The 72,089-nt window shown below is 39.6% G+C and overlaps 2 protein-coding genes across 2 annotated transcripts; both read left to right on the forward strand.

The window, feature by feature from the left end:
• Positions 1-14,578: 14,578 nt before the first annotated feature.
• LOC130467435 (uncharacterized) lies at positions 14,579-17,830 on the forward strand. Its single transcript, XM_056835941.1, has one exon. It carries the CDS (start codon positions 14,579-14,581, stop codon positions 17,828-17,830), a length of 3,252 nt encoding a protein of 1,083 aa, XP_056691919.1.
• A 29,855-nt stretch (positions 17,831-47,685) lies between these two features.
• LOC110799704 (protein FAR-RED IMPAIRED RESPONSE 1-like) lies at positions 47,686-49,291 on the forward strand. The gene is made up of 3 exons (XM_022004979.2): positions 47,686-48,787; positions 48,933-48,958; positions 49,043-49,291. The coding sequence occupies exons 1-3, from the start codon at positions 47,686-47,688 to the stop codon at positions 49,289-49,291; spliced, it is 1,377 nt and encodes a 458-aa protein (XP_021860671.2).
• The last annotated feature ends 22,798 nt before the right edge of the window (positions 49,292-72,089 follow it).

A 72,089-nucleotide genomic window follows, 5' to 3' on the forward strand; every position in this document is an offset into this window, starting at 1 on the left:
AAAGGTAAAACAATATTGCCAGACTACGCTGTACGAAGTCCCGTGTCTGGACGTCTCAAAAGATAAAACCGGTTTAGGACCTCAAGACAAAGGTCGCCGTTGATACCTATACGTAGTCCCCTAATCAAGGACTCAGGTAATGGCAAGATTGAGCCGTAAAGACTAGCTCAAAACCATGAAAGATGATGACCACAAGACAATGGTCCGTCTAAGCACGTTGTCAACCCACATTCAGGTTACAACTAAATCCGAGCATCCCTCGAAAGAATTCGCTCTTACAAAATGAATAAAAGAAATTCTCAAAAGAAATCACGATAGGGACTTGCCCACCTCAATCGGGCAAGTTCGCGCCACGAACCACGCGAGTTCCAAATCAAGAAAAAACGAATTCAGGGACGTCCACCCTCAGCGGACAGGGCTCGCCCACCTTCAGCGGGCGGGGTCTGCGTCACTAGCCGCGCAGGTCCTCAGTTTTCGAAAAATAAAGTCTTCAAATTCAAAATAGGCTCGCCATCTTCAACCGGCCGGGTCTACGTCACAAACCGCGTAGGTCCTTATTTTCAAAATTCAAAAACAGATTCGTCCACTTCTATCGGACGGGGTGTCCACCCTTAGCGGACAGGCTCGCCATCTTTAGCCGGCGGGGTCTGCGCCACTAACCGCACAGGTCCTTAGTCGCTGCAGCGATAACTTTATTTGGTTTTTCGTTTTTCCAAAAAAGAACGATGTGAGTAGCTTTTGGTTTTCCGTTTTTTCCAAAAAGAACGATGTGAGTAGCTTTTGGTTTTCCGTTTTTTCAAAAAAGAACGATGTGAGTAGCTTTTGGTTTTCCGTTTTTCCAAAAAAAGAACGATGTGAGTAGCTTTTGGTTTTCCGTTTTTCCAAAAAAAAGCGATGTGAGTAGTTTCCCTTTTTCCAAAATTTAAAAGATTGGTTTTCCGTTTTTCCAAAAAAGAACGATGTGCTGGATTTTCCTTCGTTTTACGTCCCATAAAAACAAGGGGGTTTTCTCGTTTAGCTAACCCTGAAAATGAGAATCTTTAAAAACATTTTTACCTCGTGATTGGGCTTGGCCAGGCCCAATTACACTTTATAGCTTTGATTTCGAAAACATCTGTAGCTACTCCCAATGACAAAGTGAGGGAGTTCCTACGCCTCTTTAGATACTTCCAATGACAAAGTGAGGGAGTATTCTATACTATCCGTTGACAAATCCCAATGACACGTGAGGGATATGTCGACACTTCAAGTGATGACCCTTAAGTCAAATGTTATCACTCGGGGGCTCGTGAGACCCTCGCAAAAATAGGTCACCGTGGCTTGTGCGATGCACTCCGTCTAATACTTTGACCATCGTCTTACTCCAAGACTCAGTGAAAGTGGGGGCTAACTGTAGACACCTACTTTTGTCCCCATTCCCGAAAAGGAAGGTTCGATGATGAAAGCATAAATCTCCACTTGACAACGCATCTGCTATAAAATAACGAATCTCAATTCCCCTTTTCATTTCACCCGAAACCTACCATTTATAGAAACTTGCTATTTATGGAAACCTGCTAAAAATAGTAACTGCCGTAATGGGTAGTTGTTAAAAGTGGCAAGTCATAAAAGATAGAAACCTGTCAGAATTAGGTGTTGCACTCCAACATAAATCCTAAATGAGATAGAAATTGCGAGAGAATCCTATTCCTAATATGATTCGAAAGTAAGAGTTACGTATTAATTAAAATCCTAACGAGCCTAGAGTTCGTAACGGGCCCAGATGCATTCCATCATAAAATTAATACGCACTAAAAGACTCGATTAAGTCTCATACACTCCGGATTCTAAGAGTCCGAATCTGACAAGGAAACGGCCCAAACATCAATTTCAACGCCCAGCCCTGGGCGTTGAAATTGCCTGGATCCTATTTTCAACGCCCAGAGCTGGGCGCCGAAATCTTTGACGCCCAGCCCTAGGCGCTGAAAATACCTGGGTACGTGTTTTTTTTTCTAATTCTTTGTGGATTAGCGCTCTGCAATTCTATCTTTCCACAAACTCTTTTCTATAAATATAGCCCAAGTTCGACGTGGAACACATACAACACACAATTCATATTATGAGTATTGACTCCAACTCATAAGCCTAAGCCTCACGCTGCGAAATTGATCACGCGTTCTGTCGCAATCTATCCATAAATCGAACAGAACGTATCCTGTCCCATAATTTGAGATTCGTTAAATAAAAAGGAGAAATAACAAAGTCAAAGTGGTTAGTTTTCTGAGAACCGTGACGCACCTCTCAAGGGTGCGTCGTAATGTCTCCCTTTTCGATGATTTAATTGCTTTCCTCGCCCTTTTTATGAACGGTTAAACTAACTAAATCTGATTGTTCTACCACGCCTAACAAATATAATATTTTTGGGAAATTGGATTATCATGCTAGGTCCCTTAATGCTATTTAAATCAGATAATCGCGATCGATCTAGTATTATATGTTGCATATTGCTAAAATCAACTCAGATTAGTTTAATAGTTAACGCATGTCCCTTCAATTATTTATGCTGAGCTAGTAAGGATATCCTGCCTCTGGAGTTATCGACGAGCGAGTACTCCTCTCGGTAGTTACAGTCCCCCAACCCTCAATCTCTACCTTGCGGGTGTATGTTGAGAGATCCCCACACCAGGGATCACAAGGGAACCTACGGCCGTCGTGGTCAAACATAATTGCACTCTCTTTATGTCACGATAACCGGGTTTTGTCAGTTTTTCTCATTGTTGTTAAAAACTGAATGGAGAATCCTATATTACTAGTTAATTTGGTGTAAACTCACAAGAAATCCGATTACACTTGATTGAATAAAAAGAATCGTCACACCCACGAGGGACGAGGTCACGCATTAGCCTCGTGCTTTTTCGCGCTGAATCGTTCAGGTGCTCGAACAAGTGTAGCACCTTCTGCGTGGGCGTGCACGGCTTATTACTTCGTTCGATGGGAGGATTCATAGATGTTTCTTTCTTGTTTTTATATCAGGGCAAGATTTAGCAAGCAGAGATATTCAGCGCCCAGGCTGGGGCGTTAAAGATATTGGCGCCCAGCTCTGGGTGTTGAAAATTATCTCTGGGTATATTTTGACAGTTCTTATCCTTGATTTTTCTTTCGCTTTTGCTTTGGAACGACGTAGACTGTGTAACGGGCGCTTATAGGGCGAGCGTTAGGTGCAGTAGTTTGATCGGAGTTTTGGTGACTCGCGATTTTCAGTTACCCTTGTTAGTGGGGTGACTTTATATATTCTAAGTAGTGCTTAGAATTTGGGAGGGGTCGTAGCCATTCTAAGGTTTGTTTTACATGATTAAAGCTTAGGATTGTGCCCCTATGATGTATGTATAGCATTAGCGTCGAGAATTTGCGATAAAATCGTCATTTCGAGCATTTTTAGAGTGTTTTTCTCAAGCCCCCAATTGTAGCTACGGGATTGGCTTGGTGCTATAATGCTTTGCATACGTCTTTATGCATTCATGGTGACATGGATCATGAATAGTTTGAACCAGACTCGTTTAGTGCGAGGTACGTTCGAGTAGTGATTTTGCTGCTTCTCTTGTAAAAGTCGTATTTGTGCGACATTGCCATGGTCAAGGTAGTCACATGTTGAAGTGTGCCTTGACCAAAAGCTAGGTGCCTTTATTTACCCATAATCATATTTAGAAATTTTTTGACTCACTTGCAACATCGAGATAAATGCATACTTAGCTTAAACCAACGACACTTTATTATGTTAGAAGAAGTCTTTGAAAATCATTTGAAAATTATTTAAAATCCGAGTCCTACTGTGTACAATCCGAGGTGTCCTAAGTAGGTTGACTTATAGAAGGGTTCGTACAAGATTACATGAGTGAATCAAAATACTGTTACGATTTTGGAATGCTGTCTAAGGATTTGCTGGAAGCCAGGGTGCAGGTGTCAATATATTACTTGTGCCCGTTTGGCATATGCTTTAGGCCTTTTAGGGCCATCTTTTCCAGAATTGCGGGAATATAAACCGTTTTCAAATTGACTTAGATTTACTTGGTATGTCTGCACAAAAGGTCAAGGTATACTTGGTTCTTTCCCTAGCTCTTTCATTTCAATTTTTTAGCCCCCAGTTGCTATTATGTCTTCCCATTAATGATGCTTTTAGATTTCGATTTTAGATGCCCGTGTCATATGTCTGAGTAGGGTGAGCCTTGGTTAAGCGCCAAGTCCTATTGACAATGTCTGTTTTTTTTCAAAGGGGATTCGCAAATATTTGAATTACCATGAACGGGCGCCCTGAGTTCGAATGAACGATGGGGCGATGCCGTAAAACAATCCTCTTTATTGCAAGCTTACTGCCTTTATTACTTGTTGGCGATTATGACTGTGTCTAGTGGTGAAAGAAGGTCTTTAAGCGGACGACTATGTCTAGTTGTGAAAGAAAGTCTTTAAGTGAGTTAGTTCGCTTTAGGGAGGGTCAAGTCGAGTACTTTAGAGGTCATGGACACTTGCGCTAGCCCCCATTCAATTGAGACAAAGCGATCTTTTGAGTCTTGGCTAAGTGCCTAGGAGTGTGAGTGCTCCTTCTGGCAAGGGTACGTGCCCTTATTATTTTCAATGTGTGCTCATTTTGGCATCTTGATGACTTGGATTCTTCCTTTGACTTAAATTTTTCTTTCAACTTGGGTTGCAAGTAATTAAATTTCAATAAGGGACTCTTTTTCTTATTCTTGTTATTCTATAGGCTTTAACATTTTTGCAAATTGGTTGGACCGAATAATAGATTGCCTACGTATCCGCCTTAAATAAATTTAATTTGGAATCAGGTCTTACGTAGTTCTTAGCCAGAAAATGGTTTCTTAGAATGCCGATATCGATAAGTATGTTCTGAGATGGAAACATATTATTTGAAACGGTAGAATAAGTGAAGTTTATTATTATTTTAATCTGCTGCCTTTCCGTAAGCCAAAATTTAGTTTTTTTTTAAGTACATGTATTTTCTTTTCATGTGTTTTTTGGTACGTATACCTGAATACGTGTTGTACCCCTCCAAGTGTTCGTTATTTTTCCGTGCATGTGCGGATAAAATGACGAGCACTTCTGGACAAAATTTGGCAAGCAGAGAGATTCAGCGCCCAGGCTGGGGCGCTAAAGATTTCGGCGCCCAGCTCTGGGCGCTGAAAATGATTTCTGGGCGGATCTTTTTTGGTGCGCTAAATGCTTTTTTTTTCTTTTTAGACGAACTTTTAAACGCGCTTTGCAAGGTTTGCTTTTTTTATTATTCATTATTGTTTCGTACTTTTCATTTGTCTTCTTTTTTACTTGTGACTCAAGACGGTTTGAAAGATGGGTTGAATGAGATAAGATAATTTGTATAGGTATTGGTCAAGCATGAGGATTATATCTGCTAGGACTCACAATTCGCGGCCTCAAGCTAGTGTCACGAGTTTACATCAATCAAGGCCAATGGGTAGCATAGGGACGGCTCAAGGGTATATCAACAGGATGTATCCACACAAGTTATATGGTCATTATGCTAATGGTGGTGTAAGAACAGGTTTTGGGCTTTGGAAATAATGGGTATAACGCACGTATCAATGGTCGTGCGTGGTTTGCGGTTGACAACGAGCTCAAGAACAAGAGTCGAGGTAATGGTTTCTTGGGTTATGGCAATGAGAACATGGATGGATTAAATGAGCTGAACAGGGACCCCAGAGCGAAGGCGTCTAAGAGCATAAGGATTGGAAAGGGTAGACATCGTAGAATCTTATGATTTGGACTGGTTGACTCAATTCTTTTCCTTCGTTCACTTGGGTAAATTTCGCACTTTGGGAGGTACGAGCTAAGTATTTCATGGCTTGCTCTTTTCGCTCTCCCTTTTCTCTTTCTCTTTTTTCTTTTTGCTTGGGATTTCTCCCCAACATGAATTTTTTATTTGGGCTAAAAAGGCAGATGGTTGTGGTCTTTGTGTCACGAGGCGAGACTGAGTGAGCCTCGTTTGGTAGGCCTATAGTGGACCTTTAATTTTAGTAGGCCTTGGGTGGACCTTTAATTTTAGTAGGCCTAGGGTGGACCTTTAAATTGTCTTACTTTGCAAGCGTATTTAGTCGTTTCTTAAAATGTGCAAATAGCGTAGATTCAAAATGTTGTTTTTACCTTATTTTATTTTAACGAAAGAATTACATCGACAATAATTTTTTGCTTCTTTTCAGATTCCAGTTTCTGGGATTTAATTGGAAGTTGTGATTTAGACTAAAACTTTCATTAATCTTTCTGATTATAACCCGTGTATGAATACAAGGAGGTGGCCTAGACTCAAAATAATGACATGGCGTAAGCCTATAATACTTGACCAAGTGACTCTCAGACTTAGGCTAATTGGACCATAACTTTCGTTGGTTGACACTTTAGATTTTAACCCTTGGGTGTTCATTTATCATGCGCCATCTTAATGTTGGCAAGGTAGTTAATTGGGGAGATCGAATTTTTATTTTTGCAAGGCTAGAATCATTAGTGCGACTTCTCTCTTAGTGTGTATTGCTTTACCCCAATGGCAGCCTTATGGCATGCCGATTTAGGTATTTTCATGGTTTGTCATGTTGCATTCATGGAAAATCTTTTAGTCCGTACTTGGGTGTATTTAAAGGAGCGAGTGGCTTGAGAGGACTATGATAGTCGTGACCCAATGTGATCATAAGCCTTGAGGCCATTAATTTTTTCTAATGGTATTGACACCTTAGGTTCACTTTGGGGGTTGTGCGACTATGGGGGAACGATGTTCAGAATGTGACTGTTTCCATTTTGCAAATACTATAATATTTTATTGGTGAGAGAGAGTATTGAGGCCGTGGATTCTTAGCAAGGGATGACAATTACATATGGGTGCTTAATGATTTAAATGTTAGGAAGGGAGACTCAATATGGTTTAACCTTTTAACTTGCAGAACGACACCAAGCATTAGGACCGATTCTATGGATAAGACAACTAAGACTTAGGATTTAGATTGTACTTTGGCATAGCCTAGTCTAGACTCGGATTTATTTTTTATTCGAACATTATTTTTCCTTGAAGACTCTATTTGAACATTATTTTTTGAATACTTTGCCCGTGTGACATTCATAATTATTAGCATGCTCGGTTTTGGCGTCGAACATTGTCGTCGTAGGAGGCCTAACAACGACACAAAGAGTTATTTATTTTTTCTTTTATAAGTCGCTTTTGGAATCGAGTGCTTTTTCATACGCCGTCGTAGCAATTTTTTTCCACGAAAAGTTTTTTTTGCTACGTATTTTCTTCATGCGTGGGCACCGAGGCTGTTGTGCCTGACCCAAAGGCCAGGCAGCAGTTTCAGCGCCCAGCGTCAGGCGTGAGAAATTCTGGCGCCCAGCCAGGGGCGTTGAAAATGAGTCCCTGGCTGGTTCTCGTTTTCTGTTTGCGTCTACTTTTTGTTTATGCGACTTCGATTTTGCGTGCTTGCCTAATAACGTCCTTTACGCGTTACATCGTTGTGGGATCCGTTATAGGCCATCCCGAGCGTCGCTTATTTTTGTGGCGATCGTTCGGGTTTGCGGAACACGTATTTCGGTATAACTCTTTGGCAAATTGGTTTATGAATGTTTGGGCAATTTTTAAGGTCGTTGGTTTTCTAGGATAGTTTTTCACACACAATCACATATTTCGCTACACATAACTACATTACAAACATGGATTTGAAAATTAAATATGTCACGTAGTTTATGATAGGCTTCTATGGGTAGTATTTGCGCCTGGCTTGGTACCGCTTCTATCGAAGATCCAACACATGCCCCGGTCGAGGTAGTGTCTTCAACAGATGAATTTCGCCCAAGAGGCCAACCCGCAAGTGCAAGCCAAGGGGGCATGCAGGCGAGAGGGACCTAATGAGCGAGCGATTGGGTTCGGGATAGGTGTACTACCTGCACAAGTACCGAGTGGGCAACATGCGCGGCGTATGCACCCCCCTTTTGGCGAAAAAAGGTATCCTTAGTCCCAACTTCCGAGGGAGCCGAGATTCGTTATGCTGTTCTGCCCGTTCACATTAATATGCTGATTTTCAGGTCGTCCCAACTTGATGGGGAAATAAACGCGGGGTAGGATCGTTTCACCCTTCGGCTATTTTGATTACCTACAAGCACGAGTATTTCCTTCACTATCCCCAGTGGAGTCGCCACTGTGAGGGGGTCGAAAAAGCACGAGGCTAATGCGTGACCTCGTCCCTCGTGGGTGTGACGATTCTTTTCATTCAATCAAGTGTAATTGGATTTCCTGTGAGTTTACACCCAATTGACTAGTAATATTGGAGTCGCCATTCAGTTTTTAACGACAATGAGAAAAACTGACAAAACCCAGTTATCGTGACATAAAGGGAGTGCAATTATGTTTGACCACGACGGCCGTAGGTTCCCTTGTGATCCCTGGTGTGGGGATCTCTCAACATACACCCGCAAGGTAGAGCTTGAGGGTTCGGGGGACTGTAACTACCGAGAGGAGTACTCGCTCGTCGATAACTCCAGAGGCAGGATATCCTTACTAGCTCAGCATAAATAATTGAAGGGACATGCGTTAACTATTAAACTAATCTGAGTTGATTTTAGCAATATGCTACATATAATACTAGATCGATCGCGATTATCTGATTTAAATAGCATTAAGGGACCTAGCATGATAATCCAATTTCCCAAAAATATTATATTTGTTAGGCGTGGTAGAACAATCAGATTTACTTAGTTTAACATTCATAAAAAGGGCGAGGAAAGCAATTAAATCATAGAAAAGGGACACATTACGACGCACCCTTGAGAGGTGCGTCACGGTTCTCAGAAAACTAACCACTTTGACTTTGCTATTTCTCCTTTTTATTTAACAAATCTCAAATTATGGGACAGGATACGTTCTGTTCGATTTATGGATCGATTGCGACAGAACGCGTGAACAATTTCGCAGCGTGAGGCTTAGGCTAGGGGTTGGAGTCAATACTCAGAATATGAATTGTGTGTTGTTGTCATTGTTGTTGTTTCACGTCGAACTTAAGGCCCTATTTATAGAAAAGAGTTCGTGGAAAGATAGATTTGTAGAACTCTAATCCACGAGGAATTAGGAAAAAACACGTCCCAGGTATTTTCAGCGCCCAGGGCTGGGCGTCAAAGATTTCGGTGCCTAGCTATGGGCGTTGAAAATATGATCCAGGCAATTTCAGCGCCCAGGGCTGGGCGTTGAAATTGATGTTTGGGCTATTTTCTTTGTCAAATTCGGACTCTTAGAATCCGGACCGCATGAGACTTAATCGAGTCTTTTAGTGCGTATTAATTTTATGACGGAATACGTCTGGGCCCGTTACGAACTCTAGGTTCGTTTAGGATTTCAATCAATACGTGACTCTTATTTTCAAATCGTATTAGGAATAGGATTCTCTCGCAATTTCTATCTCATTTAGGATTTATGTTGGAGTGCAACACCTAATTCTGACAGGTTTCTATCTTTTATGACTTGCCACTTTTAACAACTACCCATTACGGCAGTTACTTTTTTTAGCAGGTTTCCATAAATAGCAGGTTTCGGGTGAAATGAAAAGGGGAATTGAGATTCGTTATTTTATAGGAGATGCGTTGTCAAGTGGAGATTTATGTTTTCATCATCGAAACTTCCCTCTCGGGAATGGGGACAAACGTAGGTGTCTACAATACACCTCGCCCTTGTGATCCCTGGTGCTTTTTATTGGACCGAATCCTTGGTAAGGATTGCCTACGTATCTTGTCAGAATCAGGTCGCGCGTAGTTCTAGCTTTAGAATAAGTTCTCGTATGCCGGATTTCGGTAGATACGCCCTGAGGTGGAAGCATATTACTTAATCGTTCAAATGAGTGAAGTATTATCATTATTTTCATCTGCCGTTTTTTGCCATAAGTCGCGACAAAATGAAATTCGACTAATTTGTATGGCTATATTTTTGGTTTTTGGTAAGCCTATTTGGATACGTACTGTACCCCCCAAGTGTTCGTTATTTTTCCGTTGTTTGCGGATAAAATGACGAGCACTTCTGAAAAGAAAATTTTTGGCAGACAGAGAGTTTCAACGCCCAGGCTGGGGCGTCAAAGATTTCGGCGCCCAGCCCTGGGCGCTGAAAATGACTTGGGCGGTCAATTTTTGACGCTTTGCTTCACATGTTCTTGCATTTATTTCTTTTTTTTTTGTGCCTTGATTTTTTGCTCGTATTTAAAGTCAATTTTGAGGCTATTTTGGAGGCTTTTTTGGCTGTTAGCGTGAAATACATTTTTGTCCGGATTAATTTTTTCTATTCGTGACTCGAAACAGTTTTGTAAATGGAGTTAGGGTGCGGAAGTTATGAAGATCTTTATGTAGGCCTTTGAGGTGGGTTGAGGTGCGTGTCGTTTTTGAAGGATTGGTGGGGGTTATATTTTATTAATTCCCCTTTTAAGCAACATTTGCTTTCGTTTTGGATTTTGATTTCCTTTGACTTCTTTGGGTTGTATGGGTTGATTTTTATGGTTACACTGGTTGACTTTTATGTTTTGGGGATATGAATGGGATGGTGCGGTTTATATTGTGGGTTTCGGGAATTGGCTCCCATGGCACTATTTCAAAACCGAGTGGGCTTTGTTTGTTGGGCCTAGAGTGGGCCGCCTCTTTATTTTTGTATTTTGCAAGTACATTTGGTGCTTTATTTAGTGTTAGAATAAAAAAAAAATTTAGGAGAAATATTAAGCCTTTATTGATTCGGAAAGTAAGGAAAACACACTGAAATAAAACTGACCTATATTCTAAGGGGCCTTCGGACCATCTAAAGTCTCTATTATTTTTTCTACCAATCTAAAGAACTACTAGGCGCTTTTACTAATGTTGCTCTATGTGGCTCAAGCCTGGGGTTTAGTCTCATAAAACTTCGGTCCTTCACCGGTACTCATCTTGAATTCCATTCCTTTTGCATTGACCCACTGATATGTCTTCACCCATCCGTTCTCGACCTCTTCTAGTGTTGATGCAGGAGAGATTAACCGGGTTGGATCGAAACCTTCATCTTGTAAAGCTAGGGTAGTCATCACAGTCTCGTTCTCCATAGGCGTCGATTCGTTAAACAATGTCCATAGAGCCTGGTTGTCCAATATTTCAGCTGTTTTAGTCTTGGTGAGGTGGGGTGCCTCATCCAAGGTGTGGCAGTCATGGAAAATTTCAAATCCGGGTTTTAGCAAGCCATCCTGAACGAAGGGTTCAGGGAAATCACAGCATGGGTGTTATTCTCCTTCCCGAACGAACATCCCGTTAAGGGTTCTTTGATACGGGGGAAGGAGGGTGGTTTGCTTGGCTTTGTTAAGGCGTAGCCCAGACAGGCGGTCAGCAATATCTTCCTCCGTTGGTTCATAGCCTAAGCCAAAGGGAGTAGATTTGTTGGGTAAAGGATGGAATGTGCATTCCTTTTTCCTTATGCCCAATGGGGTTTCTGAGAAATAACCTTGAGCTAGCAGCATTCTAGGGATGACCCGGGATGCATGCGGGTCTAGGAATGTTGGATCATAGTCTTCAATGAACTGGATTGTTTCTTCCATTTGAAACCCATAAAGGTCGTCTACAGTTTCGGCCGTTCCAACCATAGTACAGCTGATGTCGAGAGGAGGGGCGCGGATTTCTAGTATTACCCCGTTATGGTTAAGTTTAACCATTTGGTGCAGGGCAGAAGCCACACCTCCTAAGTCATGGAGCCAAGGTCGCCCCAATAGGAGGTTGAAAGTGGGCTTGATGTCGATTATTTGAAACTCCGTGGTGCGTGCCACAGGCGCGGTTTGTATGGTAAGGTTGATTTTTCCCAACACAGGCCTTCGAGAGTTATCATAGGCTCGTACCCCTTGTGTGGAGGTTTGGAAGTCATCGCTTCCTAGTTCCAGGCAATGGGCGGTTCGCAACGGGCAAACGTTAACCGTCGAACCGTTATCTACGAGCGCTAGGGGGATGTTTTGCCCTTTGCATCCAACTACTAGATAGAGGGCTTTGTTATGGGCACCCCCCTCCCTGGGTAAATCTTTGTCAGTAAAAACTATGGCCTTTTCTCCAGCATCTCTCGTGACGTGGTTAACCAATGAGTCAGGTGTGATATCTGTAGGCACTGAGATGAGGTCAAGTGAGCGAATAAGCTTTTCGCGATGTTCTTTTGAGGTACACATGAGATCCCAGATGGTAATTTCAGCCTTGGTTCTTTTCAATTGTTTCAAAAGAGGATTTTCAATGACTTCTGCGACGGTGGTGTGCCGTCCATTCTCAAGAGCTTGTCTGACTGGGATATCGTCCATAGGAGGTGGGCGAATGTCAGGCTGGTATATTCTTCCTGATCTGGTGAGGTTATCGACTTTGGGTTCTTGAGTGGTGGTGTCAATGAGAGCATACCCGGGCCAAGTTTCAGTAAAGAGGTCCTGGCCCGACACTTGAGATAGGTAGATATCTTCAGCATCATCATCCTACACACCGCACACTTCTCTCTCGATTCGACCCATAGGGACCACAGCGAGTGGTACACCTTGAGGTGTAATGTACACCGTAGGGTCGAAGTTCTCATTTTCTGGTTGGTCGAGTGAGATGTCACAAGAGCCGAGTGGGCTCTTGTTGTTGTTGGGTTTGCCAATGTTAGGGAGAGGTATCACTTCATCCTCTATCATGTCCTGGATGGTATTCTTTAGGTTCCAGCAGTTTTCAGTGTCATGCCCATTTCCTTGATGGAATTTGCAGTAAGTACCTTCGACCCAATATTTACTTTTGACAGGAAGGTCACGGGTGGGGCCTATAGGTCTCAACTTTCCTTGATTGGTTAATCTTTCAAAGGCTTGTACCAAAGTCGACCCGAGTGGGGCAAACTTTCGGTCTCGGACCCATCTTCCAGGGCTTCTTCAGGCGGGAGTCTCTTCTACAGCATGGACTTCTTGGGCTTGGGATGTGTTACCCCGATTATACACTACTACAAAAATGGGCAAAGAGACCCCTTAGAAAAGACCTCATGTTCGACATAACGGGTCTCTTCAATATAAGAGATCCATTATTATAGATAACGGCTCTCTTATTGCGCCAAATAGCCCATTTAAAATGAGAGGGAAAAAATAAGAGACCCGTTATCTTATTTAACGGGTCTCTAGTGCATAAATAAAATTATTTAATTAATATAATAAAAGAAACAAGAGACCTAGTACAGTAGTTAACGGCTCTCTACATTTCAAAGACCCACCACTCCCGTAAAATAATGTTTAAAAAAAAATTTAAAATTGCAAAAGACCTGTCATTTAAAACAACAGGTCTCTACTTTCTTCATGGCGCCAAACTTTTCGCCAAACTTTCGCCAAACTTTCGCCCAACTTTCACCCTAGTTATTTGCCTCTTCTTCTTCCCTGGACATACGAACAAGTAGGGCAACGAAACACACAAACCGAAATCACCACCACCGGCGAATCTATATACAACCGGAGAAATACGTGACGGTTGGCGACTTCAACCACCACCGGCGACCTCAACACAATCTCTAGCAATCTACGAATTCAGGTTTTTGTTCTCATCTCTCTTTAATTTTTTTTTTCGAATTTCTGAATTACGTGTGTGAATTTTGAATTCAATTTATAATTTCTTCTACAAGTTAGGTTCTGTTTCCTGAAATTTTCAGTTTCAATTTCATCGTTCTGTTTTTGCCCTGAATTTCTGAAATTTTATTGGTTTTCTAGTTCATGTTGAAAGTGTTTCGCCATGGTTGGTTGAATATTGTTTTTGTAGAGTTTCTTGGCATGAGTGACACACTGAATTGATCTTTGGTATTCATGGTGTGCGCCCAGTACAGAGTCTACAGACTCAATTTTTATTTAGGTTTTCTTATTTTGTAGTTTAAGTGTCAAGGCACACCTTCTGACCTTCTATCTTTGGTGTTCATGTTTCTATTTAAGTGTCAAGTTTTCTTATTTCTGAGTATCAAGTATCGAACCAGGGAACACAGTCCAATAGTCTGAGACGAACGTCGAGTCCAATAATCTTGGAACGTAGAGCATGATATCTTTAGGTTTTGGTTGCTTTCTTCTATCTGGTTGGTTTAGAGTGCTGCTGTATCTTTTTCTACTAATGATGAAATAATTTAACCATCTTTGAGGAATTAAAGAAAATCACAGATTAAAACATTTTTGTATGGATAGGGATAGATGTGCAAGTAGGAGTACACATTACCCTATACACCTGGCAGAGTGTTGAATGGGGTAACATCTTTCTTTTTCTCCATTTTTGTCATTCGAAACTGTATGTGCTTGGAAATTCACTCTCATATTCCTTCTGTTGGCTTCCCTGGGTACCTTACTGTAAGTTGTCTAGTCTAGTCTGCTAAAAAAATTATATTCAAGTTTCTAGATTATTTTTTTAATAGCTAGTTTTACAGATTGTTTCTTATTAGTTGTTTGTGTTAATTTATGTGCCAAATTACTTTTAAAATTTATGTTGACCTAGTACGGTACAATAAGTGTATATTAGTGAAAGTCTAACATGCGTGACTATACTTTACAATATGTTTTCATTTCCAATGGTTGGTGTATAGAAAATAGAAATGGATCGAAGTTGGATTTCAACAAAAATTCCGAGTGACCCAGAATATCAAGCAGGTGTAAGGGAATTCATTAAGTTTGCTGTTAAGAATGGTGGAGGCCGCTCCAAGCTACGTTGTCCTTGTATCATGTGCTATAATTTCCTGCATAAGAGACCCGGAGAAATTCTTAATCATTTATCTAAATGGGCATTTGATAAAACATATACATGTTGGATTTGGCACGGCGAATGCAGGGACGAAACAACGGTCGGTAACTCTGAGGCTAATGTTTGTGAAGGTCATAATACGAATGAGGGAGATAGGTTAGAGGAAATGCTTCATCAAGTTGAGGAAGCTTTTGATGAAGACCCTTTCACATTTGAGAGCTTGCTAAATGACTCCGAAAAGCCTCTCTATGAAGGCTGCACTAAGTATACAAGGTTGTCTGCAATAATAAGGTTGTATAACGTGAAGGCGAGCCAGGGTTTGACTGATATAGACTTTAATTTGATACTGGATGTGTTCAAAGATATGCTTCCAGATGATAATGTCCTTCCAAGTCGTACATATGAGGCAAAAAAGACATTAAGCCTTATGGGTTTACCTTATGAGAAAATTCATGCTTGCCCTAACGATTGCATGTTGTATAGAAATCAAAATGAGTCATTAGAGAGTTGCTCAGTTTGTAATGCCTCGAGGTACAAGAAAGAGGAAGGACGAGTCCCTGCTAAGGTATTATGGTATTTTCCAATAATACCGAGGTTTAAAAGGCTATTTTCTAATGCGAGAGATGCCGAGAAGTTGACATGGCATTTTGATAGTCGAGAAGATGATGGATTTCTTAGGCACCCCGCTGACTCACCACAATGGAGGTTTATTGATGGGAAATTCCCCGAGTTTGCCAAAGAAAAGCGTAATCTACGCCTTGCTTTGTCTACTGATGGGTTCAATCCATTTGGCTCCTTGAGTAGCACTTATAGTACTTGGCCTGTTGTTTTGATTACCTACAACTTATCTCCCACACTTTGCATGAAAAGAAGGTATATGATGTTATCATTGCTAATTTCTGGTCCAAGACAGCCTGGTAATGACATCGACGTGTATTTGGCTCCTCTGATCGACGATTTGAAGATGCTTTGGGAAACAGGTGTAGAAGTGTTTGATGCATATCGAAATGAGAAATTTAATTTGAAAGCAATGTTGTTCTGCACTATTCAAGATTTTCCGGCATATGGTAATTTGTCTGGGTATACAGTGAAAGGGAAGGCAGCATGCCCCTTATGTATGGAGCAATTTCCGGGACATTGGTTGAACGGATCAGGGAAGCATGTGTTTGATAGTCATCGTGTATTTCTGCCATGTGATCATCACTATCGTTACATGAAAAAGGCCTTCAATGGGAAACAAGAATTTGGAGAGCGTCCAAAGATCATGTCTGGTGTAGAGGTGTTTGAGAAGATAAAAGATATCCAGATCACATTTGGGAAGAAACATCGAAATTTTCTTTCTAAGCAAGGGTTTAAGAAGTGTTCAAAATTGTGGAGCTTGCCATATTGGAGATTTCTTTTCGTGAGACATTCTCTTGATGTGATGCATATTGAGAAGAATGTGTGTGATAGTCTAATTGGTACATTATTGAATATCCCTGGGAAGACTAAAGATGGCCCGAAATCTAGAGCTGACTTAGAGACACTTGGGATCAGACAGGAACTCCATGTTGTTGAGAAGGAGAGTGGTCGAAAATACTTGCCTCCTGCTGCGTATACACTGTCTAGGAAAGAGAAAATCGAGTTATGTGAGAGCTTGGCAGGAGTTAAAGTGCCACAGGGGTATTCTTCTAACATTCGTAGCCTTGTAAACATGGATACCTTGAAGCTTGTGGGCCTTAAGTCTCATGATTGTCATGTCCTAATGCAACAATTATTACCCGTGGCTATTCGTTCAATTTTGCCTAAAAATGTTCGACATGCCATTATCAGACTTTGTTTGTTTTTTAATGCAATTTATAGTAAAGTCATTGATCCTAAAGATTTGAAAGCTTTGGAGGAAGATATTATTATAATTTTATGCCAATTAGAGATGTACTTTCCTCCATCGTTTTTCGATATCATGGTTCATTTGACGGTTCACCTAGTAAGAGAGATAAGATATTGTGGTCCTGTATATTTGAGAGTTCAATGGGCTTTTGAAAGGCAAATGAGAACGTACCAGGGATATGTTACAAATGCTTATCGGCCTGAGGGTTGTATTGCCGAAAAACTTTTCTACGAAGAAGTAGTCGCATATGTTAGTGAATTTATGGTAAATGCAATGAAGATAGGACTTCCTGTATCTCGGCATAGTGGAAGAATGGATGGTCATGGGACCCTAGGTCGTAAACAACTTGATATGTCTTATGAAAACTGGCACAAGGCACATTCATATATTCTGCAGAATGAGGATGAAGTTGCACCATATGTCGAAAGACACATGAGACACTTGAGGAAGTACAATCCAAGGGCGAATCCGAAATCCTTAGCTGAAAAACAAAGCAAGTCATTCATTGTTTGGTTCATAGATGAAGTAATCAGGGAACTTGAGGACCCTTCAGTAGTAGTTTCTGATCGAGTTAAGAGTTTAGCATTTGGACCCAACTTTAGTGCAACTTACTATTCTGGATATGTTATTAATGGCTGCACTTTTTACACCAGGTTTCAAGATGATATTAGTACTATGCAAAACAGTGGGGTTACTTTGGAATCTGAAGCTATTCATTTTGCTAGTGCGAAAGATAAGAATCCGGTTTGTGCTACAATGCGATACTATGGAGTCATTGAAGAGATTTGGGAGTTGCATTACTCTAAGTTTTCGATTCCTGTTTTCAAATGCCAATGGTTTGACAGTAACGGAGTTGTAGAAAGTAGCTTAGGGCAAATATTTGTCAATCTTAAAAAGACCGGTCACAAAGAGGATCCTTTTATATTAGCTAATCAAGCTAGGCAGATTTTTTATATGAATGACCCCTCTGATAAGAGAATGGCAGCAGTCATCACACCAAGGTCTCGAGTTGCCTTCTTTTCCATCGATGCCACTGGTGATTGTTTAGATGATACTATGTTGGAGGCTAGTTCTTTGGGAAGAAGAAATGTACAAGTTCGGGGTGATGATGATGATGATAATGCTGATGATTCCTCGATGTATGTGAGAGATGACCATAACGAGGGTACATGGGTTGAAGAACAAAAGAATAGCAAGGGAGTCAAGCTAAAGCGAAAGCGAAAGCGTTCTAATTAAAATGTAAATATCGTGTAGAATATGATTGTTTTTGCATAAAACTAACCAACTGATTAGAATCTGATTGTGGCATAAAAGGACCAATTGATTGTTTTTGCATAAAACTAACCAACGTATTAGAATCTGATTGTCGCATAAAAGGACCAATCGATTGTTTTTGCATAAAACTAACTGATTAGAACCTGTTTTCCTTCCTTTTTTAAAATCTGATTGTTTTTGCATAAAACTAACCAACTGACTTTGATTTTCTGTAAGTTGATGGCCAGAAAGAAAAAGCAAGTAGGTCATGATGATGCAAGATTGGATCCTGAAAATTCTGAGAAAACGAGACGTGAGGATGAAAGGGGTCGTACTGTACTCAATCTGGTGGGAAAAGCTATAAGTGCTGGCACCAAACTCCGTTTAGAATGGCATCCAGTTAAAAGAATTCCTATTGGACATCACCGGTCTCATTTTTCCACCTACATTGGTGTAGTTGTGCGTGAAAGAGTAAACATCACCTATAAGGAGTGGTCTCACCTTCCAAAAGGACTCCTAGATGAATTGTATGATTCTATCACGGTAAGCAAACATACTCATCTTTTATCTTTTAGGAAAAATAATGCATAGAGCTCATTTATCGCTGGTGTGCCTGTCTTCCTTCTTTTCTTTTCTCTTTTTATTTTTCATTTGTCTTCTTTAAGCTGCTGCGTAGTCTGATGTTGTGGCAGTGACTTCTGGTTAGTCTGATGTTGTGGCAGTGGCTTCTGGTGGTCAGTACTGATTGTTGTGCAGGGTGTTTTTGGCATTGTGATATATTTCTGTTGCTTTATTTTCTGTTGAAGTTTATGTGTTGTTTATGTGCTGCATGTTCATTTGTTTGCTGCTGCTGTATTGCTGCCCCAATTCAGATGTTAAACATATATAACTTATGATTTTGTGTCAATGTAGAGGGGTTTTTATGTCATTGAGAATCGCAAACGTTGGATTCTTTCAAAAGCTGCAAAGCAATGGAAAGCTTTCAAGACTAGATTAAGACTTCAATGGATGTATTTAGAAGATGGAACAATAAGACAACAACCACCATGGAAATATTCTTGGATAGTTAAAGCTGATTGGGATAAGTTCGTGGATTACTGCACTTCTGAGGAGTTCAAGGTAGTATTGTTGTAAATCTCTTAGAAGCGACATAATAAATGTTTAAATTATGTTGAAATTAATAGGCAGTTTACTTATGTTGCAATTTTTCATTTGTACTAACTTTATTGGTCAAAAAATTTGTAGTTATTGAGTGAAAAGAATCGTGAGAGGGCAAAGAAGAAGACCTCAAAATATAGAGGAGGTCGACTTGGGTATCAACATTTTGAAGAACAGATAGTAAGATTTACTTACATTGTATATATTATTAAGGAATATAGTGTGTGATGTTCAAATTTCTCACTAGATACTAACAACATAAATCTAAATTGATTTTCTGCAATATTAGGAACAAGATCTTGAAAAGCGGGGAGTCCATGTGTCACACGTGCCTCGACATTTGACTTGGATTAAAGCTCATTCTCGTCTCAAAAATGGAGCTGTAACTTTCGAAAATCCCACCGATCAAGAAATTTATGAATCAATAGTAAGATATTTACACAAGACTCTTCAAAAAACCTGCTTATTTTTCATTCAACTCCTGTGAATAAGTACCGCATCAATTCTCAAATTGCAGATGGCATTGGAGGCTCAAGTTCAAAGAGGTGAAATAGTTGCTAATGGTCGAGATGATATCTTAGCAAGAGCATTGAATAAGCGGGAACATGGTGGTTCAGTGAGGGCCGTTGGATCAGGCATCACAAACAAAGAGTACTTTGGGTTTAACAAACCAACTGCACCTAGTCAATTGCATACTGAAATGAACAAGATGAGGTCAGAGATGGGAGTTATGCAAAATAATCAAAATATGTTTATGTCTTTCATGATGTCATGCTTAACCCAGGAGCAATTGAGGTCGTTCGTGGCCACTTGTGGTCAATTTGGTAGTTTTGGTGGGCATAATGGTCAGTTTGGTGGTTTAGGTGGGCAGGCGGGTCAGCTTGGTGGTTTAGGTGGGCAGGCAGGTCAGTTTGGTGGTTTAGGTGGACAGGCAGGTCAGTTTGGTGGTTTTGTTGGACAGGCTGGTGGTGTAGGTGGGCAGGCGAGTCAGTTTGGTGGTTTTGTTGGACAGGCTGGTGGTTTTGGTGGGCAAGCTCAGGTTAGTACAGGTGGCAAAGGGTCTGGCCAGGCTGTTTCTGGTGGTGTTCGCAATGGGTCTGATGGTGTTTATGGCGATGGGTCTGGTGGTTTTGGTGTCAATGGGTCTGGTATTCGTGGTGGGAATATGATAACTACTACCCTGTTAAACAACTCAATTGATCATGGATTGCTCAATATTCCATTTACACAACTGCTAACCGAAGGTATTGGAGAACAAGGCAACGAAGGTCATCAGTATACCCATATTTCTTCAGAGGCTCGATCTCAGCATGATGCGTACATTTCATATGGTTCTGAAACAGAAGCTCAGAAAACGAGAAATCCTTCTGTGCATCAAGAGCATCAGGTTCAAACTGAGGTCGAGGTGTACCATGTTTCTTTGCCTCACGCAGACCCTACTAATCAACATGAGGGTGTAACAAGCCATGCACAGCAGAGTAATCATTTGGATATCACAAGTAAACATACTTTTCCTGAGGTATTTAGCATTTAATATTTTATTCCGTCAAAGTGATATCCTTCAATATGTATTTGTATAGTATACGCTCACGAAATTTGATTATGTTCCATAACTTGTATTCATAGGGCTGGAGTGATTGTTGTTTGGCTATTGAAGGCGGCGACGAAGGGCTTGTAATAGTTGCTAATGGACAGGTCTACGTACAAAAGACAACAGAAGTGATCAATAATCATGGACTATCAACGCCACCTGGTCACTATCGAGTCAGTATCACAGAAGATATTGTGCCTCATGCTAGCTTGCCATGTCCAAACGACGAATTACAGTATGTCTGTGAAGCTAAGAACAGTTATACATCTTGGCCAATTCACTTGATTCTTCCAAAAAAGGTATTATCATTAAAATTTGATTTTTAATAATGTGCTTATAATTGATTTGAACTGTTGGGAATTTTTTCGGAGAATTCGGATTAGATTATCTAGATATGCTACTGTTGGGATTAGATTATAATTGATATGAACTGTTGGGATTTTATGCTGTTCTGCCTTGTAAAATCTGTGTTCTTGTGAAATCAAGTCTGAGTTTCTGATGTGCTTTGTGGAATCAGACCATTGCTCATGGATTCAGTTTCAAGTTTCAACAGTGTCTGCTTTTTTAATTTTTTATTTATTCAGTTTTATTGCTCATATTCTTTCCTGCATTGAACAGTTCATAAAAATCCAGCTAAATCCAGCTACTGAATAAAAATCCTGCATTGCTCATAAAAATTCAAGAATACATTGAACAGTTCTAAATGAATGAGAAAGTAACAAGAATGAATGGCAGTTTTCGGTCATTTTTTATAACTAAATCCAGCTACTAATTAGTAATTATCTCAGTTTTGGAGTAAGTCTTCTAAGTTGGTCTGGAACTGACAAGGGAGGAGGGGAGGATACAACCCCAAAAAAGTTTTTTTAAAAAAAGTAAAGTGAACTCTGCCTCTCTTCCCTCGCCCTGATCTTAATTAGTCATCTAGGTTTTTTATTCAGAAGAGTTTTAATATTGCAGCCAACCTCTAATCCGATTCTCCATGGTATAAACTCATCTCAAAAACTTATCTTAGTTTGGAAAATGACTGAACTGCATATATAGCAGTACAGATTTGACAAAACCAGTACACAACACTGAAAAAATTGAACTCATTTTTACCAACAGTTACCTCTGATCTGTATTTTGTAAATTCTCGGATTATTTTGAAATTTTGTAAATTCTTGGATTATCATTTGATGTATGTTGTTCATATGAAAAAGGCCAACGCGCACCCGGAAAATGAGGTGACCACTCCGTCCCCACGATCGACATCATCCCAAGGATCAACTACTCACAAGTATGTTATCACTGCCGATGATCTTGAAAAGGTATCTACTAGATGGTTGCAAATTTTGAAAGATCAAGCTATGGGAATGAGAAAGAAAGGTGAAACCATCTCCTTCAGTATCCCAAAAGGTGTATTTTTTAATGAACAACCGTTAGATGTTTTGCTTGACTATGAGGACATGCTTGATTGGTGTTTCCAAAAATCGATTGGAGCAGCCCACTTGAATATTTTCATGAAGTAAGTACTTGTCCTTTTTTAATTCTCTAATTAACATTTAGAGTTTCTTTGTTCATTAACTTGTTTCATGTCCTACTTTTGATGGGATAAGGAACTTGAAAGAAAGATGTCAAGACGAAGGAATTTCGGGTATGTATGGATTTTGCGATAGTAATGTTCTATCTCCGTTGAATCCAACAGTGGAAGAGGCAGATCGGTGTGAATATTTAGTTCGTGCCTTTGGGTGCAACAAGGGAAAGAATCGTAATCAACTATTCTTTGCACCTTATAATGAGAAGTAGGTGCAATGCGTATTTTCTAATTTTATTTTCTTTTGATTCTGAAGATAGTTAAAGTTGTCTTTATTCTATTAATATGCTATTATTTTCTCTTATAATTTGTGTATATAGTCAGAACTGGATGTTAGCAGCCATTAGCCCTTGGAATGCTGTAGTGTATTGGTTGGATCCGGCTGGAGCAGGAAAGGAGATCCCTGAGTTCATTAAAAGAGACATCAATGAGTATGTGTTAACCATACTTGTCAATTTTCCTTGTCAATTTTCCTTAGCCTCCTGTTTCTTCATAATGGATATCCATTAATATCGAAAAAGAAGCTCATTGAGCTATCATTTTTTTTACGCAGGGGAATTAGAAGATTTAGCATTCTCTATCGAAAGGATATTAAGAAAGTAAAAAGGAATCCGAAAATTGGGTGGATGCAACCAGAGGTATTTCATCTGTGTTCTCTATAATACTATGATGTAGTACATTAATACAATAACTTAACTTACCTGATGTATTACTGTATTTCTTTTATTCCTTATATTGTAGTGTCCTCGTCAACCTCAAAACAGCAATGACTCCGGATACTATGTGTGCCGTTATATGATCGAGATTTTAGAAAAAAGAGTTCTATGGGTGCCTGACCAGGTATCATTTCCTATCATTGCTATTACCTGTGAGTTTGAAGTAAAAATGACTAACAGCTCTAAACTAGCTTTAGACTGCTATAGTAGCAAGCATACAAGATAGCATTATGGCGAAAACAACATCTAAAATCACCTGTCCTTAATTATTCGGATTCCCATACCTTGATTTGCTGCTAAGCCTGCTGTGTCCAGTCTGATTACCTGAAGGAACAATAATTAGATCATGCAGGTACAAAACAATGCAGAGTTCAGGAAATTTTAATGTATCCCAAACTCACCAACTTAGTATGCGTAAAAGGGAACTTCAGATTAGTAACCCTTCTTTTTTCCCCTTAATCTGTCATATTAGTAACCTGCTCTGTGCATTCTATATCAGCCCTAAGGAAAGACAGATGAAATACCTCTCAAATTCGGAAAATTTTTACACATTTATTCTCAGATGCCTAAATCTAAATCTATCCTTTATTTTATCTGGAAATTTACTTACTCCGTACTAGATGGCTATCCTTACAAAGTTACAAATAAATATAAAGGTAAAACCGTTCTCTGTTGCTTCAATTTCCAATCACAGTTAGCTTTTACAGAGCTGTAAATAATAGGATACCAGAGAAAAGAAGAGAACTAGAAATGTGCTGGGATCAATTAGGTTGAGAACTCTGATTACAGAGCGGACAAGCAAAAGAGATCAGACAAAACGCAGATTAACAGTTGATTAATAGTGTCAATGATTGAGGGTTTTGAAACTCAAGCGCGCATTGACTAATACTGTATAGAAGTGGTTTATTACAAAACAAACTTCTGAGATTAATATCAAACGCAAAATCATTATCCGATTGACATATACGTATCTAATCAAACCCAAAAAAGCGAAAGATGTATGATTAAGGACCTTAGATACTTTTTTCTTATATATAGTCAGGAGCAGTCCTGATAAACATTTCCTGATCTAAGCTCGAGCAAGAGCCTAGCATTCGAGCAAAAAAATTTGCTGTGAACATCTTGCAGTCTGCAAACTCTGTCCTAGCTGGTAAAGTCAGTTAGTTAGTTAGTTTCATAGATCATTTCAGTACAGCTGGTAAAGTTAGTTAGTTAGTTATTTCATAGATCATTTCAGTACATCTGGTGTTTTTGCTTTGAGGTAAGATGTTTTGTCTGTCCAGATTTGGGCAAGTCACTGTTTGTTGTCTTTCCATTTTTACTCTCTATTCTGGGAACATCACTAAAGTGTGTTGTGGGATGTCCCAGGTTAAAATTTTGGTAGGAGTTTAGAGACGAATTTAAATTATACTCTTTAATCGTATTTTCTGAAGGATCGTGTCACCTTGTTGGCATATTTGCTGATTATTCTGGCATGATTTTAGTTTTGCTTGTAAATCTGCATTTCTGCATCTGGTATTTGCCCGTGAGCCGAACTATTGGCAGATGGCCGGATTGGTTAAGCTTAGAACCTGGTATCTTTTGTTTAATCTTAAATTGGTATTAGTTAGTATTTGTAACTGGAAGACTATTTATTCTTTGACCTCTATACCATTTCCTGAACTGCACCATTTACCTTGTTTATGCCATTTATTTCCAATTTTAGATTTTCATTTAGCTTAACCTGCCTAATATAGTTACTTGTACCATTCCATTATCATTACCTAAGAAGCGTAGCTGGGCAGGTCTTAGCTAGTTAGATTGCCTTGATATAATACCTTCGTACTTACATTCATACACGATAAAGAATACTAGGCTTCTGTTATGAATTGTTGTAGCAGTTTCATTTTCTTTCCTATAATGAACTATGCATTTGCTACAACTATGCGTTTACTAAAATACTAATTATGTTACTTATTTACAGTTTTCTCACGAAACCTATTCATCGGAAAATGTTGATGAAGTTAGAGACATGTGGGTCGAGTATTTTCTCAAGCCAGAAGCAAATGAAGAAAACAAAGATGATGGTATAGAAATAACTCCGTGAGTTTTGATTGGCAAATCGGTGTAAATATATGATTAGATTTTAGAACGTACGTTTTGTTTTACGTTTTTAATTTGGAAATTACAAATTAATGTAAAGTTGCGTTTTGAGCATTACTTTTGGTAAATATTTTTTTTTGGTAATATGGACTATTAAGAAATGTTTATTGAATTATTATAAAATATTACAGCAGCAGGTGGTTTAATACAATCGGTGAATGAAAAATTACAGGTTATTAGCATGTAAAGATTACAGCAGGTTTACAAATTACAATTGTTGAATTATTAAAAAAATATTACAGCAGCAGGTACTGAATTAACATTTTTTTTTTAAAAAAAAAACATGAAAAGGAGACCCGTTATTCGTAAAAAGGGCTCTTTAGGTATAATACTAAAAAGTTCAAAGAGACCCCATATCTTACATATGGGGTCTGAGGTTATTAGAAAAGAAATTAATAAAAAAAATCAAAGAGACCCCATATCTTACATATGGGGTCTGAGGTTATTAAAAAATAAATTAATAAAAAAATCAAAGAGACCCCATATCTTACATATTGGGTCTGAATATTTTTAATAAACAGACCCCATATCTTACATATGGGGTCTCTTTCTCTTCTAAAATATTTTCCTAAAGGCCTACGTAAGAGACCCCTTTTCTTACATGAAGGGTCTCCAACTTTTAACAAACAGACCCCATTTCTAAGAGGGGGTCTCTTTTAAAAAGAGACCCCCCATCTAGAGACCCCCTTAGAGGAGGTATCTTATGCCGTTTTGGACGGGTCTCTTTGCCCATTTTTGTAGTAGTGATAGGTGTTGTTTTTATATGTGGGTTTGCTTTGTATGGTTTTGGCGAGGTCGTCCTCGATCTTTATTCCCACATCATAAACTCTTTTGAAAGTGTCAAGTCCCAGGTACCTAAGGTGTTGTCTGTAGGCCGGGTCCAGGTTGTCAATGAATTTTTGGACCAATTCTGTTTCGGGAGGCCTATTGATTAGCTGGGCCGCCTGGTCCCTCCATCTAGCAAAGTAGGTTGTGAAACCCTCATTTTTCTTTTGGAAGAGAACTTCCAGCTCGCGCATGGTGACTTGGAAATCCATGTTCGACGAGTATTGCTTGATGAAGACATTGACAAAGTCTTCCCAAGTGGGGAAGAGCTTAGGGTCCTGGTGATAGTACCATTTGAGCGGCACAGGTTCCAAGGACAAAGGAAAGGCAGGTAAATACATGGACTTGTCCACGCCTTTCAAGTTCATGGCATTCACAAAGCTCAGTAGATGATCACGGGGGTTGTCCGTGGCCTTGAACTTTGGTAAGTCAGATGAACTGAACTTTTCTGGTAGTTTGCCAGGAAAAGGTTCAGGATCGAGGGAGAAGTATTTGCTCCCCATGGTTTGCTGTAGGACCATTTTTTCAATCCTCTTCTCGTTATCGAGGTCATTTTTGGCTTGCGCAGCCGCTAAAGCTTCATTTTCCATTTTCAATTGGCCCATAAGTTGGGTCATTTGGACCATCTGGTCTCGCAAATCTTCGATGGACATGTTTGAAGGTGCGAATCGAGGTTGGGGAAGCGGAGATCCTTGAAATGAGGGACGACGGACGGAGCTTGGAGTCACTAAACCTGATGTTGGTGATGTATCTTCGAGACGCACTAACCGTTGATTCCCTGATCGACACCAAGTGGCAAGACCATAGGCATAAGATAAGCTAAAGTTTAGGTTCCCAAAGTTTCAAGCATTACTTAGTCTAGACTTCGACTCTCTCTATTGGTTTTTCACTCTTTCTTTTGTTGGTACACTTTTTAGTTTTTTTTTCTTTTGGTCATTCTTTGGATTTTCGAAACACTTGCCCGTGTGACATTCATAATTGTTAGCATGTTCGGTTTTTTAGTGCCGAGCATTGTCGTCGTAGGAGTCCTAACAACAACGCAAAGAGTTATTAATTTTTTATGAGTCGCTTTTGAAATCGAGTGCTTTTCTTACGCCCTCGTAGCAATTCTTTTTACGAACATTTCTTTGTGCTACGTATTTTCCTTTTGCGCGGGCACCGAGGCTGCTGCGCCTGACTATAAGGCCAAGCAGCAACTTCAGCGCCCAGCGTGGGCGTGAGAAATTCTGGCGCCCAGTCAGGGGCGTTGAAAATGCGTCCCTGGCTGGTTCTCGTTTTCTGTTTGCGTCTACTTCTGTTTATGCGACTTCGATTTGCGTGCTTGCCTAATAACGTCCTTTACGCGTTGCAGCGTTTGTGGGATTCGTTACAGGCCATCCCGAGCGTCGCTTATTTTTGTGGCGATCATTCGGGTTTGCGGAACACGTATTCCGGTATAACTCTTTGGCAAATTAGTCTATGAATGGTTTGGGCAATTTTTAAGGTCGTTGGTTTTCTAGGATAGTTTGTCACACACAATCACATATTTCGCTACACATAATTAATATCCATCATGAGGCGATAATAACATGTCATGTAGTTTATGATAGGCTTCTATGGGTAGTTATTTGCGTCTGGCTTGGTACCGCTTCTATCGTAGACCCAACACATGCCCCATTCGAGGTAGTGTCTTCAACAGACGAATTTCGCTAAAGAGGCCAACCCGCAAGTGCAAGCCAAGGGGGCATGCAGGCGAGAGGGACCTAATGAGCGAGCGATTGGGTTCGGGATAGGTGTACTACCTCCAAAAGTACCGAGTGGGCAACATGCGCGGCGTATGCACCCCCCTATTGGCGAAAAAAGGTATCCTTAGTCCCAACTCCCGAGGGAGCCGAGATTCGTTATGCGGTTCTGCCCGTTCACATTAATATGCTGATTTTCAGGTCGTCCCAACTTGATGGGGAAATAAACGCGGGGTAGGATCGTTTCACCCTTCGGCTATTTTGATTACCTACAAGCACGAGTATTTCCTTCACTATCCCCAGCAGAGTCGCCATTGTGAGGGGGTCGAAAAAGCACGAGGCTAATGCGTGACCTCGTCCCTCGTGGGTGTGACGATTGTTTTTATTCAATCAAGTGTAGTTGGATTTCCTATGAGTTTACACCCAATTGACTAGTAATATAGGAGTCCCCATTCAGTTTTTAACGACAATGAGAAAAACTGACAAAACCCGGTTATCGTGACATAAAGGGAGTGCAATTATGTTTGACCACGACGGCCGTAGGTTCCCTTGTGATCCCTGGTGTGGGGATCTCTCAACATACACCCGCAAGGTAGAGATTGAGGGTTCGGGGGACTGTAACTACCGAGAGGAGTACTCGCTCGTCGATAACTCCAGAGGCAGGATATCCTTACTAGCTCAGCATAAATAATTGAAGGGACATGAGTTAACTATTAAACTAATCTGAGTTGATTTTAGCAATATGCAACATATAATACTAGATCGATCGCGATTATCTGATTTAAATAGCATTAAGGGACCTAGCATGATAATCCAATTTCCCAAAAATATTATATTTGTTAGGCGTGGTAGAACAATCAGATTTAGTTAGTTTAACATTCATAAAAAGGGCGAGGAAAGCAATTAAATCGTAGAAAAGGGACACATTACGACGCACCCTTGAGAGGTGCGTCACGGTTCTCAGAAAACTAACCACTTTGACTTTGCTATTTCTCCTTTTTATTTAACGAATCTCAAATTATGGGACAGGATACGTTCTGTTCGATTTATGGATCGATTGCGACAGAACGCGTGAACAATTTCGCAGCGTGACGCTTAGGATAGGGGTTGGAGTCAATACTCAGAATATGAATTGTGTGTTGTTCTTTTCACGTCGAATTTGGGGCTGTATTTATAGGGAAGAGTTTGTGGAAAGATAGAATTGCAGAGTTTTGATCCACAAAGAATTAGGAAAAAACACGTAACCAGGTAATTCCAGCGCCCAGGCCTGGGCGCCGAAGATTTCGGCCCCCAGAGCCAGGCGTTGAAAATAGGGTCTGAGCTGTTTTCTTGGTCAGATTCGGATTCCTGAAATCCGTAGTGTTTGAGACTTAATCGAGTCTTTTAGTGCGTATCAATTTCATGACGGAATGCGTCTGGGCCCGTTACGAACTCTAGGCTCGTTAGGATTTTAATTAATACGTAACTCTTATTTCCGAATCATATTAGGAATAGGATTCTCGCAGTTTTCTATCTCATTTAGGATTTATGTTGGAGTGCAACACCTAATTCTTACAGGTTTCTATCTTTTATGACTTGCCACTTTTAACAGCTGCCCATTACGGCAGTTACTATTTTTAGCAGGTTTCCATAAATAGCAGGTTTCTATAAATAGCAGGTTTCGGGTGAAATGAAAAGGGGAATTGAGATTCGTTATTTTATAGGAGATGCGTTGTCAAGTGGAGATTTATGCTTTCATCATCGAACCTTTCCCTTCCGGGAATGGGGACAAAAGTAGGTGTCTACACACGGCCATGCATTTTACAGTATCTAACTCTCTGAGAGGCCTTGTTACACAACAATACCAAATCCTATCAAAGATAGGAGGACAATCCATTCTTGCAATCTATGAACACTCACTTTGATTCATAGTACGCCCAATAACTGCTTTTATAGCCTCCTTTTTGTTGTAATAATTGGTTTTCAAGGCAAAATACTAGAATAACAATAAGAACGCGTTTAGGAAATCGTTGCGCCGTGGTAACCAAACAACTGCCTTGAAAACGAGATTCGGTGCAACCGGGGTGCACAATTGTATTCACCGATTCGTTCCCTAAGGTTTACACAACCTTCAGCACACAAAGGCACTTTTGGGTGATGAGATGGAGCCACATAAACTTATGCCCAAAAGAAGGAAAGGAGAGGAGAGAAATAGATGACAAGTATGAACATTTCTTATATTGGTTTTCCAAGAATGAAAGAACATATATATATAATATTCCAATCAAGAAGAGAAGGAAGCTATAAGGGTTTGGGAAAACCAACCACCAAATGAATTCCAAAGATCTAAAGAGATCAATGACCATAAAGAATAATAAAATCACTCATAATCATGAGAGATTTAATTATCTCCATAAACATGGAGAATAACCACAAAGAATAATTCATCAAAATCAGAAAAGGGGAGGTTACATATGACTTAGTGGAGGAATCAAAACAACCCAAGGAAGCCAAAGGATTCAAAGGAATCCAATGACCATCATCATCGGGCGACAACCGGCCGGTCGGGTGAATTACTCACCCAATTTTTCTTTGTACGCGCGCCCGATTGGGCGCCCTCCGCCCGTTGACCATCGGGCGGACCACTTGTTCAAGCTTTAATTCCAACAATCCCCCACTAAAGATAGAAAAAGAAATGATGAAAAGAAGATGAATTTTTGGGCATAAGAGGAGCTTAATACATAACATTTGGTGTTACATAAAGTAAAATGAAACCAAATGATTAGTGAAGTGGAACTATGACTCACAAACCCAAGGGTGGATGAACCTTGAAACCCTCAAGTTCTTGATCAAAGAGTGTACTAACCTTGAAACTCTAAGATTTAAGCCACGCCCCCACAACACATACCTTACTCCAAAGATCATGTGGACTCCGCAAAGTGTACGCGTTTTAAGCCATGCGTTTACCTTAGTTCTCATGGAAGCTCTAGGAAACCGCCCAAGTTTCAATAGAAGATGGCGAGTCTTCACAACCATGTAGGTGAATCTTCAAGTGCTTCTCAAAATAGCACTTAGTCAAATAGGGTTATTATATGTCCACTTTTAGTGAACCATCAAGAGCTACCTCGTAGCTATATCAACCCCCACAAGACCATAAATTCATTAAGAACATAATATAATGTTCAACCTCTTAACTAATTTTAGTTGGTGAATTCACAAGTTGAATGCGTCCATTTCAATATGTTAGATTCATTAAGAGTTTATACAACTCAATCCTCATACAAACGGTGGTTCTCTTTAAAGTGCATCTCTACTAGCACCTTACCATTAAGAGTTCAAAGACTCAACCTCATTAAAGCATTACAACACATGTCATAGGGATAAACAAGTAATGCTTGTTAATTTACTCAAATGGGTATAAAGCTTATCCCCCTCGACATTTCTATCTTCAAGGATCATCATAAGTCCCAATTAAATTTTCTTACCATAGTGCGTACCTTGCATTTCAATTTCCGTTAGAAATATAACCACAAGCAAGGATAATATATGATTACTCAAAAGCACACATGGTTTAGAAATCATAAAACAATTTGTTCTTGGTTAAACAAATTAAATTTGATGGGACACTTTTGTATAACTCTCTTTTAAAAAAATTAAAGTATGATCCTCAAGACCAGCATAGCATCTCTTAGTGAAAGTACTTCATCAATATCAACCTCTATAATTCGCATCGAAAACTTCAAAGTAACATACCTTGAAAACATTGCAAATGAAGACCGCTATACCTTATCCATGGTACTTTGGGAAAAATGAAGTAAACACACGTTCACTATAAAAATTGTGAAAATAAAAAAAAGTCAATTATTTCACAGAAATTTCACAAATACTTGCTATGTCAAAATACCAACAATACATATCACCTAAATCACGTTTTAGGTCCTTTTAAAGGTTGGTGCTAAATAGTACATTCCATACACCCTCAAATGGTATGATTTTATATTTCACAAAACTTCTCAAAAATTTAAGAAAATGGCTTACTATGAAAACCAAACATTTGTTTTCATATATTACTCAAAACCATTTAATTAAATAACACCTTCAACTTTCAAGGGAGAAGACTTGGAATTCAATGAAGGCTTGAAACTCAATATTCAACATGTGATGTAAAACTAATTGGAGCACATCACCAAAATATAGAGTAAAACAACCAAATATATTATCACCTTGGAAAACTAAGAATTGAAATTCTCCACACAAGTCATTACTCAAAAAACTATGAGAAATAAAATTCTACACAATCAATATGCATCAAGATATTGATAAGGTACATGTATCATTACAAAGGTGATAACCTCAATACAAATAATGAATTCCATAAACACATAATTCTTATCCTCAAACATGGGAACTTACAACACATGGTTTTACCACTTAGAAAAATCACTTTACATACCTTTGGGAAAAAGAGCATGCAATATAGAAATGAAAGCCAAATCGCCAAAAATCTAAGTGACATAAAACTTGTTACCAAAATAATAAGAATCACAAAACCTTAATCCCTTAATTTGATAAGGTTCTCCCAAAAACCAAGTATGGCCTTGAAACTCCTAATAACCATCCGGTGAATAGTCAACAAAACCTTTCAAGAAAACATCTAGATATCCACATTCCTTAGGTAGGTTGCGAAACTCTTAAGTAAGCTTAACTTATTCCTAATAGTTCCCTCTCAAAGGTTAACGACAAAAAGTCTCCATTGACGAATTAAGGTCTTACTCATAGGAATCGAAAACACAACACAAATTCAAGGCATACATAAAAACGTCTTTTAGCATAACGGGCTCGTGTTTTGAAAACTCTAACTTCAAGTCTCTTCTAAATTCAACTTGTTCACTACTAGCAAAAGAATTAGAAGAAAATAGAACAATCAAGCAAGAGACACTTTAATCCCAATGTGCATAGCAAAACAATTAAATTCATCATGCACAAACATGCTAAAAGAAAATTACCATTAAAATGAGACTACTCAAATAAAATACATACCAAGACTCATCAATAAGAGGACACCCAAAAAGTCATGGATTTAAACGCAAAATAAAATGAGTACCCTAAAAAAACACAAGGACCGAAAAACTAGTCCAACATTGAAAATTAGGCACTTCCCACATAGAGGACTTAAAGTCTCAATTGCATGACGCCTAAATTTTAAAACTTCGGAAACGAGGACTTAGACTTACAATCACTTTCCAAAAAAGACCGGGGTCTAAAGGTTCCCCAAGAGAAACTCTCAAGATACACGAGCATACAAGATACAACCCCCACATGGAAATAATAAGCCAAAAAGTAAAGATCATAAAATGATCAATCAACAAGGTTAAACTATTGAGAAATACCATAATAAAGTTATGTACTCAACAATTCCCATAAAACCATTTAAAGATCAATCAACCCTTAAAACTCAAGTCTCAAAACTTTTGGCCAACTTTAAAGAAATTCCAACACCAACACAAAGTGAGAATAAAAAGTCTATTTAGTCTCAACCATAGAAAATTCATTAAACAACACCATACCAATCATGACAAGATTAATGGTCCAATTTCCAAAAGTGTAGTGACTCGAATAATCGGGTATACATCCAAGGAAAATATTACACGTAAAACCTCACTCAACATATTCCAAGGAAAAGGGTTCAACACAGTTTGCTTCCACAAACTCAAACACTTATGTTCTAGGGGGTAATCACAAGCTTATGATAACTTGCTCCAATGAGTACACAAAAAACTCCAAGGAATTAAATATGCATATTTCCAACAATGCATAAGAAATCATTAACTATGAAGTTACATACCCAATATTAATGGTAATAAACAATAACTTGGAATCATACATATTCACCAATATTACTATGACAAGTTAGCGCTTGAAATGACAACGTACAAGGCTAATAATCTAATCACCATTAGAATAAAACTACTTACTAAATACCCTTAGTAAAGCTAGTACACAAAGTCACAAGCCCAAAATTCTTCTACCAAGGAAAATATGACAATGCACAAATAATTCACATTAGTCTTTAAAGACTAAAAACATAACTCTAATAAAACTAAGGTCTCCTCATGAAATTAAACATGCATGAAACCAAAGTAACCTATAGAGTGCAATAACATGTTCATACATCATAAATAATACAAATACTCTACTTTCTAGTAATCATTCCAACAAACATCATTTGACAATATAAAAATCAATTTTAATATTGTCATCTTCACAAAATATAATTTGTTGAAATGACTATTAGAAATGAACATGTTAGAATAATATCTTATTAAAAGAAGTAGTTTAGAATAAACCTCCCTTGATAATAAATCAAGTATGTGTATTGTAAGATATTCCAAAATCTTCAATCAATCCTCCACCACGATATCATGACCACCATTCATCAATCATCTTCTCCAAGACATTACTTTTGACGTTTCTTATCCAGAAAAATCAGGTTCGTTGTGGTAGTTGTAACTGGATATCAAGATCATCAATTGACAATCCGACCGTTGAAAATCAAGCCCAAGATGTCCCGGATACTGTGTAAATATTTCAGGACAATCGGACCACGCATGACCCTCGATCGGGGTGAATCTTTGAGACTGCTCCCATAAAAACGTGAATGAAAAATATCTTTGGAAACCTTCTAAATTCCCTTTATCTTTCACTCAAAATCACTAATATAAATTTCCTCACAAATCATAAGAATATTTAGCCATTGAAAAATATCTCATTTTCAAATTGTTGTAATAATTGGATTTTCAAGGCAAAATACTAGAATAAGAATAAGAACGCGTTTAGGAAATCGTTGCGCCGTGGTAACCAAACCACTGCCTTGAAAACGAGATTCGGTGCAACCGGGGTGCATAATTGTATTCACCGATTAGTTCCCTAAGGTTTACACAACCCTCATCACACAAAGGCACTTTTGGGTGATGAGATGGAGCCACATAAACTTATGCCCAAAAGAAGGAAAGGAGATGAGAGAAATAGATGACAAGTCTGAACATTTCTTATATTGGTTTTCCAAGAATGAAAGAACATATATATATATATATATAATATTCCAATCAAGAAGAGAAGGAAGCTATAAGGTTTTGGGAAAACCAACCACCAAATGAAGTCCAAAGATCTAAAGATATTAATGACCATAAAGAATAATAAAATCACTTATAATCATGAGAGATTTAATTATCTCCATAAACATGGAGAATAACCAGAAAGAATAATTCATCAAAATCAGAAAAGGGGAGATTACATATGACTTAGTGGAGGAATCAAAACAACCCAAGGAAGCCAAAGGATTCAAAGGAATCCAATGACCATCATCAATGGACTTAAGAATGATTATGAAGAGTTTAAATAACCTATTTAATCAAGGGGATAATCAAACAACTTAACTCAACATAATTGGAACAATTAAGTCACTCAAAATATCAACAAAAAGGTTGTTTACAAAAGGAATCACGAGGAACCAAATCCAACGTCCAAAAGACGTATTTTTGCATCCGCCCGATCCACCGCCCGATCGGGCGCCCACCGCCCAATAGGGCGAAAACTGCCCGGTCGGGTGAATTACTCACCCAATTTTTCTTTGTACGCGCGCCCGATCGGGCGCCCTTCATTCGATGACCATCGGGTGGACCACTTTTTCAAGCTTTAATTCCAACACTTTTACGGTGCGACGTTTAGCTAGCATCAAAGCGAACTAATTCTCAAACGAGCAGACATAATCGCTCATGTTCTGAGGAACGGTTTCTAATCACCATTAATGAGAACTACCTATGACATGACTTTAATCTCTTAAAGTGTTCTCATGGTCAATCCAATACAAGATCCAATAAGTATTTATGCAAAAGATTCTGACTTCCAGTCACTCTAGTTCAAGAAACATAACTAAAAAAATCTACTTGCAATCTAATCTTCATTAGTCATTGGTCGTCCACCTTTCAATGACCTGGATTAGGGATCCTTTGTGACTTCAATATTCAAGTTCACTTATGGGTGTTTCTTTGTCGAAGAATCCATCTTGACATCCCATTTGAATGATTTGAATCACATGGACTTATCATTTAATTATAAACCAAAATTAAATGAATATGAAATAATAAATTTCATAAATATGAAATGGTTAAACCAATTGTTTTAAACACAGATCTAACCGTGTTCTAAAACAATACGTAGAAAATCAAAGTCAATCTCCAACATGCTTAATTCCCATGGTTGCTACATGTGCGTTGTGTTTCACTTGTGGCAATGGTTTAGTCAATGGATCCGCGACATTGTCGTCAGTTCCAACCTTGAAAATCTCGATTTCTTTTCTTTCAACGATCTCTCGAAGTATATGAAATCGCCGTAGTACGTGCTTGGACTTCTGGTGGCTCCTAGGCTCCTTTGCCTGGGCAATGGCTCCGCTTTTGTCACAATATAAAGCCACTGGTCGTTTAATGGAGGGGACAACCCCAAGTTCTCCGATGAACTTCCGAATCCAAACAGCTTCCTTTGCTGCTTCTGAGGCAGCAATGTACTCGGCTTCAGTTGTAGAATCCGCAATAGTGCTTTGCTTAGCACTTTTCCAGCTTACTGCTCCGCCGTTGAGGCAGAACACAAACCCAGACTGTGATCTGAAATCATCTCCGTCGGTTTGAAAGCTTGCGTCCGTATAGCCCTTAACAATCAACTCATCTATACCACCATAAACCAGAAACTAATCCTTAGTCTTTTTCAGGTACTTTAGGATGTTCTTGGCAACAGTCTAATGTGCCTCACCTGGTTCTGACTGGTACCTGCTCGTTGCACTGAGTGCGAACGAAACATCCGGCCTTGTACAAATCATAGCATACATGATGGATCCAATAGCCGAAGCATAAGGAATTCCACTCATCTTTCTACGCTCATCAGATGTTCTAGGACACTGATTCTTGCTTAGATATGTGCCATGTGACATGGGTAGATGGCCTCTCTTGGCTTCCATCATATTGAACCTAGCTAGTACTTTGTCAATGTAAGTGCTCTGTCTTAGTCCAATCATCCTCTTAGATCTATCCCTATAGATCTTGATGCCCAATATGTACTGTGCCTCTCCTAAGTCCTTCATTTAGAAACACTTTCCAAGCCAAGTCTTTACAGACTCCAACATAGGAATATCTTTTCCAATAAGCAGTATGTCATCAACATACAAGACTAGGAATGTAATTTTGCTCCCACTGACCTTCTTGTATACACAAGATTCGTCCTGATTCTTGATGAAGCCAAACTTATTGACTGCTTCATCAAATCGTTTATTCCAACTCCTTGATGCCTGCTTTAGTCCGTAGATGGACTTCTTAAGCTTGTATACCCGTTCCTTGGTTCTTTTGATCGACAAAACCCTCCGACTGCATCATAAACACAGTCTCTTCAAGAACACCATTCAAGAAGGCAGTTTTGACATCCATTTGCCATATTTCATAGTCATGAAAAGCGGCAATCGCAAGGATTATCCAAATAGACTTAAGCATCGCGACTGGAGAAAAGGTTTCATCGTAGTCAACGCCGTGAACTTGCATGTAACCTTTTGCTACCAATCTAGCCTTGTATATGTATACAATTCCATCTTTGTCTTTCTTCAACTTGAAGACCCATTTGCATCCGATAGGTGTAAACCCATCCGGCAAATCAACCAAATCCCAGACTTGATTTTCAGACATGGAGCCTATCTCAGATTTCATGGCCTCTAACCATTTAGTGGAGCTTGGGCTCGTCATAGCTTGCTTGTAAGTCATAGGTTCATCACTATCCAATATGAGAACCTCTAAGTTTTCAGTCAAGAGGACGCCTGTCCATCTGTCCGGCTGAAATATACTTCTACTTGACTTACGAGGGGCAACAACGTTTTGAGGAACTACTCCCACTGGCTCTTCTAAAGACCTTGGAGGTTCATCAACCTGAACTGCTTCTAAGGAGTTCTTAGTTTGTTTTTCGTCTCGAATCTCTTCGAGGTCTATTATTCTCCCACTTGTCAATTTGGAAATATGATTTCTTTCCAAAAAGACACGGTCACGAGCAACGAAAACCTTGTTGTCTGACTTGTTGTAGAAATAATACCCCTTTGTTTCTTTCGGATACCCAACGAAGAAACATTTGTCAGATTTTGGTTCGAGCTTGTCCGAAATTAATCGCTTGACATATGCTTCGCAACCCCAAATCTTCAGAAAAGACAACTTTGGAAGTTTCCCAGTCCATAATTCGTATGGAGTCTTTTCAACAGCTTTTGACGGAGCACGATTCAGTGTGAGTGCTGCAGTTTGCAACGCATGTCCCCAAAATTGTAAAGGAAGTTCGTCTTGACCCATCATTGACCTAACCATATCGAGTAAGGTCCTGTTTCTCCGTTCCGACACTCCATTCCATTGAGGTGTCCCCGGAGCAGTCAAATCAGAAAGAATACCACATTCTTTTAGATGGTCATCAAACTCGTGGCTAAGATATTCACCTCCTCGATCCGATCTTAGAGCTTTGATTTTCTTGCCATGTTGATTCTCTACTTCATTTTGAAATTCTCGAAATTTCTCAAACGATTCAGAGTTGTGTTTCATTAAGTAAATATAGCCATATACGTTATGAAATAGCTGAACTCACCTCTAGCTTTCGTACTCATAGGCCCACATACGTCCGTATGTATTAGCCCTAGTAGTTCGCTTGCTCTTTCTCCCACCATTGAGAAAGGTTGCTTTGTCATTTTGCCAAGTAAACAAGATTCGCATTGATCAATCTTCTCTAAGTCGAATGATTCTAGAATTCCTTTTCGTTGAAGTAATTCCATGCGCTTTGTGTTTATATGGCCTAATCGACAATGCCACAGAAATGTGAGATCTAAATCACCAGTTTTAGCCTTTTTAGTATTTATGCTATAAATGTGTTTGCTCGTATTTAGCATATATAGACTATTTTCTTGTTGTGCTGAACCATAAAACATTCCATTCAAAGCAAAAGAACAACTATTGTCTTTAAATTGAAAACTAAAACCTTTAGAATCTAAACTTGAAACGGAAATAATGTTTCTGGTGATACTAGGAACATAGTAACAGTTTTCTAGTTCCAAAACAAAACCACTAGGCAAAGAAATAAAATAAGATCCTACGGCTAATGCAGCAATCCGTGCTCCATTTCCCACGCGTAGATCCATCTCGCCTTTATCAAGCTTTCTACTTTTCCTTAGTCCCTGCGAATTGGAACATAAGTGTGAGCCACAACCAGTATCTAATACCCAAGAAGTAGAATTAGCAAGATTACAATGTATAACATACATACCTGAAGGAGAAGCAACGTTTTCGTCCTTCTCTCTTCCTTGAGTTTGGGGAAATCTCGCTTGTAATGACCAATTTCATTACAATTGAAGCATTGCGATGTTGAAGGAGAAGCACTTTTCTTCATCTTGCTCTTGGAAGGCGCCAGTTGCCCTCCGGGAGTGGATGAAGTTCCAGCCTTGCTTTTCTTCCCCTTGCATACTTTCTTGAATATGGTGCACCTTACATTCAAAGGGTCTTGCGTGAACTTAAGGATTCTCTCGAATTTCTCGAGCAATTCCACAAGTTCACAGAATGTGCTCTCTTTCCGATTAAAGAGATAGTGCATCTTAAACCCCTCATAATTCCTATGAAGAGAATTCAGCACTAGTGCAATAGCTATCGACTCTTTGACGGAACCACCAAGTCTCTCGATTGTGAAAACAATCAAGACATCATATCCACATGAGACCGAATTGGTGTGTTTTTGTCCATCTTGATTGAGTAAATGCGCTTTTGTGCCTCTAGAAGCTCGTTCTTTAGGCACGACCTGTGTGGGGTAATGAGTTTGAGATCACTCATTGAATTAGCCAATTCATCAACCCTTTTGCCACCAGTTTGGCACATGGGTTGAAACCCCGCACTACATCTATCCCCAAGACAACTTATGGGAGAGCATGAGGCTCAAAAGTAAGGAACCTCCCTCTCCAACTTTCGGGAATAGACTTTAGGATAAACTCCGTGACAAGGTACTTGTGAAGTGCCCAACTTCTGTACCTTTCAGGAGTCATACCCTGCGCATCATAGCTAGGAAAAGGTTGTTCAATGACATAGAGCATGTCATTAATTTTCAAAACTTCAATAAGTTTCCTTTCCCATTCAAGAAAGTTAGTCAAGTCTAACTCGACATCCAGAATTTCAGATGATATGATTGTTGTTATTTTCGCGGCCATTTGATTACTACATCTGAAAAGAATTTGCAATAAATAACCATTCATAAACTTTAATAACTTTGAAATAAAAGCTAACATGCAATCATTAAAGCTATTAAACATTTCATTCATGCAAAAAGCAAAACATGGTCCAAAAAAGAATGAAACGATTCCAAGACCCTAAAAGTCCTAAATCCTTAAGCAGCTTTGGCATGTCTTAAGTAGTTTAAGATTCTAGGTAAGCAAAACCTATTGCTAGTAACCTCCAAATTACTCTTGGTTAATAAATTAATACCATAATTTATCCCATTGCCACAACATAATGCCATTGTTGTTTGAGTTGAAACCACAATCAACGTGCTCCTTTGGGACGCCTTACCACCTAAGTCAACTAAAATAGCACCTCGCTTTAGCGTAAACCTAATACCTTAGATCCTTAGATTTTTGTAAGTGCTTGATTTGGAAGGCAATTTTTAAACTCAATATTACTTTGGACCTAGTTGTTTCTATGTTGGTTCGATTATTTAGTGAACTTAATCTAATCGAGTCATACGAAACAACCTATTCATGCAAAGTATACATACATACATTCAAGCGTAATATATATCCAAATGCATAAATAAATGGTGAACTAGTATGGCCCAAAACACTTGTCTTGAAGCATCAAATCTTCATCACCATCTTGTTAGCTTGGCATCGTCTTGAATGTTCGTTCAATTGCTAACTTAAAGTTCTAAACTTTGAAATACTTGAAAATAATAAAAGTACATCAAAATTTCCATGGTACGCAGACCATATTTAAAACTTTACATTCAAAGATAGAACGGTTCGCAGACCGTATTTAACTATCCTAAAGTGGCCATACTAGTCACTTGGAGTACCTGCATTACATAAAATATACATTCTATGCATTCACCCATTCGTATGCTAAAACGAATGGCCCATATAATTATGCAAGTATTTACGTGAATTAATTAAAATTCACGTTCACATAAACGCGTCCTAAAAGATTAATCAATTTCCAAATTATTAATCCTTAGACTTTATTCTAATTAAAATTGAATTTAATTAAAATAATGCGACCGACGAAAATAATTAAAAATAATTATTTCATTTTAATTTCATTTAGTGGCTCCCACTCAAACCAATAATTATTTCGGATAATTAATTATAAAATATTAAATTAAAACTCGCGGCCGGCCCAAGTAAATAAAATATTAAATTAAATATCCCGTTAGCCCAAATTAAAGCAAACATGTCAAGCCCAAAGAATAAACAATTTTAAGAAAAAATGTCCAAGTGCATGTTTGGGCTAGGCTTGCGCCCAGCCCATCGCAGCATTGTGTGTGGCATACGAGGCACACGAGCAAGCTCGCAAACCTAGCAGCCTGGCGCGCGCGTCCCCACAGCTCGTCGCTGCCCTGCGCGCTTCGTCGTGCTCGTCCCTACGCTGCACGTCGCAGGCTTCGTGCCTTGGTTCGCTTGCAGCACTCGCAAGCCAAGGTGCTGCCTTGCTTGCCCTTTCCTCGACCAGCGCGCGCGCAGCACGCAGCTCGCCTGCTGCTGCCCACGTCGCTGCGGCTCGGCACTGGCATGGCAGCCCGCATGGCTCGTCGAGCCATACGTCAACGCTACCTTTGTGTTCGTGCCTTTGGTTCGTACTACGGACCAAATTAATAAAAAAAAAAATTAATTTCACGAACTTTGCATTAATGTTATTTGTGAGGGGGTCGAAAAAGCACGAGGCTAATGCGTGACCTCGTCCCTCGTGGGTGTAACGCTTCTTTTTGTCAAATCAAGTGTAATTGGATTTCCTGTGAGTTTACACCCAATTGACTAGTAATATAGGAGTCGCCATTCAGTTTTTAACGACAATGAGAAAACTGTCAAAACCCGGTTATCGTGACATAAAGGGAGTGCAATTATGTTTGACCACAACGGCCGTAGGTTCCCTTGTGATCCCTGGTGGTGGGGATCGCTCAACGTACACCCGCAGGGTAGAGATTGAGGGTTCGGGGGACTGTAACTACCGAGAGGAGTACTCGCTCTTCGATAACTCCAGAGGCAGGATATCCTTACTAGCTCAGCATAAATAATTGAAGGGACATGCGTTAACTATTAAACTAATCTGAGTCGATTTTAACAATATGCAACATATAGTACTAGATCGAACGCGATTATCTGATTTAGATTGTTTTAAGGGACCTAGCATGATAATCCAATTTCCAAAAACATCATATTTATTAGGCGTGATCGAACAATCAGATTTAGTTAGTTTAACAGTTCATGAAAGGGCGAGGAAAGCAATTAAATCATAGAAAAGGGACACATTACGACGCACCCTTGAGAGGTACGTCACGGTTCTCAGAAACTAACCACTTTGACTTTGCTATTTCTCCTTTTATTTAACGAATCTCAAGTTATGGGACAAGATACGTTCCGTTCGATTTATGGATCGATTGCGACAGAACGCGTGATCAATTTCGCAGCGTGAGGCTTAGGCTTAGGGGTTGGAGTCAATACTCAGAATAATCATTGTGTGTTGTGTCCTTTTCACGTCGAACTTAAAGCCCTATTTATAGAAAAGAGTTCGTGGAAAGATAGAATTGTAGAACTCTAATCCACAAGGAATTAGGAAAAAAACACGTACCAGGTATTTTCAGTGCCCAGGCCTGGGCGCCGAAGATTTCGGCGCCCAGAGCCAGGCGTTGAAAATAGGATCTGGGCTGTTTTTCTTAGTCAGATTCGGATTCCTAGAATCCGGAGTATTTGAGATTTAATTGAGTCTTTTAGTGCGTATTAACCTTGTGACGGGATGCGTTTGGGCCCGTTACGAACTCTAGGCTCGTTAGGATTTTAATTAATACGTGACTCTTATTTCCGAATCATATTAGGAATAGGATTCTCTCATAATCTCTATCTCATTTAGGATTTATATTGGAGTGCAACACCTAATTCTGACAGATTTCTATCTTTTATGACTTGCCACTTTTAACAACTACCCATTACGACAGTTACTATTTTTAGCAGGTTTCCATAAATAGTAGGTTTCGGGTGAAATGAAAAGGGGAATTGAGATTCGTTATTTAATAGGAGATGCGTTGTCAAGTTGAGATTTACGTTTTCATCATCGAACCTTCCCTTTCGGGAATGGGGACAAAAGTAGGTGTCTACATTATTTTTCATAAAAAAGTTACGATTTTTATTTTCGAAAAACAACGGTTTTTACGATTTAATAAACTTAAAGACAATCCAATTTCGTAAAATATTAAATCAAGGCTAACATTATTCAAATTTTAAGAACGAACGAATCAACTAAAGATTTGAACTTTTAAATAATAAAATTAAAAACTTTAAATCGTTATTTAACATTTAAATTTCAGATTTTAATAATTAGGTTTAAGTGCGATTAAAATTAACGAAACCATTCAAAACTTTAATCCAATAATTTTTAAAATTAGCCACTGACCCATGAAATTATATTCCCTTTCCCAATTAACCGAATTATTAGATCTAAATTATTTTAAAATCAATTAAGGATCTAAATTTTACGATTTTGGGGAAAGCGAAATTAGGGTTTATACTTATCGGAAAAATCTCACATTTTCACCATAGATCAATAATATACCCAGTGACATCGTGTCAAAATTTCAAGCAATTCCGAGTTGTTTAGGTCGACCTTTTAATTGAATTACTTTCCGACACTTTTAATTTTTATTAAAAAATTAACAAAAACGCCCAAAAAACGACACTTCGAGGCTTGTTTTTGCAATTCTGTTCTCATGACTTGATCTTAGAAAATCGTTTTCAATCAGATTAGGGTTTGAAAAGTCGAAAAATCGAATCTTTTTGAAATCAGACCTTATTACGCAATTCATCCAATAATCCATGATAAATCCGAAAATTCAACAAAAATTCCCCAAAAATTCGACAACAGCAAAAACAAATAAATCATGCTAAAACATGCTTTGAATACATAAGGCTCATGATACCACTGTAGCGGAATACAGTTAAACATAATAACATGTGCGGAAACAATCCCCAAAGCCAGGAAACATGTATAAAGCACAATTAATCATACTTACGTTTGAAGCGTGTTTTCCCTAGTAATCTGGTCAACGAACACGAACTTAGAACTCCACTTGTCGTTCCTCTACTTGGTTCACCGACACGATCAGATCCGTCTTGATAATCGTAGCTTAGACAATCGATCAAGAGTGTTTGCTTTTGGGAAGAACTCACTTTGGAGGCACAGAGAGAATTAGGGTTCTCCGAGTCTCTAGGGTTTGAGTGTGATTGAATTGTGTTAGGAAAACTGGGGTGTGTAGGTTATTAGAATAACCTTACTAACCGGCCAAGCCAATAAGGCCACGACCGGCCAGCAAGCCCACCACACACACACGCGAGCACGCAGCAAGCTGGGCCGTGGACCGCGCGCTGCTGCTGCTGCGTTGTGGTCTTGGCCCGCGCGCGCACACGCAGCCGCTTGGCTTTGGGCCAGCGCTGCTGTGCTCGTGTTGCTTGCGTACCAAGCGCCCATGGGCCTTGAATGCTTGGTGCATTCGGCTCGTGGGCCGCTCTTCGTATGCGCGAATTAATATCGTTCAGGATATTATTTATCGTTTCGTATACGACGAATCACCATCGTAGGATACGATTTATTCGTTTCGCCCAGCTTACGAATATTCGCGATACGATATACGATTCCGATGCAAGGTCGTATCGTATAATACGTTTTCCAAAATTAATTCCCGAAAAGCTATTAAATGAATTTCCAATTCATTTAATCCGGTGATCTGTTACGTGTCATTGGTGTGACCTTGTAGGTTCAGTCAAGAGTAAGTTGTGAGCTTAATATTCATTAGAATTCACTGATCGGAAGCATTGCTCCAGCTAGCTGTTCCGATCACTTGATCTCACTGAATTAATTGTTCGCAATTAATCTGAACCTTGGTATTAGACTTAATGCACCTTGGGTGAAGGACATATTTCCTTCATTTCAACCCATTGGAAGTATTTTGAATTTTGTATTTAGAAGCAATGGAAGACAAGGATCTTTTGTAGCTTGAAGATGAATTTGAAATTTGAATTTGATTCGGAGTTTGAACTTGGAAAAGGAAAAGAAGCATTTTTTGTATAGAGTATAAGGCTTTGAGTTTTGAAAATCCCGGCATTATGCTGCCATGGATTTGAGACATTGGATTTGGAATTTTGAAAGTCCGACATCATGCCGCCGTGGACTTGGAATTTTGAAATGTTAGGTCATGGAATTTTGAATTTGAAATTGAATGAGGAAAATCTGGCACTACGCCATCATGGATTTGGAATTGAAAAGTTTCGAATAGGGGACTTGAGATTTGGAAGATTGAACTTAGAACTTCGAACTTGAGGTTTGAAATATGGAATGGAAAAGTCGGCATTATGCCGGCATGGATTGGGAACTAGAAATTTTGAGTACGGGACTTGAAGTTTGAAAGATTGAACTTAGGAATTTGGTCTTGAAGCTTGAATTGAAAAGTTGGCATTACGCCGACATGAGTTTGGGTACTTGAATTTGAGGTTTGAGATTGGAATTGGCAACTTGAATTTCAAGTTCGAAAGACGGAATTTGAAGATTTGAATGCTTGAACTAGAAAATCCGGCATGACGCGGTTGGACTTGAATTTTGAATTTGGAATTTTGACTAGAAAATCCGGCATTATGACGCCGTTGGATTGAACTTTGAATTTGAAACTTGAAATTTGGACTAGAAAATCCGACATGACACCGTTGGACTTGAATTTTGAATTTGGAATTTTGACTAGAAAACCCGGCATTATGACGCCGTTGGATTTGAACTTTGAATTTGAAACTTGAAATATGGACTATCAAATCCGGCATTATGACGCCGTTGGATTGAATTTGAATTTGGCACTCGATGTTTGGACTAGAAAATCCGGCATTATAACGCCGTTGGATTTGAATTTTGAATTCGAAATTCGAAATTTGGACTAGAAAATCCGGCATTATGACGCCGTTGGATTTTAATTTGAATTTGGCATTTGTGCGTGAGGCGTGTTTGAGGGTTTTGAATCAAATGGACTTGCACTCCTAAAAGACCTTAAATCGGCGATTTTAGATGCACGAGGCTTGAATGATGCTCCTAGGGGGTTGGTTTCCTAGTTGGAGGCTAATGGGTTTTGGCAAAGCTAGAACTCGAGGTTAGCCTTTCACGCGTGCAAAGACGCCCACACAATGCACAAGTAGCACGTTGTCACACTAATAGGAATATGAATGCGACATGCAAAGTTCTCAACCTATGGTCGGTCTAAGTTTTGTATGATGCAAGTGGTCGGCTTTGGGTGTCAGAAGGTACTCGACTAAGAGGCGGATCCGGCGACAACTTGCACATCCACCTAAGGGACGTGTGTGTCGGCAGATGACCTCCATACTTGACATCGGGAATGTCAAGCAAATACCAAGTTAGAAAAGAAAAAGGAAATGGGGGTTAAATGTGAGCACCAAGATATTTAGGTGAAATTGTAGAGAGAGAGTGAAAATTTCACCAATTGCGCCAATGTCAGTGATGAAAATTTAGGCGGCAAAAATGGTGAAATAATTTGCATAATTATTTTTCGTAAAATTTATTTTCTATTTTGTTTAATTTCTTCCCCCAATTTCTTCCCCCAATTTCATAATTATCTTTCAGATCTGGGTTGTTTGATTAAAAATTTGAAATCCGTATGAACAATTCAGTCACGTATGAATGAAGCCATCGAATGTGGAAGCTAGGCTCACCTTGTGTATGGTGTTTGTCATGAAGTAGGCGTGGATAAGTAGGCGATTGGGCAAAAAATTGGTAGGCGGCGGTAATGAGAACTTCTAAGGAGGGTGAAGGAGTGGTTGGAAGAAAAAGGAGGTTGCAATTAAACCAGGTATGTTTCCAAGTTTCCGTAATTAGTTGTAATTAATAACCAATTATTTCATTAATTAATACAATAAATGCATTCAAGTATTCGTGGAAAAATAAATTTGAAATATTTATTTAAATTAGGTCATTCAATTCAGTGAGTAATCTCGAAATTATTTAGGGTTTGAATTTGTTTATTATCGATAATATAAATTTGAGTAATGTTGAAATTACGGTTTGAATTTGGTTACGAAATATGTGTAAAAAAATTAGGATAAAGATGATTGGAATAAAAATTAGGATTTCAACGATGATTGGAATAAAATTTAGGGTATTGTTTATTGTTAAATTGTGAAATTACGGAAAACATTTTGTTAAAAAAGGAAAAGGAAATGGGGAACACGAACTCATTGGTAAACATTTTTAAGGTTTGGTATCGGAAGCTTGTACCATACTCCAAATTAAACACAATAAATTTCATTATGTAGGTTCTTGAATTGGATGGGGAGGAAGAGTTGTTGGATGATGTAGGGGAATATTGTAGTGATGATGGGTTTGACGAAGATGATGGGGTAGGTGATGCTGTAGAGTCTGAAGATGGGGGAGTTGGGGACGTAAAAGTTGGTGAAGAACGTTGGGAAGATGACGAGTATGATGTTGTGGATGATTATGATGAAGCATTAGATGACGGAGATGAATTAGATGAAGAATTGTGTATTGAAAATGATGATGACCTGAATGAGGTTAATGATGATAATTATGATGAATCCGGAGAAATCGGAGTAGGGCGAAACACTACTTGTATGGAGGATGAAGACATTGGCGGCCTTGGTGATGGAGATTGGGTTTCAACCAATAACTCAGATATGTATACAACTCCTACGAAGCGGAACAAAGGTCCTGTTCTACCGACCCCTTCGATCTGTTGGAATGTCATTTGCTAATTGGGAAGCATTGAATAACTATTTTCGATCCTACGGGGAGCAACAAGGTTTTGGTGTAGTGTGTATGGGAGGGAATAAGAGCGGGGTGAAAGACAGTGAAACGGGCAAATTGAATTCCCTGAGGACCTATGTTTGGAGGTGTGAGTGTCATGGACGGCCAAAATACCGGCGGATGGTGAATGGAAGGGTAGTTACCTGCGTAGAGGAACCAATTCTTAAGAGGAAGACGAAGAAGTGTAGTTGCCCTGTTATGCTATATGGTGCTCGGACGAAAGAGAATTTATGGGTTGTGAAGAGTGTTGTTACTGAACATTTGAACCACATTCCCACTCCTACCAAGTCCAACCATATATCCATGTTCCGGGTCAGGAAAATAACTCAAACAATCCTGAAACAGATTGAAAATGATAACGATTCAGGTGCACATGTGGCTCAGATTTTCAATAACTTAGCGGGAAGAAGGAATGGTGTAGAGAATATTGGTTTTACGAAGAAAGACGTGCATAATATTTTGAATAGGAGGATGCGATTGAGGCTACGAGATGGGGATGCTGTTGCAATGATAAATTATTTAGATAAAATGACAAAGGATAATCAAAAATTTTTCCATCTCCACCGGCTTGATAAAATAGGGAAGTTGCAGGATGTAATGTGGGTTGATGCTCGTAGCAGAGCCGCGTATGAGTATTTTGGGGATGTCGTTTGTTTTAACTCCACGTACTTGACAAACAAGTATGAGTTGCCATTTTCGAACTTTGTTGGGGTGAATCACCATGGGCAAACAATTTTGCTTGGATGTGCATTAGTGTCTCATGAAACCGCGGAAAGGTTTGTTTGGCTATTTAGGGCATGGTTGTCTTGTATGGGGGGTAAAGCTCCCGCTGCTATTATGACCGACCAGGATGCGGCTATGAGGAAGGAAATTAGAATAGCAATGCCAATGCCTAAAACCAGACATCGTTGGTGTATGTGGCATATTATGCAGAAGTTCAGCCGAAAATTGGGTTCGATGACTGATTTTCCCCAAATAAAAGTTGCCCTACAGAATGTCATATACAACAGTTTGACCCCTGTTGAATTCGAAGAAGGTTGGGCTGAAGTGGTGGAAACTTTCAAGCTGAAGGAGGCTAAGGAATGCTACAAGTGGCTAGTAGGTATTGATCATGGTTTGGTACTACTTTTAATTCTAATCGTGATATGGTAAAGTATACATTATACGAAACCGCGATAACATTTTGGATTGGTACACGTTTTCATTTAATTATGTACCAAACTGCATTACATATTTGATTTACATGTGCAATGTGGTAGGTATTTCATATATGGCATTGTCTTTGGTGAGAATGTCTTTCATGTTCAATTCCTTTGTTGTTAATTTACCTAATGACCTTTTTTTAAATGTATAAGGGTTGTATAATCAGCGAGAAATGTGGATACCTGCATATGTGAAGCATATTTTTTGGGCGGGGATGCAGACGACTCAGAGGGTTGAGAGTATTAACAGTTTCTTCGACGGGTACTTGAAGAAGAATACGAGATTATATCAGTTTTCTCCTAGGTACTGCAAGGCCATGGAAAGTAGGGCCAATGATGAAAAATCTGCTGATGTGAACTGCTGTCGTTTTACTCGGTCTTTGGTTGGAGAGTTTGCTGTGGAGAGGAAGTTCTAGAAACTATATACGGATGCGAAGTTCGTTGAAGTCCAGATCCAATGTATGCGGGTATGTTACGTAACACCTATTACTTCGAAAGTAGTTTCTGATGTGGAGGTTGAGCATACGGTGTCTGACAAAGTATGGGTATGGTCCAAGTTCTTGAGAAAGGAAATATCTTTGGCAGGCCGGAAGCGTATATACGTCGTGATGTTCAACAAGGAGACCTCATTTGCAAAGTGTGACTGCAAACATTTTGAGTGCCACGGCATTATGTGTAGGCACATCATTAAGGTGTTGGACGTGGAGGATGTAGAAAATGTGCCTGCTGGATATATAGTTGACCGATGGAGGAAAGAAATACAACGCAAGCACACTCTTGTGAAGGTTGCTTATCATGATCCCGAGAAAACAGAAGAAGTTAAGCGCTATGACCGGATTATGAATGCGGTGGAACCTGCTGCCCTCCGTGGATCACTGTCCGAGGAGAAGTTGGATTTGGTCATAGAAGGTATTATGAATATTTTGTTACTTCTTGATGAGAGTGATGCTCTTTCAGCAGTTCGTGATAACGAAGCTGGTGCACTGACTTCCGGGGGGAACAGGATGGCGATTGTTGGACCTACAACACCAGGCTCCGTTAACAAACCTCCAAACAGCGTTGGGGATGATACTACCACACTTACCCCCCCTGTAATGGTTAAAGATCCTGTTCCGTGCGGTGGTTTAAAGGCTCACAGGACTCGTGAAAAAAGATTTTTACAACCAGGTGAGAATAAAAACCCCGCAAGGAAGCAAGTCAGGAAAAATAAGAGTGTTGTACCACAAGACTTTCCAGAAACCAGCAATTGTCAGAACACTTGCCTTCCTCAACACAACTACGTGCAACCGCCAAACACCTTCCATCCTGGTTGGGGATCCCACGATCAATATGTGAGTGAATCACATACGCTACAAATTAAACTTAAACAAATATTGATGTGAGTTTGTGAGTTTGTGATATTCTATTTAAACAAATATTGATGTGAGTTTGTGATTTTTCCAGGGGTATAGTGCTGATTACCCGCCTCAAATGGCTGGGCAAGTAAGGGGGACTATGGTATACCCTCAGCAGAACTACAACAATGGGGTACCTGTTCAACAGTTTCAGGTGATTTTTTTCGTGTCATTTTGTACCACTCATGTTATTAAATGTTTATTAACTGTCAACAACATTTAGCTTGTATTTATTAGCGTTTGACATGTATACAGTCATCTGGAAGAGTAAGTGGAGTTGTTGCCACAAATTTGTTTCCCTCAGGACAGACAGAAATTCGCATGTCTGTGGGTGGGATTCGTATGACCCCGGAGGGTGGTGACGTACTTTTGTCCCAAGACCGTTGTGGTATATCAATGTCACAAAACATATCTGGTGGTCCGATTTCCCAAAACCTATCAGGTTTACACATGTCCCAGAACATTAATGGTGTGCAAATGTCGCAAAACTTGAGTGGAGTGCAACTATCTCAGATGTCGCAAATGTCCCAGAATGCTGGTTCCATTCGTTACTTCACCAGCAACAGCAGCAATAGAGGTGGAAATTATCAAGAGGCCGGGAGTCATTGTATGCCTGCAAATCAAAACCAGCACCGGCATAGTTTCCAGGTTGTGAACGAAACCTCCCATGGGGATCACCGTAGTTATCAACCAACTACTAAACACTTGTTGCAGTCCAATCCGGGTTTTTTAGTCAATGAGGGTGGGTGTGGTACGCATTCTATACATGGCGCCAGTGGTAATCCAGTATTCACTCAAGACCTGCTCGGTTGTCATGACCTTACGAAGAATTAGAATTGATTTCCATGGTGAAGTCCACCCAATAAATCTACCTTTGTGGTACGTTATTTGAAGTTGATTGACTTCCATCCAATAAGTCTGAATTATGGCGTGTTACCATATGTGCATTCCTCTATAACCATATGATTCAATTTGTAACCCAATTTGGGGTTTACAGGATGTCGTAACTTAAATAAGGTTACTTTAGATACTTTCGTAAACTGAATTTTCATTATTGACACAAAACTCTAAATTAGTACAGGCAAGATGTACTAAACCCTGTATAATTCGGTAATTTGGTACCCTCTTTCGTGTTTGCTATGTTTTACAGTATTTGTGTTAGTGTATTTGTGGTACCTGTTATAGAACGACCATTTGTTAAAGTTATAGGTACTAAATCTTGTCGTAACACCAGTATATTTTTTTTTAAATAAAAGACGAATAATACGTTTGAAGAATAATACTAGTAATACGAAAAGCATCATCCGAAAAATATTACATGGAAGGCTTAGGGTAGCCAGCGCTGCCTAGGTTAAAACTACAAAATACACCTATTAAATATCCGACGAGCTAAAGGTCGGCAATGTCTGAACAACAACAAATAACTTACCTGTTACTATTACGCAATAGAAGTAGGATAGAAAAATCTACCCAAACCTTATAACTAAATACGTCATGGTGATGAATACTATGCCGATAAATACTACGCCGTAGTTAAGCTAGTACCTAACTAAGTTCTTATACTACAGGTAAAAACCACCCTACATATAATAAGTACTACACACTGATGGGGAAATTTGTGTATAATAGCTCCAGGCTCTGGCGCTTACAGTTCCAGTTTACGCGCAAGTGGTTGCTTCCGGGGCTTCACCGACTACATAAATCAAATAAACGATTACAATCAAGTTATATGGTTTCTAATTGTCTACATTATATAGTTCGTATGAGACATAATAATAGCGGTAGCGGTACCATACTCACCCATAACGGTACCATACTCACCCATATTGTACCAGTATGCATTGTAATGCAGTACTATGTACACCTGTTTGGTACTAAGGAGTCAACCGAATGCAGTAGAAGACGGTGTAAGCATACCTGCTTGGTACCCTAAGGCAGTACAAGACAGTGTAAAACAAAGTCGTTTGGCCGAATAAATGAAGTACCTCAAATAAGACAGTAAACAGGACGTTGGCCGAACCCAAATCAGATTCATTGTAGTTTGGCAACAAGTCGTTTCCCCGCCACATAAGGACTACCCCTCCGCATTGATTCTCAAACCATTTGGATTGATATTCTCCTGGTAAGTTGCTAATTAGCTCCCTGCAGTCGTTGTTACTTATTCGAGCTTCAGTAACGACCATGAGTGATGGATGGTGCCTTGCAAACATCTCAAAAAAGGTGGCTTTGAATGAGGGTCTGGTAATGGATAGGGCGTTCCATGCAACGACCATCGTACCTCGTGGTATCATGGCGGGTACCTCCGTCCCAACCATAGTCTTTCCCTCTAACCACACCTCAGTGTAAGCCCGTGGTTTGGTCTGAAAATACCTTGGAACAACAGTAACTTCTACCCCAGTAAACATATGTTCCACACTCATAACATGAATAGCGTGAGCGTTGGATGCAATGAAAACGTGGCTCCTGAAATCAGGGAAATTGTACACAGGGAGGTCGTCCACAACTACAGCTGGCCTAGGGTCTACCACAGCGAGGAGGTTGTTCGGGTACAACAACCACGACCCTTGTGCAGCAAGCCGGTTGGAACACCAATCTAAGTAGGCCCAAAACCCTAGATGCATATTAGGGTGGTCCGTAATTAAAGGGTGGTGTGCAGGCTGGATTTTACCTGCAGAGGTGACCATCACAGAACAAGGGAAAATAACAGGGTGGTAAGGCAACTTACTAACGGCACAATACAGCTGGATATTCAGTTCATTTTTTATTGCGTGCGGCACACGGAGACCCATTTTTGCGTCTTCGACGTCGATGGAGTAGGAAGTGGTGTTGTAGTTCAATTCAGGCCTGTTTGATGATTTTGGCTGCTCGAAGTAGATTATGCCTTTTGGGTGGCAGAGTAGTGATCGGCTGCTATCACAAACAAGGATAGATTTGCCTTTGTCCATTTTTGGCAGGTTTGCCGGTGGAGAATTTGAAAATTAGGGTTTGAACAGCTAGAAGGAGAAACGAAATGGTATGAAGTGGGTTGGTTTGAGGAGTCCCCACTGGAAGTAGTTGTCAACTATAAAGGGAAGTGATTACTACCCCAACGTTGTCGGTGAAAAAACGTAGTGCAATAAATTCCTAACAACCTAGGTGGGTTAAAAAGTTATTACGTCATTTGGTACCACCAGGTTTACTAATTTTACTACTTGGTACCGCTCAGAGTACTTTTCCACTTAATGCAAACTACTGCAATTTAACGTTATCTACATAATTGTTCTTATTGTTGAGTGAAATCAATATTTGAATGTTGAACACAATTTATCCGAATTTGGTGATGTTTTCGTTTGATTCAGTAGTTTGGGACACTAAGATTGTCGGTATGGAACAGCAGACTACTAAGTTTTGGATTTTAGGGTTATGTGTTTTCGTTACTATGAGTTGTGGGACACTAATATTGTCGGTATGGAACAGTAGACCACTAAGAATTGGATTTTAGGGTTACGTGGTTTCGTTAGATTAAGTAGTTTGGCACACTAATATTGTCGGTATGGAACAGTAGACTACTAAGAATCGGAATATAGGGTTATGTACGAGTTAGTGATATGTTTGAAGGTATAGGGTGTAGGGTACATGGTCATTTAATGTGTGGTTAATTTAAAAGACGGATATTATAGGTATTTAATTTGGCGTGACCTATTCGACACTAGGTCTGGTGTCCGAACATTGTTAACTAATTTTCCAAATTACTCCAAACCCAATATTAGTAATATAATTTAATGATTACATTTTTGAACTTTTATTAGTACTAATACCTCATTAATAAGTTGTTTACGTCTTACAATATCATGTGTTTATGTCTTAGAATATGTGTTTAAAATTGGAAATTCTCACGTCTTAGAATAAAATGTGTTTACGTAACAATATAACAATGTAAGATTACATGGTTGTCTTAATTTACGTATGTTATGATGTTCGATGATGTTATATTGGTCCTGATATTTATATTCAAAATATCAAGTGTTATTAATTTATGCAAATACACATATTGAAATTTTATGATTTGATGATGACCACGATCTGTACGCCTACGACCATACATTACACTTAGTAAGACTATTACTACATAATTATATACATATGTGGTTATAAATGATAATTACTTACTACGTGAATGAATTAGGTAAATCTAAGGTAATCGAATTGAATGGGTTTTGGAAATCAACTATCCGGTTCTTAACACTACTAAGGTTTGTGAGCGTGGTCGGATTTATAACATCATTGGTTATATTTTCAACCCCGGACCCAGATGACATTGGGACGATTTCACGACCGGGTAAACATTAAGTCCCTTAACCAATACGATTAATTAACCAATACGATTAATTAACCAATAACAAATACGATTAATTATAAACTTATTCTAAATTAAGCTCCCGAGTTGTGACCTAAAGCACCAAACCTACGAAATGGCCTATCCCAAACGACGTAATAATAGGAGAATTCCAAAAACAATTTGAAACAATGAGCGGGAATTTTCCCGCCTCCCTCAGTCAAAATTCAAAACTGTTGGAAGCTTGTCAAAGAATCTTTGACCTTGACCACCACAGCTATATAAGCCACAAGAAATTGTTGGCCACTTCCTACCTCATTTTACTTAATTTAAAATCAAATAACGCCGGGTTCCTAATGTCTCATAGTTCTAATTCCCTAAGGTCACCGCCGGCAAACGTGGGATGCGTAGATGGTCGGAAGATGCTCTGGTGCGAGACGATTAGTTGTCCAACATGCATCACTTGCATAACTGAACTTAGGATTTCACAGACAACCACAAATCCACATAAATTATATTTTAAATGTCGATTTTGTGGGTGGTTCCGGTGGGTTGAAGATCACAATTTAATAACAGAAGAAAACATGCTGCCATCGCGTCTTGTTGATGTTGGGCTGGACCGCGTTCTCCACCGCCTCGACAAGATTGAATCATGCATTTGGATGTTGTATAAATTATTCGTAGTTTGTCTTATAGTTTTTGTGTATTTTCTCCTCGCAAAGTAAATCGACGTTTCCTTTGTAAAAGATCGTAATAATCAATAAAAAGCGTATTTTATGAGTTGGACAATTTCATCAATATCATTCGTATATAAATTACATCTGTGTGTCGTATTCCCGTATGTTATTTTTCGCGTTAATTGGGGGACTGTATTTGTTATAGATTAGGGAAAGCTATTATTACCTTTCATTGGGTGTTTCCGTCTGCTAAGCTTAGCACATCAATAGCCATCGTTTTGCTCGGGAAATCGTTCCCGGGATCACAGCCTACGTAGGAACAGGAACAAATTGTTAGTTGTTTTATCAAACATTCACCTACAATGAACCAGAAACATACATTCTTTCCTTGTAACCCCCATTGTACAATATCAAACATTTGGTGTTTTATATGCCCTCGTTTGGTATAGTAATACCCCAAAATACGTGTTTTTTCGGTCATATGAGTTTTCTATGGATCGAAAATGCATGCCCGAAACTGAATGGTTTGGTACACCATGTAGTTATTGTTGGTGTACCAAACCTGTAGACACCTACTTTTATCCCCGTTCCCGCAAGGGAAAGGTTCGATGATGAAAGCATAAAAACTCCACTTGACAACGCATCTCCTATAAAATAAACGAATCTCGATTCCCCATTTCATTTCACCCGAAACCAGCTTTTTATGGAAACCTGCTAAAAATAGTAACCGCCGTAAAAGGTAGCTTCTAAAAGTGGAAAATCATAAAAGATAGAAACCTGTCAGAATTAGGTGTTGCACTCCAACATAAATCCTAAATGAGATAGAAAACCGCGAGAATCCTATTCCTAATAGGATTCGGAAATAAGAGTTACGTATTAATCGAAATCCTAACGAGCCTAGAGTTCGTAACGGGCCCAGACGCATTCCGTCACAAAATTGATACGCGCTAAAAGACTCGAATTAATCTCAAACTCTACGGATTTCAGGAATCCGAATCTGACAAAGAATTCGGCCCAAACATGACTTTCAACGCCCAGAGCTGGGCGCCGAAATCTTTGACGCCCAGCCCTGGGCGCTGAAATTACAAGGATCTCTATTTTCAACGCCCAGCCCTGGGCGCCGAAATCTTTGACGCCCAGAGCTGGGCGCCGAAATTACCTGGGACGTGTTTTTTCCTAATTCTTTGCGGATTAGAACTCTGCAATTCTATCTTTCCACGAACTCTTCCCTATAAATAGGCCCCTAGTTTCGACGTGAAACAACACACAACAACACATAATTATATTCAGAGTATTGACTCGAACCCTTAGCCTAAGCCTCTCGCTGCGAAACTGTTCACGCGTTCTGTCGCAATCGATCAATAAATCGAACAGAACGTATCCTGTCCCATAATTGAGATTCGTTAAATATAAAGGAGAAATAGCAAAGTCAAAGTGGTTAGTTTTCTGAGAACCGTGACGCACCTCTCAAGGGTGCGTCGTAATGTGTCCCTTTTCGATGATTTAACTGCTTTCCTCGCCCTTTTTATGAACTGTTAAACTAACCTAATATGATTGTTCTATCACGCCTAACAAATATAATATTTTTGGGAAATCGGATTATCATGCTAGGTCCCTTAATGCTATTTAAATCAGATAATCACGATCGAATTAGTATTATATGTTGCATATTGCTAAAATCAATTCAGATTAGTTTAATAGTTAACGCATGTCCCTTCAATTATTTATGCTGAGCTAGTAAGGATATCCTGCCTCTGGAGTTATCGACGAGCGAATTACTCCTCTCGGTAGTTACAGTCCTCCGAACCCTCAATCTCTACCTTGCGGGTGTATATTGAGAGATCCCCACACCAGGGATCACAAGGGAACCTACGGCCGTCGTGGTCAAACATAATTGCACTCCCTTTATGTCACGATAACCGGGTTTTGTCAGTTTTTCTCATTGTCGTTAAAAACTGAATGGCAACTCCTATATTACTAGTCAATTGGGTGTATACTCACAGGAAATCCAATTACACTTGATTGAATAAAAAGAATCGTCACACCCACGAGAGACAAGGTCACGCATTAGCCTCGCGCTTTTTCGACCCCCTCACAAAACCGTCGTTTGGAACCTTATCTGATACTATCTGTGTAAAACGGAAGACACTTACATGAAATTGTAACGACGCAAGGTGTTTAGGTTTTGCTCCCCCCATTTGACAAACGGGATCATGCCGGTAAGTAATCGATGGCTGGACTTGGTTGACAGACCAAAACATAACAACACCCCCGGCTCGTCCTTCGGGACCGAATAAGTCATGTTGGTACGTCCCAGGCAGTGTTTGTGCGATAAGCAGTAGTTGAGTTTCATTTATTCTTGACTCGGTCACGATGATAATGGACGGTGTAAGTTGGGAAAATATGCGATAGAAGTGTTCCTTGAACGAAGGCCTGGTTACACCTCTAGCATTCCAAATGACCACTAACAATCCCTTTGCCAGTAGTGTCGGTGTTGTATGACCGACGTATTGTTCTGTTGATCCCAAGTGATTATGGTGGTAACCCTTTTTATACAGGTTCCCTTCACGGTAGAAGACATCAACGTCAATTGAGTGAATGTAGTTAGAGTTTTTCATGACAAGAAGTCCATCGGTGTAAGAACCAAAAAATATAGGGGTTTTTTTGATTGGTACAGTGTATACCGGTGTTTGGTCAATATGTAGTACTGGAATGGGATCAATGAAAGGTAAGTAATTATAAGGGATTACATCAAACGCCTCGAACTCGGCCCAACTCCTAGCTTCCCACTCTATGTAAGCTAACAAACCATCTGGAATACGACCAGCCGAGTCTTCGGGAGTGGGGAGGTGGAATGGTAATACACGGTTGTTCTCCGTTAGCATGAACCTACATGGAAATCCTTCTCTGTCCGATGTTTTTGAAAATATTGCCCGTACGATAGTGTCCCTATCAACGGGGTTCCACTCCTCTTCCCCTATGATCTCGTCATATGTCTGAAAGTAAAAGGTCCGATTTATATCCACCTCATATAGCATACCCGCAGCCGGGGAGAAGTACATTGCTTTGCGAGGATGATATAGGAGGTTCCTGGTTGGGGACGTTTCATTGCTTACACATTGCTTTAAAATGTTTTGGGTTGGTGATTTTGGCATTAGGATTCCTTTGATAAACAGTAGTGGGGGACTTCGGGTTTGATTGTAGGGGAGGACCTCAAGTCAGTCGTTAGTGATAAATAGGGCAACTGGTAACTTTAATTACGGACGTTGGTGTTAAAGTACGTTGGTGAAGATACATAGTTATTGCATTTCCCCTAATAATTTTAAAAAACATAAACAATACAAATTCAAAGACTTTTACCTTTTATTTTTTCCTCATATTTTATGTGAATAGTACATTACACAAGTAAGTTTATTTTATGTCTTTTCATTAATATACTCTAGTTACGCCAACTACCCTTTATTAATGTTGTACTTGGACGTAAACCCCAACCACCAACAAAGGTAATCATTCATTGATGCATTCCTTATCCTGTACTTCTATAATTAAAATGAGGCATTCCTAGGTTTTATTTCATTTTGCATCCATCTTTCTATAAAGAATTAACTAGAAACTACTTCCAGTCATGGCGGGTGGTCCTACTCGGAAAGAAAATAAAAGGTAACTTCTGCTAATGTATGACCTTGTTATGTTCACGACAAGTATGTGATAAATAAGGCTTTCTTGTTTTGTTTATGTTTATATTACACCATTGAAATGTATTTAGTGTAGTTTATTAATGTCGATCGTACTTTACTAATATGGAGTGTGTACTAAATCGCTTCGTATGGTACGTTTGTGTAAATATATTTGCAGTAAGGGAAAAGGCAAGGCACCTGAACAGGAAGAAACACCAAGGACAAGGAGGTACACAGCCAGGGAGAAGGGAAAGGCCAAGGTAATGGATAGTGACGAAGTGTTAAAGGTCATGGCTGATTCCGGCCAACGCGACGTAAAGGACGTCGTCGGGATCCACACGGTACGTAAAAGGGCTGAAAGCCTTGTCTTCCCCCACCTTCTGGCAGCTGTGTCCAGGAACGGGGATGAAGCCATAGGTGGAATAGACTTCAACCCTAAATGGCCGTACCTCACACCTCTCAAGATAGTTAGTGCAAGACGCTTCAGGAAAGAGGCGTACTGTTTTTTATATTACTTACTAGATTCGTATAAGATGGCTTTTAGTTTTAACTTAAACAAACTAAAAAAAATCATCCTTAAATGCATGGAAAATGATCTTTTCTACCGCTACCTTGTCAAATTCTTCGAGATGTTCAAGCCCTTGAAAGGGTGGTTGGATGAGGTCAATTACAGGTTATAGGTACATGAGACAGAGTCGGGTCCATTCGGCCTACTAGTGCTTGGTCGGAAATACATGGGTTTCAAAGAAAGGGAGACCACGTTCGAGTGGATGAATTTCGGAAACGAGGATCTTTTTTACTACCTATCTTACGATGAAGACAACTACCTCAAGTTCAAGAACGAAATGATAGATCTGAATGGGTTGGAGACGATGAGTGAGTTGGATTTACTCCTTGAAAACCCTTTTTACTCTACGCATAACTACCCTGCTCATTACGATAAGCAGATGGAACTGGCCTTCACTTGGAGATGTTCTAAGATATATTATGACGACGAGGACATGGTCTACTTTCACCCTGATTCAGCTGATGAGTATGATAGTTCTAACAACGACGCAAGTGAAGAAATTTGATGCTAATTGGTACCTACATTTCGCTAATATGGGTACCAAATGATGCGGTTTGGGATACACAAACATTACGTAATGGGTGTGTCCTCGGTAAGTTTATGTTTTTTATTTGAAAAGTGTTATTACTTTAGCCCTAGGTTTGCAAAATTCTCCCCAAGCTTGTATTTTTGGGTCGTTTTCAGTAAGGCCCTAGGACTGTATTTGTACTATGTCATCGGTATTTGGTACACACTGTAGTACCAAATAGACATTTCGTATTTTATGTGAATTTATATGAGTTCGCAATTAATATGTTATTTACATTACATTTGTCATAATAGTCTAGCATTAAAAATAAATAAACCATGTTAATTTAATACAAATTCTAACATTATATATCATAATAAAACACTTAAGGAAGTTAATTCTTCAGCTTACACAACACTGATTATAAGAATATAGGCGACTACGAATACAAACCGATATAATAAGAACCCTAGTTGTTTAGAATTTTGGTAGTTGACTCACCCTCAATCCTTGCCATCTTCATAGACCCAACCCTGACGTACGGGCTACTTTTTGCTTTCTTGAAACGTAAACCACCGGCTGTACACAAAATTGTAGTTATGAGTTACATAGTAGACGTCGAATTAGGAAACGTATTGAACATAATTGGGTGTGTCTTCATTTGAACTTATATACTCTTGTACTTACTTAGCTACCTACCACCCACAACATTATTTTGGAGAGACCATCGTACCATCTAAAAGTGTCCAGAAATATTAAGGTGGATTGCAAAGATGATACTAGTGTAGTTTGTATTTGGTACCACATTCGTAAAAGTTATTAAGAAAATTAGTAGAAAGGTACAACTTCATGAACGGGAATGGAACCCTTTTCAACTTCATTACGGTACTAAACTCTCAAACTAAGGTCAAATTTCATGTTCAAGTAATCAATTTCGTTTCAAAGGGCATTTAATCTAAGTAGAGTATCTAGAAAGAGGGGTGTTGTACGCTTGTTACCTCAAATGTGAAGTTGAACAAACCGCTGTCTGCCGTGGAATCATCTTCTTTATAAGATACGAATAGATCGTTAACGCGCCACATAAGAACTACCCCTCCACAATGATCTATGTTATCGAACACTGCACTCTCGTACTTCCCTGGTAGGGTATTTATCAGTTCCTTACAGTGTTCGTCGCTTATCCTGGCTTCAGTTACAATCAAGAGAGCTGGGTGGTGGGTTGCAAACAGTTCCAAAAATGTCGCCTTGAATGATGGCCTTGTCATGGACATAGCGCGCGTTCCATATTGACACAATCAAACCGCGTGGGATCGTATTTGGTACCCCCTCGAATTTCCTTTGTCCCTCAACAGAAATGTTTGTGTAGGCACGAGACATGCCCCAAAAATATCGCCGGCTCACTCTGACATTTAGGCTATAGAAAAAGTCCTCCGCCCTCATAATGTGAATAGTGTCTGAGTAGGATGCAATGAAAATGTGTGCGTCGAAGGCGGGGATGTTATAAATTGGGAGATCCTGGACATCTATGTCTGGGACGGGGTCAACGACTGCAAGAAGCTCCGTTGGGGACAACTTCCAGTCAAGTTGTTCCCTCAGTTGGTTGGAGCACCAGTCGAGAAACCTCCAGAACCCCAAATGCATATGCGGTTGGTCTCTGATTAAAGGACGGTGAGCTGCAGCAGCATTCCCTTCAGGTGTTTCCATGATGGCACAAGGGAAATTTTCATGGGTGTACGGCAATTTGTCCATGACAGCAGTAACTTGAAAATTCAAGTCCGTCTTAATTGCATCATCTAACGGAAAACGCATTTCTAAGTCTTCCATGTCGACGTAGTACGAGGTGTTGTTGTAGTCCAACTCCGGGACGTTTGTTGATTTTGGTGGATTGAAATAAAAAACACAATTTGGATGTGAAAGGTAATTTTGGCAAGTCCCAGAGAACTGGTTTTGCGCAACCCTACTCGAAATCGACTTCAGTTTCTTCATGCTAAAAGGTAGTAATGAGAAATTGGCTATTGATTGTGGGGGAAAACACTTTTGGCTATAAGTTTGTATAAAGGGAGAAGATTAAATTAAGTTAAAGTAGAATAGATAGTTGATAGCCATTACTTACAGTGGTTGAAAGTAATTAATGTGACTCACATTTCCCAACGTTTTTACGTGTTAGTGAATCAACTTCAAATCTTTACGTTTGGAACCCCAAACTACCAATTAACTAGGTTTGGTATACGATGATTTATTTACGTATACTATGTTTACCAGTATTTACTCAAACAATATAAACTTATTCATATACACACTTATAAATACTCCGTATCACACTTGGACCATAAATACATGAAACATATTTGTCTTATACAAAAGGTTTAGTTAATAAACAACCGTTGAGAGAGTGGATTGTTTGGGACTCTGGATTTAGGAGGTTGGGACAGTATACCCTTGGGAATGGTACTTTATGGGGAAAAAACAATTTATAACTTGGCGTGGTAGTTTTTAAGGTAGGCGGGTATTGCGGACCATACCCCCGATTGGTAGTTACATATAGAAAGGCAGTTTCATTATTATGATAAAGGTAGTTATTTATTTCCACATTATTTGGATAAGGACGGACCCAGGGATCGTCTTTTATAAATAGGAGAACACATTCACGTTTATAGAGTGCATGCATTGGAGAAATACGATAATCAAATGGCATCATCCGCAAACTCAAGATGGTCTGGCGTCCCTCATAGACCCACGGCGGAAGAACGTGCCATGGCAGAAATTAATGCAAAGGTTCAACAAATCAAGGAAGCGAAAAAAACTCAGCGTGACTGCATAAAATCAACAATGATAAGAATGAGGTGGGAAGGGAATAGTCGGGCTGAGACCCTTTTCAAGGATTTGCTACAGAGCTATGACGATGTGGAGCAAGGCGTTGATGAAATGAACAAGGTAATGGAGAATGGGATACGAAATTGCAAAGAACATATACATCGACTGAAATCCATGCAACGCCATTTCTTCACATCGCTTCACCAGGCGCTGCGTATTGGTGGTCATGGAGATCTATTTGACCATATGAAAGAAATCATTGAGCAATATGATGACGCAGAACAAAAGGTGATTGATCTTAATATAGGATTTGAGCGTATCAAGTCCCCTACACTTGCTCCGTGAGACTGATTATTCCCTTCATTAACGCAATTTCGTATGTTTGCTAAAGTAAGGTGTGACGCATTATACGTAGTACATATTAATAGTAAGTTAGTGTGACGCGGTGTAAGTTGTAAATATTATTTTAAAAATTGCCATATTGTGTACAACTGTGTGAGTTACACACATGATTAGAATTTTAGTGCGTCTCTTTGTTTATGAAATTAGGGTTTACAGATGTTTGTAAGTGTGTCTTATGATAAGTGATTGCAACTATGTTAAGTGTTTGCAACTATTTAATGAACCATATTATGTAATTACCATTTGTGGGTATTTTTATTGTAATTTTCATTAACGCCTTTGTACTCGACAACCCTAAATTTTCGTACGGGCTACTTTACACTCGACAATCCTATTTTTCGTCAACATTTATTGCTCGACAACCCTAAATGTTCATTACAGTGAATGAGTTGTAAGTGGATTAAATAGGACATTATCATAAACGACTTTTGGGACGTTTCAGAACCGTGTACATGCACTTGTAACGTCACCGATGTGAGGGGGTCGAAAAAGCACGAGGCTAATGCGTGACCTCGTCCCTCGTGGGTGTGACGATTCTTTTTATTCAATCAAGTGTAATTGGATTTCCTGTGAGTATACACCCAATCGACTAGTAATATAGGAGTCGCCATTCAGTTTTTAACGACAATGAGAAAAACTGACAAAACCCGGTTATCGTGACATAAAGGGAGTGCAATTATGTTTGACCACGACGGCCGTAGGTTCCCTTGTGATCCCTGGTGTGGGGATCTCTCAACATACACCCGCAAGGTAGAGATTGAGGGTTCGGGGGACTGTGACTACCGAGAGGAGTACTTCGCTCGTCGATAACTCCAGAGGCAGGATATCCTTACTAGCTCAGCATAAATAATTGAAAGGACATGCGTTAACTATTAAACTAATCTGAGTTGATTTTAGCAATATGCAACATATAATACTAATTCGATCGTGTTTATCTGATTTAAATAGCATTAAGGGGCCTAGCATGATAATCCGATTTCCCAAAAATATTATATTTGTTAGGCGTGATAGAACAATCAGATTAAGTTAGTTTAACAGTTCATAAAAACGGCGAGGAAAGCAGTTAAATCATCGAAAAGGGACACATTACGACGCACCCTTGAGAGGTGCGTCACGGTTCTCAGAAAACTAACCACTTTGACTTTGCTATTTCTCCTTTTTATTTAACGAATCTAAATTATGGGACAGGATACGTTATGTTCGATTTATGGATCGATTGCGACAGAACGCGTGAACAGTTTCGCAGCGAGAGGCTTAGGCTAAGGGTTGGAGTCAATACTCAGAATATAATTGTGTGTTGTTGTGTGTGTTCTTTTCACGTCGAACTTAGGGGTCTATTTATAGGAAAAAGTGGCGTAGAAAGATAGTTTTTCAGGAATTTGAATACGAAATGGATTAGGAAAAGAATCCGTCCCAGGTATTTTCGGCGCCCAGCTCTGGGCGTCAAAGATTTCGGCGCCCAGGGCTGGGCGTTGAAAATAGGGTCTAGCAGAATTCTTTGTCAGATTGGACTCTAGAGTACGGAGTTCATTAAGAGACTTAATCCGAGTTATTTGGTGCGTATCAATTTACGACGGAATGTGTCTGAGCCCTTTACGAACTCTAGGTTCGTTATGAGTTTAATTAGTACGTTAACTCTTTTATCGAAATGCGATAGGAATAGAATTCCTTTTACAATTTCTATCTCTTTTAGGATTTATGTTGGAGTGCAACACCTAATTCTGTCAAGTTTCTATCTGTTTATTCTTACTACTTTTAGCAACTACCCTTTACGGCAGTTACTATTTTTAGCAGGTTTCCATAAATAGCAGGTTTCGGGTGAAATGAAAAGGGGAATTGAGATTCTCTTATTTTATAGGAGATGCGTTGTCAAGTGGAGATTTATGCTTTCATAATCGAACCTTTCCCTTTCGGGAATGGGGACAAAAGTAGGTGTCTACAGTTAGCCCCCATTTTGACTGAGTCTTGGAGTAAGACGATGGTCAAAGTTATTAGACGGAGTACGTCACACAAGCCATGGTGTATTGTGACCTGTTTTGCGAGGGTCTCACGAGCCCCCGAGTGATAACATTTGACTTAAGGGTCATCACTTGAAATGTCGACATATCCCTCACGTGTCATTGGGATTTGTCAACGGATAGTATAGAATACTCCCTCACTTTGTCATTGGAAGTATCTAAAGAGGCGTAGAAACTCCCTCACTTTGTCATTGGGAGTAGCTACAGATGTTTTCGAAATCAAAGCTATAAAGTGTAATTGGGCCTGGCCAAGCCTAATCACGAGGTAAAAAATGTTTTTAAAGATTCTCATTTTCAGGGCTAGCTAAACGAGAAAACCCCCTTGTTTTTATAGGACGTAAAACGAAGGAAAATCCAGCACCCTTGTTTTTATAGGACGTAAAACAAAGGAAAATCCAGCACCCTTATTTTTTATAGGACGTAAAACGAAGGAAAATCCAGCAAAAGTTATCGCTGCAGCGACTAAGGACCTGCGCGGTTTAATGGCGCAGACCCCGCCGGCTAAAGATGGCGAGCCTGTCCGCTAAGGGTGGACACCCGGTCCGATAGAAGTGGACAAATCTGTTTTTAAAATTTGAAAATAAGGACCTACGCGGTTTGTGACGTAGACCCCGCCGGCTAAAGATGGCGAACCTTGTCCGCTAAGGGTGAACACCCCGTCCGATAGAAGTGGACGAATCTATTTTGAAATTTGTTTTGTGTTTTTTTTTGAAAATAAGGACCTACGTGGTTTGCGCCGTAGACCCCGCCGGCTGAAGATGGCGAGCCTGTTTCATTTTGTTTTTGAAGATTCTATTTTTCGAAAACTGAGGACCTGCGCGGCTAGTGACGCAGACCCCGCCCGCTGAAGGTGGGCAAGCCCTGTCCGCTAAGGGTGGACGCCCCGCTCGCTGGAGGTGAGCGAACCTGAATTCGTCTTTTCGATTTGGGATTCACGTGCCGCGATCTTGCCCGATTGAGGTGGGCAAGTCCCTATTTCATTTTTTCCTTGTGATTTCTTTTGAGAATTTCTTTTTATTTATTCTCGCAGGAGCGAATTCTTTCGAGGGATGCTCGGATTTAGTTCCAACCTGAATGTGGGTTGACAACGTGCTTAGACGGACCATTGTCTTGTGGTCTTTTCATGGTTTTGAGCTAGTCTTTATGGCTCAATTTTGCCACTACCTGGGTCCTTGATTAGGGGACTATGTATAAGTATCAACGGCGACCTTTGTCTTGAGGTCGTAAACCGATTTTATCTTTTGAGGTTATCCAAACACGGGACTTCGTACAGTGTAGTCTGGGAATACCGTTTTAACTTTGCACAATATATATTTTCTTTCGAGCCCCCAAGCATTCGTGCTTGACGGTCATTTCTTGTCAAAGAGGTTCCTTGGGGATACGCATTCTGTAATGTCCTTGATCGTGTTTGGGATTGTGTAAGTGCGAGCGATCTTTGTAGTGGTGTGCTACTCTTAACAAAGCCGTGAGATGCGACTTTCAGTAAAGAAATCGGCAACTTTCAAGTCAAATGAATATGGCAAGGCCCTATAAAAGTCAGAGAGGGTCTGGGATCATTTTCGGCGCCCATGCCTGGGCGTTAAAGATTTCGGCGCCCAGCGCTGGGCGCTGAAAATAGTTCCTGGCGAGCTTTCTTGATGACACAGTTGGCCTCTTGGAAGTTCTATGTATTCTCTTCTCTTTTGTTTTTTCTTTATTTTTAGAACGTCATGATTTTCTTGAGAAGCCATAGCCGATTGGTGGACTACGGTGCTTGTCGCTTTGGGGCAGTTATTTTAAGAAACTGTTGCTCTTAAGGCGTACAGTTATCGCGATAGTTGGGCGAGTCTATATGGCCCGAGGGACATACCTTGAGGCGTAAGACTTTGACCGCTCTTGTTGTTGTATATTTTTCCTTTTGAAGGCGTTCGTGAATGTTCGATACTTATGCATGTGCGAACGAGCGTTCATAGAATGGACGTTGTGTGCGGTCCATTAATCAGTTTGCTTGAATCAATTTTTTTTTTGAGCAATGACTGATTTTGAGTAGTTTGTTTAGAAGCTTGATAAGGTTCAGGCCCATTCACGAAGTGGGCTCAAGCATCGTACCCTTTCGAATGTTCAACATTTGCTTCGAGATTTTTTTTATTTTGCTATGTTTTTTTCGTAGCTTGGAGCCCCCAAGTATGCATGTTGGGATGCTTCCTTTTGGCGTACGATTTTTGTAGGTTCTTTCGAGAAAGATGCCCTGGGGTTACGCTCGTGTGGGTGCGAGCTATCCCTTCCGTGGTAGGTAACATTCGCTACCTTTAATCCTTATTGTAGAAGTCGTGTGGCTTGCATTTTGAATTTGGGCGATAAGTAGTCTTTTCCTCTTTTACACGTGCTCTTGGTCGTGCCTACATTAGTGCAACATGCCTTACTCTTCTTTTAGACTTGTACCGTGGGACGGTTGAACTTATGGTGCGACGTAGGCTTGTGTGGCCTAACGGCGTGTCTTAGAATATTCTTCCAGGTATGCCTTGTTCAGGTGCTCGAATAAGTGTAGCACCTTCTTCTTGGGTTTGCACGGCTTATTACTTCGTTCGATGCGAGGATTCATAGGTGTTTCTTTCTTGTTGTTTTTTTTTATCTGGGCAAAACTTGGCTAGAAGAAAGAATCAGCGCCCAGGCTGGGGCGTTAACGATATTGACGCCCAGCTCTGGGCGTTGAAAATGATTTCTGGGCAGACAGTTATTATATTTTTTTTAATTTTTATCCTTGATTTTTCTTTTGCTTTTGCTTTGGAACGAGGTAGACTGTGTAACGTGCGCTTGTAGTGTAACCGGAGTTTTGGTGACTCGCGATTTTCAGTTACCCTTGTTAGTGGGGTGACTTTATATATTCTAAGTAGTGCTTAGAATTTGAGAGGGGTTGTAGCCATTCTAAAGTTTGTTTTACGCGATTAAAGCTTAGGATTGTGCCCCTATGACATATGTATAGCATTAGCGTCGAGAATTTGCGATGAAATCGTCCTTTCGAGCATTTTTAGAGTGTTTTTCTCAAGCCTCCAGCTGTAGCTACGGGATTGGCTTGGTTCTATAATGCCTTGCATACGTTTTTGTGCATTCATGGTGACATGGATCATGAATAGTTTGAACCAGACTCGTTTAGTGCGAGGTACGTTCGAGTAGTGATCTGCTACTTCTCTTGTAAATGTCGTATTGTGCGACATTGCCATGGTCAAGGTAATCACATGTTGAAGTGTGCCTTGACCAAAAGCTAGGTGCCTTTCTTTACCCATAATCATATTTAGAAATATTTTTGACTCACTTGCATCATCGAAGATAAATACATACTTAGCTTAAACCAACGACACTTTATTATGTTCGAAGAAGTCTTTTGAAAATTATTTGAAATCCGAGTCCTACTGTGTACAATCCGAGGTGCCCTAAGTAGGTTGACTTATAGAAGGGTTCGTACAGGATTACATGAGTGAATCAAAATACTGTTACGATTTTTGGAATGTTGTCTAAGGATTTGCTGGAAGCCAGGGTGCAGGCGTCAAGATATACTTGTGCCCGTTTGGCATATGCTTTTAGGCTTTTAGGGCCATCTTTTCTAGAATTGCGGGAATATAAACCGTTTTCAAATCGACTTAGATTTACTTGGTGTATGTCTGTACAAAAGGTCAAGGTATACTTAGTTCTTTCCCTAGCTCTTTCACTTCAATTTTTTTAGCCCCCAGTTGCTATTATGTCTTCCCATTAATGATGCTTTTAGATTTCGATTTTAGATGCCCGTGTCATATGTCTGAGTAGGGTGAGCCTTGGTTAAATGCCAAGTTCTATTGACAATGTCTGATTTTTTTTTCAAAGGGGATTCGCAAGCATTTGAATGAACGGGTGCCCTGAGTTCGAAGGAACGATGGGGCGATGCCGTAGAATTTGCAAGCTTATGCCTTTACTACTTGTTGGCGATCATGACTGTGTCTAGTGGTGAAATAAGGTCTTTAAGCGAACGACTATGTCCAGTGGTGAAAGAAAGTCTTTAAGTGAGTTAATTCGCTTTAGGGAGGGTCAAGTCGAGTACTTTAGAGGTCATGGACGCTTGCGCTAGCCCCCACTAAATTGAGGCAAAGCGATCTCTTGAGTCTTGGCTAAGTGCCTGAGAGTGTGAGTGCTCTTTCTGGCAAGGGTACGTGCCCTTATTATTTTTCGATGTGTGCTCATTAATTTTGGCATCTTGATGACTTGGATTCTTTTTCGTGCTTTCAATTTTTCTTTCGACTTGGGTTGCAAGTAATTAAATTTCAATAAGGGACTTCTATTTTTATTCTTGTTTTTCTATAGGCTTTAATATGTTTGCAAATTGGTTGGACCGAATCATGGATTGCTTATGTATCCGCCTTAAATAGATTTAATTTGGAATCAGGTCTTGCGTAGTTCTTAGCCTAGAAAATGGTTTCTTGGAATGCCGAATTCGATAAGTATGTTTTGAGGTGGAAACATATTATTTGAAACGGTAGAATAAGTGAAGTTTATTATTATTTTAATCTGCTGCCTTGCCGTAGGCCACAAATTTGTTTTATATATTTTTTGAGTACATGTATTTTTTTGGTGGTACATATGTCTGAATACGTGTTGTACCCCCCAAGTGTTCGTTATTTTTCCATGCACGTGCGGATAAAATGACGAGCACTTCTGGACAAATTTTAGCAAGCAGAGAGAATCAGCGCCCAGGCTGGGGCGCTAAAGATTTCGGCGCCCAGCAATGGGCGCTGAAAATGACTTCTGGGAGGATCTTTTTTGGTGCGCTAAATGCTTCTTTTTCTTTTTAGACTAACTTTAGAGGCGCTGTGCAAAGTTCCTTTTTTATTATTTATTTCTTTTTTGTATTTTTCATTTTTTTTTTATTTGTGACTCAAGACGGCTTGAAAGATGGGTTGAATGAGATAGGGTAATTTGTATAGGTATTGGTCAAGCATAAGGATTACATCTGCTAGGATTCATATTTTACGGCCTCAAGCTAGTGTCACGAGTTTACATCAATCAAGGCCAATGAGTAGCATAGGGACGGCTCAAGGGTATATTAACAGGATGTATCCACACAAGTTATATGGTCATTATGCTAATGGTGGTGTAAGAGCAGGTTTGGACTTTGGAAATGATGGGCATGACGCACGTATCAATGGTCGTGCGTGGTTTGCGGTTGACAACAAGTTCAGGAACAAGAGTCGAGGTAATGGTTTCTTGGTTTATGGCAATGAGAACATGGATGGGTTAAATGAGCTGAACAGGGACCCCAGAGCGAAGGCGTCTAAGAACATAAGGATTGGAAAGGGTAGACATCGTAGAACTTTATGATTTGGATTGGTTGACTCAATTCTCTTCCTTCGTTTTACTTGTGTAAATTTCGCACTTTGGGAGGTACGGGCTAAGTATTTCATGGCTCGCTCTTTTCGCTCTCCCTTTTCTTTTTTCTCTTTTTTCTCTTTTTTGCTTGGGATTTCTCCCCCTTTTTATTTGGGCTAAAAGGTAGATGGTTGTGGTCTTTGAGTCACGAGGCGAGACTGAGTGAGCCTCGTTTGGTAGGCCTATAGTGGACCTTTAATTTTAGTAGGCCTAGGGTGGACCTTTAATTTTAGTAGGCCTAGGGTGGACCTTTAATTTTAGTAGGCCTATGGTGGACCTTTAAATTGTCTTACTTTGCAAGCGTATTTAGTCGTTCCTTAAAATGTGCAAATAGCGTAGATTCAAAATGTTGTTTTTACCTTATTGAAATTTAACGAAAGAATTACATCGAAAATAATTTTTTTGCTTCTTTTCAGATTCTAATTTTCGGGATTTAATTGGAAGTTGTGATTTAGACTCGAACTTTCATTAATCTTTCTGATTATAACCCGTGTATGAATATAAGGAGGTGGCCTAGACTCAAAATAATGACGTGGCGTAAGCCTATGATACTTGACCAAGCGACTCTCAGACTTAGACTAATTGGACCATAATTTTCGTTGGTTGACACTTTAGATTTTAACCCTTGGGTGTTCATTTGTCATGGGCCATTTGCTTAATATTGGCAAAGTAGTTAGTTGGGGAGATCGAATTCTTATTTTTGCAAGACTAGAATCATTAGTGCAGCTTCTCTCTTAGTGTGTATTGCTTTACCCCAATGGTAGCCTTATGGTATGCCGATTTGGGTATTTTCATGGTTGGTCATGTTGCATTCATGGAAAATCTTTTAGTCCGTACTTAGTAGTATTTCAAGGAGTGAGTGACTGGAGAGGACTATGATATTCGTGACCCAATGTGATCCTAAGCCTTGAGGCTATTAATTTTTGTTAACGGTATTGACACCTTAGGTTCACTTTGGGGTTTGTGCGACTATGGGGGAACGATTTTCAGAATGTGACCGTTTCCATTTTGCAAATACTTGAATTAAATAATATGTTCTTTTTATTGGTGAGAGAGAGTATTGAGGCCGTGGATTCTTAGCAAGGGATGACAATTACATATGGGTGCTCATTGATTTAAATGTTAGGAGGGGAGACTCAATATGGTTTAACCTTTTAACTTGCAGAACGACACCAAGCATTAGGACCGATTCTATGGATAAGACAACTAAGACTTAGGATTTAGATTGTACTTTGGCATAGCCTAGTCTAGACTCGGATTTTTTTTTTATTCGAACATTATTTTTCCTGAAAACTTCATTTGAACATTATTTTTTGAATACTTTGCCCATGTGACATTCAAGGTTATTTCAATTAGCATGTTCGGTTTTGGTGCCGAGCATTGTCGTCGTAGGAGGCCTAACAACGACACAAAGAGTTATTTTATTTTTTACAAGTCGCTTTCTAGAATCGAGTGCCTTTCATACGCC

This window comes from Spinacia oleracea, chromosome 2 (genome assembly GCF_020520425.1).
Source record: "Spinacia oleracea cultivar Varoflay chromosome 2, BTI_SOV_V1, whole genome shotgun sequence".
NCBI lineage: Eukaryota > Viridiplantae > Streptophyta > Magnoliopsida > Caryophyllales > Amaranthaceae > Spinacia > Spinacia oleracea.

Bases quoted from the DNA above. Each gene is read 5' to 3' on its own strand.
- LOC130467435 (XM_056835941.1), top strand. From the start codon at position 14,579: ATGGATCGAAGTTGGATTTCAACAAAAATTCCGAGTGACCCAGAATAT.
- LOC110799704 (XM_022004979.2), top strand. From the start codon at position 47,686: ATGGGAGGGAATAAGAGCGGGGTGAAAGACAGTGAAACGGGCAAATTG. The intron at 48,788-48,932 runs GTTTGGTACTAC...GCAATGTGGTAG, and splicing joins GCTAGTAGGTATTGATCATG to GTATTTCATATATGGCATTG. The intron at 48,959-49,042 runs GTGAGAATGTCT...TTGTATAATCAG, and splicing joins CATATATGGCATTGTCTTTG to CGAGAAATGTGGATACCTGC.